The sequence below is a fragment of the Ipomoea nil genome, unplaced genomic scaffold (genome assembly GCF_001879475.1).
Source record: "Ipomoea nil cultivar Tokyo-kokei standard unplaced genomic scaffold, Asagao_1.1 scaffold0688, whole genome shotgun sequence".
NCBI lineage: Eukaryota > Viridiplantae > Streptophyta > Magnoliopsida > Solanales > Convolvulaceae > Ipomoea > Ipomoea nil.
Genome location: NW_017617116.1, coordinates 5,530,374 through 5,601,135, shown reverse-complemented (window position 1 = coordinate 5,601,135; position 70,762 = coordinate 5,530,374). Strand labels below are relative to the sequence as shown.

Genomic DNA, 70,762 nt, shown 5'->3' with positions numbered 1-70,762 from the left:
CCAAAGGCCTATCATTGTCTAGTACATATGAAACATACACAATATAATTTATAATTTATAATTTACCTGTTGCTTCAATGCAAGAATTGTTGAGACACATCCGTAAACCGGGTCCGCCTGCCTGGCCTCCGCCTCGAACGAGATGGAGATCACGGCGCCGGGGCGGCGGTCTGCTGGGATGTGCATGAGGAGTTTGGAGACGTTGCTAGCCCCGAACACCCGGTGGATGGCGGCGAACCGGGCGGTTCCCTCATCGGGGTCGAAGTAGGGTGCAAAGATGCACTCCGGGACACATTTCCTCCTTAGAAACTTACATGCACCACAAGGCCCGCCTCGGGCGGCGCGGGACTCCGACACCGCCGCCCGCCCCGCAGTGTAGTTACGCCTAGGGGCGGCGGTGGCAGAAGAGGAAGCGCCACCGCCTTGCGGGTAAGCGGCGTCCGTGTTAAGTATACCGGAGTTGATCGATGAGGAATTGAAGTAGTTGTGAGAAGAATCCATCAGTGTATATGAGGGAAATGAGAATAGTTTAATGAGTATGGAAATTACAAGAGAAAGATTGCATAAACTAATTAAACTTATGTTTTTCTATAACTAAACAAATACAAAACTTCTATAAATACCAGAAAAAAGAACCAAAAGGGCACCTAATTCTCGTGAAAGGATTGGCAAAATGAGTGACTTATAAGGTTGGTGAAGAAGAATGTATAGTAAACATGTAATATACCGCTTCAAACCATTTCATTTAGATTTGGTTTTGCAAATTGGGTTGGGAAAACCATTTTTCATTTTGATTTTCGGAGCGTAGTGTAATGATGGTGTGATTCTTGTTGACACGTACCACATCAAACACAAACTCTACATGTAATATCTGTCTTTAACGTACAATGACGTAATTATACTGACATTTAGATAAGGACGGTGAATAGTTTTTACTCTCTTTTAATGTTCACGCGAATAATTAATCATCTAATTACATTATTACGTGTATATTGAAGAGCATTAAATGATGTTAGTAACATGACAAAAAAAGAATAAGAAAAAAAATGCTTATTATGTTTATGCCCTTATAATTCACAATTTGTTATTTTGTTTAATTTGATATGATCAAAATGTATTCCATAATATATTGGTTTTCTTTTAGCACAACATTCCTATAAATGCCTTACAACAAGACATTATTAAGGAGTTGTTATACCGTGGATCAGGTCCATCTTGGCCCTAATCCTAAATTAAACTATTTATAAATTATGTATTTTTAGTATTGAAATTGTGAACTCTAAAATATAAATTGTGTTTATAAGTCAAAACACATAACAGATGTAGAAGGGAATTTGTGAATGCAATATATCGTCATCAAATCTTAATCTGTTAATATTCTGTAACTGCAGTACTTGAAAAAAACTTGTGAGGGTAATCAATTACATATATGTTAACATTTTTGTGTTTGTAGTATACAAATTGTGAACATTTTGTATGTAAATTGTGAACATTTAGACCGGAATCTACCTTGCAAGGTGACCTGAATTGACAAAATAAATTGCGTCATATAACTGTGTAGGTCACGGTCCATGCAATAACTATTGGTCATATCACTATCCAATCGCACAATCGTTATACCCTGCACTACGGCGCGCACAGCACTGTGCGCCCTGCGCCTCCTAAAACGACGTTGTTTTGGGAGGCGCGGAAGGGAGTCGACGTGATTATTGTATTTGTTTATATCATTATGTGTATTTATTTATACAATTATGTGTATTTTTTATACAGTTATGTGTGTTTATTTATACAATTATGTGTATTTTTTTATACAATTATGTAAAACGACATCGTTTTGCATCAGGGCGCACAATGCAATGCGCGCCCTGGTGCACGATATAAATTGCCCCAATTGCATTGTAAATTGGGCTTTGAAGGATGTAAATAGGCCTAAGGGGTATTGGGCTTTGAAGCACCAAAAGTTGGAATATGAGCCCAAAAGTTGGAAAATGAGAAATATGAATTATGAAAGCCGTCCGGGAAGCTCAGAAGTGGAGAGTTTGAGCGGGGCGCGTGAGTAGAACTCACAATCTTCACCTTATCTGCCAAGCTGAGCAGCGAGCAATGGCCTCCCTTTCATGGTGGCCAGCAACCCCCTCCGCCGCCGTTTCCACCGCCACCAAGGCGGTTTATCTTCCTCCGCCGCCTTCGAAAGCCACAAACTGGGCGAGTTTCCGCGGAAAGGAGCACGAGAAGCTCGTAGCTAAAGCCAGGGGCGGTTTGATCAACTCGCCGCGCGATTCGCCGAGGAAGATGAACGGAAATAGTGTCCGGTGCCAAGCGGCGGCCGAGCAGAAGATGACGCACGAGGGCTCGATAACGGAGTCGCTCTCCAACGGCATGTTCAGGGTCCGATTGGATAACGATGACGTCATTCTAGGTTACATTTCCGGCAAGATCCGGAAGAATTTCATCCGGCTGTTGCCCGGAGACCGAGTCAGAGTCGAAGTCAGCCGTTACGACTCGAGCCGAGGACGGATTATCTTCCGGCTCCGCGGCAAGGACCCTAATTCATAGTTCCGGGTCACGGGTTTGCGGTTCGTATCTCCTTCCACAAATTGATAATGTTCAAAACAATGTAAACTTTTGGTATAACAAGTAATTATTACTTATTCATTGCAATTTTTGATTTTATCTGTTGAAGCAAAATTTCGTTTTTAAGATTATTCACTAATTATCTGTGCGTTTAGATACAAACCCCCAATTTACTGTTCAATTACTGTATCAATGCAATGGGTTTGTTCACATAATTGTCAACAGGGCAGTGAGTGGTAAAGGTCCAGATTTTCTTTTAGGTCATTGTTGAATGTTGATGCACAATGGCATTATATTTGCAGGGTAGTGGAAAATGCAGCAATTTTCTTGAAATATGGAAAAATGAAAATGAAAAAACAGAGAAATGAAGTAAACGACCCCTTATTTACATCTTCTTCCAACCTCTTCTCAAAGCAAGATTGGAATGTGAGTAGTGTGGCTATAGTGTTGTCCTATTCTCATAGCAACAACACACATCTATGATCCTCTTGTATAATTGAGTCCTAATATACAAAGTATTACTCACAACAAGAACCTTAGCTAATGCATCATATCATCCCAATTTGCAATTTAATTTACCCAAGCATTCATAACAAGAGAGCTCAATCCAAATTCCTATGTGAATCTATCTACTCATACTTTGGATTGAAAAACAAACACAAATTGAAAGTGAATTCATTACAAACACGTTTGAGTTGAAATAAATGTAGAGTAAGTAAAGAAAAACTTAGCTTTGATTAGTTGAGAAATTTAATATATGATTTGGAAAAGAAAGTGGATTGGAATTACAAGTTGAAATATTGAGCAATTTGATAAGCGCTAATTCTTATTATTTTTCTGTGCATAATTGATATTATGATTTTATGTTAATGGGAAGCTAAGTATGTGCTTATTTGATCCCTTTATGTCATTTAGGTGATTTAGAGGCATTAATTATAACATCAAGCAAGTTGGAGCTCAATTTGATGTGAATCTTGACACAAAGACCTGTTTCAGGAGTCATGATAGGATTGATAGCCCAAGTAATATCTTATATCTGGGTTTAATTAGGCTGTATTCTTAGGGCAAATTATTGTGTGGACGATGGTCCACACAATGTTATGTGGACCATAACAAAAAGTACATTTTTAATATACTTAAATGTACATTATTTTTGTACTGAATGTACATTATACAATATAATGTACATTCAGAACAAAAATAATGTACATCCCCTGAATAAAATGTATATTATTTTTATACTGAATGTACATTAGTTTTGTATTAAATTTACATTATTTTATAGTAGACAAAATATGATCCACACAATAATGATTGTATTCTTAGGGATCATCATGGTTTGTTTGTTGCAGCCCAATCAATGTCGTGGAAAGGAAAGGGTTATTCTGAGTGAAGGAAGCTTAAGCAATTGGGATTAGGTGTTTTTAAGTGTTTTAATTGGCGATGCCCATCTGATTCACATTTTGTTATGCCAACCAAATGAAAACAAAGCAAAGTGAGATCCACTAATATAATACGGAGTAATGCATATGCAATGGTCTATTGAGTTAGAGAAAAAGAAATCCACTTAGATCAATAATGTGTAGTACTTCGAACCCATAATATTCGTCGTCAGATAATAATAAAGTCACAACTAACAAAAGTGAAATCAACTTTAAGGAAATGTGACTAATAAAGTGATAAAAGGTTTTGATGATTTAACATATTTTATATAAATATATACAGACATACACACACTTTCTTAATTAATTACATGATATTATCTATAAATTTGTTTACTCATAAATTGATTGATCTGACCACCACCATTTTATAATAAGATATCATGAAAACTCCAATACAAAAAGAATATAATAATAATAATAATTAAAAGATAAGTTTAAGAGAACAGTGCAATGTGACTGGATAATTTGTTCTTTATTGGATGACAAAGATGCACGGAAATTATGTTCCTTTATGATAATTTATAAATCATATAAAAGAATTAATCTGCATTAAAAAAAAATTCAACTAGTAAAATTATGATACAACAATTATGTTTTTCCTACTCTTCTGCTCTTTTTGGAATAGATTATTTGTTTTACAGGATAACGGACAGCGGATTGTGTTAGTAGGTTTTACCCGCGAATTTTATTAGTTATTTATAAAAAAAATATTTAATAAAATTAACTGTTTAATATTAGCAATTAATTGGTAAAAGACACAAAAAGACGTTAATAATAATAATAATAATAATAATAATAATAATAATAATAATAATAATAATAATAATAATAATAATAATAATAATAATAATAATAATAATAAATATTTATTTGATTTATAAATTTATAATTTTATATAAACATAAATGAATGAACATACGTAAATATGAAGATAGTACTATGAATGAACATACGTAAATATGCATATAACATATCTACAGATATAAATTTAATTAAATTAATAAATATATTAATAAATATAAATTTAATAACAATAATTTAACTTTTTAAAAACAAGAATTTTTAAAAGTTAAATTTAAAAAAAAAAAAAAAAAAGCTGGGCCAGCGTGATTTTAAAAAAAATTATAAAAAATAGTTTTCAATTGCCTGCCTTTTTTATTTTTATTATTTTTTTGGAAAGGAAAAATAGTTTTCAATTGAGAATGGCCGTCAATTTGCATCCACTCTCAATTGTCTATCTTTTTTTTTTTTTTTTTTTTTTTTTTTAACTTCTGACAAAACTTTGGGGTATTGCAGGAGAAAGATTTCTCCAAAATGCAACACTCCCATTTGTTAAAATCTCAATAGGCAAAATTTTCTTGTTCCAAAAGCTTGGTAAAATCTCCCTTTTGGAGATGCCCTAAGAACGGAGCGCGCAACAGGGTTACATGCATGGTCCACACAATTAGGTAGATCATACTATTAAATAATGTACATTCAATACACAAATAATGTACTTTTTGTATATTAAAAATGTATATTGTATTCAGAGAAAGTATATTATTTGAATACTTGAGAGTATATTATTTTGTATAATGTACATTCTGTACACGAATAATATTTTTAATATATTAAAAATGTATTTTTTTTTATTATGATCCACATAATACATGGTCCGGACCATGATCCACACAATAATTTGAGGATATAATTAATGAGACTATACTTTCCATCTCATTACCATTCCTATTTAAAATACTAGTCAGATAATAATAAACTCACAACAAATTAAAAGTGAAAGGACTTAACAGCAATGCACCATTAAAAATCGGATAAAATTGAGATGATTTAGCATGTTTACATGACCCATTCATGTTTAAAGTTTATAAGGATATATATAATAAGAAAAAATTAAAAATTGTGTGATGAATAATTAAAATAGATGGTACTTTAGACTTAAATAAAAGCAAAAGAATATTTAATTTAGAGAAAGTATAGAACATATATTACTTTGTAATAGGGTTAATAATACTTTTTTTTTTTAAAAGCAAAAGAACACTCCATGCTCAAATTATTATCTCCAAAAATGTTATTTTCTCGATTGAGTTTATGTGATACGCTCACTCTGACGTAATATATCTTATAAATTTTGGTTATCGGTAAGATAAGCAATTTCAACTCGATTTTATGCAAATACAACAACAACAACAACAACAACAATAACAACAACAACAACGATAAATAAAAGATTTGTTGAGCGGAAGCTTAGATGACCGAGCTCAACATCTTGCCATCAAAAAGTTATATTGACTACTATTCAAATATAAGGAAATAAAATTACGTTCTTGATATTAGTTATAATTTTTAGTATAGTGAATTAAGTACTTAATCTGACAATATAATTAGTAACAGAGCAGTCAACTTAGAGCATCGACAATAGAGCATAATATGGGGTTAATGTAAGATGAAATAACTTGGGTGGGGTTATTTATAGATGTGGGGTGGGGTTAATTAGAAAATTTTTCTCCTGCAAAGTTTGAAAAGAATGACAGGAAACAAAAAACAAAAACAAAAATACAAAAACAAAAACAGAACAAAAAAAAAAAAAAAAGCTACACAGGCTGTGCGCGTTCTTGTGGCCACACGGGCACGTGCAGTGCACGCGCCCGTGTGACGTGTCAAGCGCACTGACAGCGCGCCTGACGCTTTATTTTTTTTATTTATTATTTTTTTTAAAAAATTCAGTTTTGTTATTTTTTTTATTCTTTCTTTTTTTTTTCTCTCCCTTCCCATCTTCTCTTTTCTAATCACTCTTACAATATCCTCATAATATTCCTAACTGATAATGATGCTATTAAAAGATTAAATTCAGCAATGATTGCTAGGTAAGTATAAAGAAATAAAGAATAGCATTGGTGGATTACAATTGGCATATGTGACAGTGCAATGTGTATGTACCACATGCCTATAAAGAGGTATGCCAAATGCAGCGCAGCAATATCTCGCAAACAATATTCTCTCATCTTTAGGTACATTGTTAAATTATTTATTGCCAATATTCTCTCATCTTTTTGCATCTTTATTTTCTGCATTATCTATATATAACATCATATCTTTCATTTTTATTCCAACTATATCTCATCAGTTCATATATATATCTTTCTCTTCCACTTCTCCTCTCAAATTTGTTGATGTGGTTATGGGCAAGGACATAGATCGAGTTTGGCAGCTCTAGCAGCCATAGCGTAGGAGTTTCTCTTAATGTGGTGAGATTTTTTTGGCCTCCAAACACATGTCCTTTCTACTTAATGGATTGTTATGTTACCGTGATTTATCATTTCACTATGTCGAGTTTATAAGGCGTAAAAATTTTATCTTTTATGATGATATTGGCGATCGGTTTTACTTGCACCACACCATCTCTAGTGGTGGCTGGAAGAGAAGTGTGTTGGGTGATTAGATATGACACCCTTGAGGTGTATTGATGAGTATGATCTAGTTTGTTTGTATGGGTTTAGCTCATGAATGTTATTAGTAGGTAGTATTTGAAAAAAAAAAAAAAAAAAAAAAAAAGAGATTAAGATTTGAACTTTGATGGTATGACACTGTGAATATAATTATGCCCAAAATAGATAGATCTCATATGCGCACCTCTTGGTGGGAGCTGATTTGAATAAGTTAATGAATCTTATAGGTTATTAATAATTATTTTTTAAAACTAATGTATTATGTCGTATGTTTATTTTTAGGTAACTCACCAGGCATGACGCATTTCGAGGCTGTTTCAAAAGTCCCACTGCTACCTGAATGTCGAGAAAAAGTAAGTGCTACATTTTATATATTTTTCATGGATAAGCAGGTTGAAAATTATACAAATCTGAATGTATACTTGTGATTTAAATTTTTTATTAACTCGTGTATGTGTTTATAAATGCAGCAGACAAAAAAGGGAGATTGTAGTGTAGACATAACAGAAGAAAACCTAAACCTAAACCTAAAACAAAAACAAAACCAAGAGCCAGCTGGGAAGTACATATCCATAGTGAGAAATGCAAACCAGAAACAAAAACAAAACCAAGTGGCAGCTGGGAAGTACATATCCAGAGTGAGCAGTGCACTGGTTAAAACCAACTCGGATGCTTATAAACCGAAGCTCATATCTATCGGGCCTTACCATATGGAAGATCCTGGCTTGGAGAACGGTGTGAAGCAAGGTTTTCAGAAATCTCTTTTTGAAAAGATTGATGGGTTTAAGGAACATAGTACTAAGAGATTGATGGAGTTAAAGGACAAGGCACGCTCCTGGTACGCTGAAGATACCCAACATATGAATGATGCCCAGTTCGTGGACATGTTGCTGCTCGATGGTTGCTTCATTCTTGAGTTCTTGGAGAAGTACTACGAAGACGAAGGTATCAATATTAATATTCATATAATAATTGCAGTAACATATTTGGTGCCTGAGTTATGTTATACTTCAAATATAAATTCAATGCCTATTTTTTGTCTTTCAATTATTGCGTGGTGATTTTAATCTTTGATTTTTTTTTTCCTACTCTTCTTTCAAGAGATGGACGTTTACTATGTCTTAGTGAACGAAAACAACCAAAGTTGTTGCTTTAGAAATAAGTGAGGAATGAAGCTGAGTTTATACTTAGGGCAAATTATATAGTGAACCGTCGACAGTGCACTGTGAACTCTGGTTCAAGATACAGAATTTGACTTCATAATGTCATAATCAGGCCGTTTCAATTAAAATTGAGACCTTGTATAATATCATAATTTGGACCCTTTTTTTTTCAAGTAATTTCTAAATATAAATAATAGTTGCTCAAAAAGTTGTATCAAAATATTAATATTGTATAAAAATACACCTAATTTAAATATATATACCCTTTTTTTTTTGGGTTTTAAAGCAATTGACAATTAAACTCAATTTCACTTTATTACAAATTGGCTCAATCTCTATGCACTTATCCTGAAATTCTGTATACTATATATACATATATATTTTTAAAAATAATATGGGACCCTCGAAAATTGGGGACCCTGTGCGGTCACTCATATTGGACATGCTCAGAACCGACCCTGTTCATAATACACATACGCATAGACACGATATAATGAACATGAATTCTGTGCTCATGTTCATAATGCAAAGAATTCATGTTCATTATATCGTGTCTATGTGTATGTATATTATGAACATGAATTCTGTGTATTGGACCAAGGTCCACAGTGTATTGTGGACCCTCGTCCACGATATAACGATTGTATACGTAGGGTACAAAGAGAGAAAACAATGGCCCGGTGTAGGTCGGGAATGACTACATTATATATCCACCACCCCATGCACCTTTATACTTTCTCTATATATCCACCTCGGGTAAATTATTCTGTGGACTCGGGTCCACCTTGCAAGGTGACAATCATTATTTTTGGGACAATGATCCACACATTTGTGTGAACTATAAATCAAAAGTACATTTTTAATATACTTAAAAGCATATTATTTATATCATTATATACATAAAGTACATTATTTGAAAGTACATGATTATATTTATATATTATCAAATAATGTAAATTTAGTACACAAATAATGTACTTTTAGCTAGTATATTAAAAATGTATATCACATTCATGGCCCACACAGCTATATGGACCATAGTCCACACAATAATTTTCTGCAAGGTGAACCCGTGTCCAAAGATACACAATTTAATTACCTTTTAAAAGTTCACAATTTGTAATGACTTTATATTGTATTCACAAATTTTCAAAACTTAGAAACACAATTTATATTCAAGAAGTTCACAATTCTAATACTAAAAAATACGGAGTACAACTTAGGACTTTTTCATGGTCCATGGTAATAACAATTGTCTACCTCATCTAACCCGTAGTGATGGACTTTTTCAAAACCCACTCTACCATTGGACACCATACCCATTATAGTTGTCCAAAATTTATTATCTTATTAAAAATCAAATAATAATTATATATAAATTATTTACACTTAAAAAATAACAAAATTTACTAGTTATTATATTAAAACATAAAATAATAAAATTATTTAAATATAATAACTAAAATTGATAATTTTTTAAAAACTTATTATTTTAGAATTAAAAATAGTATATATAAAAAAATTAACGAGATTATAAGAACTTCTATAATTAACTACATACTCTGTGTGGGGGTATGTGTATGTTAGGGTGCATGTGAGAGTAATAATCTCTATCTCTGTCTCTATATATATTATGGTTGCAAAATTCGGTCGCCTAGGCGCTAGGCGGCACCAAGCCTTGCTGGTTTTGGGTGTAAGCGGCCATTCCTCGGCCGGCCACCTAGGCGGTCAACTCGGCCAAAATCGGCCGAGTCGGCCAACTCGGCTGAGTCATCCGATTTTGACCGATTCGTGTGATTTTGTCTGATGTCGTCTTTCATTAATTATTGATTTTAATATTATTATGATGTTATGACTTATAAATTATCATTATTTCATTTATTTGGCTATGTTATTTGATTGATGTTGAAAACAACCTCATTAAAATTGTCAAACGGCAAGTCTACCACTATTTATTTTATTTTTTTTTGGCACCCGCCTAGATTCCGCCTAGGCGCTGCTCGGGCGCCCGACTAGCGCCTAGCACCTTCTGCAACCATGAATTATATATTAAAGCAAAATTCTATATATATTAAAGCAAAATGGAGTACGAAAAAAAAAATTTCCCCATTTGGTGCATTTGGGAGTTATAGAATATGAAGAGTTTAGGAACTTCATAATCATCATAAATAATTAAATAAAGATGAAAAGAAAATCAAAGTGAATAATAAGCAATATGTTATGTTTCTAACATATAAGCATTTACTATCTCCATGTGTTTTGAATTACAAATAACTTTTACAATCTCCAAGACTAACATTAATTGATTGGAGATAAATTTAAAATTCAGAATCAATATTTACATGAATATTTACACCTACTTTAACACTATAAATAAGGCATCATCCATAACCAATATTACAATTATGTTTTGGTCGTGAATGAATATAATGCAAAATTGAATTTCCACGATAGTACGGATGAATGAATAAATATTTGACACCCGATGTGATCTCCTTCAGTGACAGATGATGTGTTCATGAAAGTTAGCGGAAAAGCATTCCAAACCTTAATTGACATGCTATTATTCGAGAACCAGCTCCCATTCTTCGTCCTCTTTGAACTCTTCAAATTGAAGATGAAGCGTGGTTATACTGATCATGATAATGAAAATGAGGATGATGGTTTGTTGCAAGATCTGATCGTGTTAGTGAACATATGCTTCGGGACTCATGCTCCCAAGTTAACTCCTCAAAACGTAGTTGCCCATCATGAATATAAACCCCCTGATGTTTTACCCAAACATTTGATCGAAGTGGTTCATAGTCTCTGCATTCCTAGGAATCCCAAATCCCCCAGAAATGTCTACGATTCTGGGAGAATCATAGAGCAAATCAACACCGCCACGGAGCTCCAAGGCGATGGAATTGAGTTCATGAAGATCGGCAACGTTTACGATGGATACTTCGACGAGGGGCCTAATGCTAACGATGCCACGACAATGTTCGACCTAGATTTCAGCAACGGGGTCCTGAGAATCCCGAGTTTCAGGATCCAAGACGGCACCGAGACATTCTTAAGAAACATGATTGCGTACGAGCAGCACTCCAAGGATGTCCCCGTGTGTTTCACGGATTTCGCGTGCTTCATGGACGACCTCATCGAATCCACTGCGGATGTCAACTTGCTCCGCAGACGAGGAATCATTGTCAACTGGCTGGCCACGGACGACATGGTGACCAAGATTTTCAACAACCTGTGTCAAGATGTCATAACCTATAACACCTTCTCCGGAGTGATCGAAAAGGTGAATCGCCATTGCGACAAGGCGTGGAATATATGGTATGGGAAATTGAGACATGATTTGTTTTATAGTCCCTGGAAACTCATTTCTACTGTTGCGGGGGGGCTGGTTGTCACACTTGGTACTGCTGTTACTTTGAAAAATCTATTTGGCTACTAGCTAGCTATGGTGTCAATCCACACTCTGCCTCTGTGGTTCATGTTCAGTTGAGTTATCATGATTTACATTCTCTTAAATGCTCTGTTGGACCGGGGTATGAGGAACCCTTAGAGTTGGGGTTCAACCTTTTGGAAGATATATTATATCCAATGTAAAAACAAGACATTATGTGCAGATTTAATTTGCAAATGTTCAAGCACTAAATATTTATCTCTCACCCCGAGAGGGGTTACCAATCGATCTGAGTTAGTGGAACATGATTTTCTGATATGGTCAGAAACCTATTAACAGCTTACTTCCATCATCACACTGGACACCAATACTTCGTTTGAGTGTTGCCCTATGAACGGCAGGGATGTTGAGTATTATTATTGAGTGTTATAATAATCCAATACGAATTGAAGTCTCTTTGTAAGACCAAGATGCCTCCCTTCATTCTTCAACATATATAGATTTAATCCAAAACAATTTAATTAATTGGCTCTGTTGCGGCTTTTAGTAGGATGAACATTTTGTGTGTACAAGTATATTGTTTAGCATTAAGTATTTGAAAGTAAATTAGATTAATTTATTTTGAGTTTGGAGGCAAATTTATGAAGTTTAGAATAAATAGATAAATCTGTGGACACATTTTCATAACTACTTTCTTAATTAAATGGAGAACAAAGACTCAATATGGACTCCACTCAAACTCATCCCACAGTTTCCTACTTAAAGGAGTAACTTGGTGTCACTAGCCCACAAGGTCCTTTGATAGCATGATATTTCTTAATCATGTGATCGCGTACAAATTGCATGCCACATAAATATGACAGATATGCATGGAATTTTAGTACACGTATTCCTAATAATGTCAAGTCCCTCATTTTTACTCTTTAACTTGGCCGGCAATTATTGATTAGTTTATTCATTTTGTGAGTCTCAAAAAAATGTCTACATTAACGGTACGTTTGGTTCACGAAATGAATTTGAAGAGAATATGAATGTTATTTCAGAGTGAATGAAATATGTAACGAATAAAATATGAATTGTATTCTACTGTTTGGTTCACTGGAAGAATAAATTTTAGAAATTGTATTTCAATATTTGGTTGATTAAATTAATAGAAATGGAATAGGTTTTAAAGACATAAATAACCTTATGCAAACTAATAATAATAAGAATACTGAATGTTCACAATTTACATATTGTATGTTCACAATTCAAATGGTAAACATACAGTATGTAAATTGTAACATTTAGTATATGTAAATTGTAAACATTCAATATGTGAATTGTGAACATTTAGTATACAAAAATTGTGAACATACAATATATAAATTGTGTATTTTTGAACCCGAGTTCATCTTGTAAGGTAGACTCGGGTCCACAAAATAATTTGCCCACACTTAGAGCACGAATATCACTGAATATTTGAGAGATATTTATGACAAATTGGAGAGAGAAATGGAGAGAGAGAGAAGAATAAGGTGCATCTGCAAGGTTGGAGATATTTGCAGACCCATAAAAGAAAGCCTCCAGACTCACCATATGCAAGGGCGTCCAGCAGTGCACGCGCCCGACAACATTTATTATTATTATTATTATTATTATTATATATATATATATATATATATATATATATATTTTAATTTTAAAATCACTTTTTCTTTTTTCTAATCATACTTAAAAAAAAAAAAAAAAAAAAAAAAAAAAAAAAAAAAAAACTCCACCATTGTAGATGCTCTTAACTACCCGCATGTAAAAGTCAAATTTATCAATGTTATAAACAGACCGATAAAGTTGTTACTAGACTTTATTTTGAGATAGGCTATAGTCAATTCGATTAGTTTGCTCAAATTAAATAATGTGTTGGATGGATTAAGGTAGGCAAATTATATCGTGGACCGCGGTGAATAATGGATTATGCATCGAGCTTGTAAACGACGTCGTTTTGTTTAATGAAAAGAACCGGCACTCATTTCGCGTCATTCCGCACCATTCCGCAAAACATAATTCTGTTATTCAGTTTCATTTTGTATACACTGCAATTTCATTTCAACACAACTACATTTTTTCATTTCGATATAACTACAGTTTCATTCGATATTTATACAATCAAATATGTGAAAATGTTATTTTATTTTATATACACTATAGTTTAATTAAAACACAACTATATTATCATTTCGATATAACTACAGTTTCATTGCACAATATGCACTCAAATATGTGAAATGTTATTTAATTTCGTTTTATATACACTGCAGTTTCATTTCAACACAACTACAGTTTTATTTTAATTCAATTGCAGTTTCATTTGATAATATAAAAATAATACGTGAGACAATGTCAGTTTTCAGTTGATAATTAATATACCAAACATGCGCGCTCCATTAACTGTAACGGCGCGCCGTCTCTTTACTTAAAGAAACGACACCGTTTTTGAACCGCGTGTCACAAAGCTTTATTGTGGACCGCGGTTCACAGTATAATTGCTGATTAAGTTGATTAATTTGTTAAGGCTCAAGTGATTTAAATGATAGTATAGGTTCAACTTTTTTTAATAATCTAAAGTTTTTTATTTCATCAGATTATATCTTTAATTTCATAAATTCATCTTTAGGTTCATGAAAAAGTAAATTCATAAAGCTAGATCCCTCCCATCCTGCAAAAATGGTGGTCTTTTTTTCAGGAAACTTTCAACTGTTTCAAGCATGCATGCGATATTTTGCTTCATTTATTAGGCTGCTAAGTGCCATCTATCTCTTTATAGCCCAGGCATGATTGCACTATGACGTCTGCTGAGATCAATTAGTTGTGTCATCCACGACGTCATCCTAGCTAGCTATCATGTTACAAATCCGACCCAGTAGCATTATATGTTACGTTTTTTGGAAAATATTATATTTAATTTTATTTTTTGCTCTTTAACTTCTATTTATATACACAAAATATTGATGTAGACATTTATATTGAGACACACATGAAAAAAGTAGTTTATGTCACTAGACTCACATATGGGGTATATTGGAACACACATGAAAAAGTAACTTATGTCACTAGACTCACTTGTGGACTATATAGAGAGCTTTCTCAAAAAAAAATTTCTGTATTTGTTATTATTCACTCAATTAAGATAAATCACGATATCAGAAATTTTAAAAGAGTCAATAACATATGATCCCCTATTTCGGAGACTCAATTCATGCCACTAGACCACAAATTCATTGGTATCATAAGATCCGAATAATACTACTAATACATTTTTAACATTTTCTAGTAATTTGTCAATGTTGGGTAATAAGGTTGAAAAATCCTAAAAATAATAATCCTACGAAAAGATTAATATTATATGGGAAAATAGAAAATCTGGGAAGGAAAAGGTTGAGTGTTTGGGTATAGGTTTAGCACGAGTTCGAACACAAAGTTCTTTTCCTTAAAACCTTATTTGCTACCTCCCACAAGTGCTAGGAGCGTTGTAGCCTAGGTTTCCCAGGATAAAACGTGCTACGATTCCTTGTTTAAGCACCTAAACAAGGAACCCGGCAAACAAAGCGAAGCTTAGAACACTGGTTGGCTAAAGAAGATAGTAGAAGCAGAAGTTTTGAAGCAAAGTATACTGGAATTCCTTAGTTTCGTGTACTGTATAAAATGCTTCTGCCCTACCTCTCTTTATATAAGGCTGTTGGAAGGGATAGCATTCAACATGGCCTTTAATTGGTATTAAACCAATTGTGTAACACCTGTAACGGTCACCCACTAAGTAAGATTAAACTCAGAATTTAAAATTGGAATTAAAACAGTATTAATTCCGTAACAGATGAGTTTAATCTGTACAACAGGCTGAACTTTCAGGTTTCAGACCGTTGGGGTGCAGGTTCACACACACTTTCTTAATTGGGGCACGCGCACGCGAGTAGGTCACAGATGCACGAGAGTGACCCCCCCCCCCCCCCCCCCCCCCCCCCCCCCGCGTGCACGAGAGAGCCTCTATGCTATACAATTCTACAAGCTTCAAAAGAGCTCATGTATATAAGGGGGGCAAATCTTGTTTCCAAACCAATGTGGGACAAAGTCCACTATTTTCCCTTCATTTCCCAACTCAAATGGGTCTACTTTGAGAATCAATATCTCATTCACCCATTATCCGTTTTGAGCGTACAATATATCAATCTCTTCGTCTCACTACGAAGAACCCGAGTCCACTTTGACTCGACCCAAATCGGAAGTGGACCCCACTGATAATTGTACCACAAAATAGCCACTTAATATGCCATTTTAAGCTAATTTTTCCAATAGTCAATTTAAGTATTTTTTATTGGCCAGGCCCATGTGATTCATGTTTTGTTATGCCAAATGAAAACAAAGCAAAAATGACAAGATTTTTACTTAGATTTTTCTCGATTCTTAAATACATCATTAAACTTTAAAATTTGTAATATTCCGATCACATCCAATTTCTTTTCTTATTATTTTTCAACCATTATATCTACTAGATCGATGACTAACATTTGTTCAAAATTCTCATGATTAGAAAAGTGCACTGGTTCTCATAAGAGTTGAACTCTATATATATAGTCATGAAGAATTGAGCATTTAAATATTAAATTAATATTTGAATATGATAATTTGGATTAATAATTTAACATTTAATTTCTTTTACTTAAATACCCCGTATTAAAATTTGTATTAAATTATTAATTTGACTATAGAGTTGACGAGGAACATAAATCGAGATAAAATGAAGAAGAGAGACAAGATCACAAAAATGGATACGAGAGTACACTCCCCAGTCCCCATCACCAGTGGATTGAATAATAATGCATATGCAATGCTCTATTGAGTTAGAGAAAAAGAAATCCACTAAGATCAATAATGTATAGTATTTCGGACCCATAATATTTGTCAGATAATAATAACGTCACAACAAAAGTGAAATCAACTTAAAGGAAATGTGACTAATAAAGTGAAATATAATGTTTTGATGATTTAACATATATAAATATATACAGACATACACACACTTTCTTAATTACATGAAAGGGAAAATGACACTTTTTCCCCCCGAGTTATATACTTATAGTACTTTTCCCTCTTTAATTATTTAGGTAAGTACATTAGCCCCCTCAATTATTCTAAAAGTGGTGGTTTTTCTGCCTAATATATTAAATTGACATTTCTACCCTTAAAGTAAACAGTTTATTTATTTTACTTCTCCAACAAATTATTGCGTATACGTAGGGATCACCACGGTTCGGTTCGAACTGAACCAAACACTATAGAAATCGAATTAAAAGTTTCCGATTATGATTCAGATCGAGAACCCAATATTTGGATTTCAATTTATTAAAATTATGAATCAAAAAAATTGGATCCTAAATCGTGAATCGGCGGTTCCGGATTCGGTTCGCGATTTTGAACCGTCTTTATTTTAAAATTTTATTTTTTATTTTAAAATAGTCTAACTTCAACAATAAATGTATTTTATTTTTTTCAGTTCGGAACATGAACCGTCTGTTCCAGTTCGCGATTTTGATAAACTCTAAATATCGAGTTTCGATTCTAAATTGTAATTGAAATATTTCGGTTTGGTTGCTCTAGTGTTTGTTTGGTTTGAACCAAATTATGATCATAATTTGTTGGAGATGAAAAATAAATGAAATATTTATTTTAAGGGTAAATATATCCATTTAACATTTTAGGGGGGAAAACAGCCACTTAAATAATTAAGGGGAAAAAAGTACTATAAGTATATAACTCAGGGGGAAAAAGTGTCATTCTCCCTACATGAAATTATCTATAAATTTTGTTTACTCGGAAATTGATTGGTCTGACCACCACTATTTTATAATAAGATATCATGAAAACTCCAATACAAAAAAAATAATAATAATTAAAAGATAAGTTTAAGAGAACAGTGCAATGTGACTGGATTATTTTTTTCTTTTTTGGATGACAAAGGTACACAGAAACCATGTTCCTTTATATAGAATAATTTATAAATCATATAAAAGAATTAAACCGCATTAAAAAAATTTAACTCTTAAATTTCTTTTACAATAATTATGTTTCGCCTACTCTACTACTCTTTTAGGATAGATTATTTGTTTGTTGGTGGGATGGCGGGGTGGATGACACGAGTGATTACGCTTATTAGATGTCACTATGTGCAATGATTACACTTAGATACGTTGTTCAATTATTTATCGTCAATATTGTCCTTGTTTAGCAATCAACCATTAGTAGTTCAATTATTACGCTTAGGTACGTTGTTTAGCAATGCCAATCAACGATATATACACACAACACGTACACATACACTTAGAGTTGGTTTAGTGTGAAACTGTCTCATGTGATAGATCTCAAATATGTAATACTTTATAAGCAAAATAACTAGTTAATTTAAATTAAATGCATAAAATAAAAATAAAACAAAATAAACGTAAAAAGTAATTTAGGTATAAGGTACTTAAATGTTTAGCATTTCAAATGTAAGCCAATAATTTTTAATAGGCTAAATACTATACATGAAAATATTTATTTTATGCTGGGTAATGCATGAGATTTGAATGCAAGACATTTTGCTGATTTGCTCCAATATCATACCAAAATATATGTTTAATCTTAATTAAATAAAAGTTTAATTAAATTGATAATGATACAATTTCTTTTTTATCATCATCACAATTATCTTCAATAATCGAATGATTATATTCACTTTTGGCCTCTCATCTTTAATGGTTTGAATTGAAGTAACCATCAAATAAAGAGTGTTCAAAGTTTGAATACTTTTTATTTGATGGTTTGTGAGTTTCAAGAGTATATAACTTAATTATTAGCTAGTAAGAAATTTTATTATAACTTTATACAATTAGCACTATATTTCAGTTGTTTAATATAATCATAGAAAACTTTAAATTGCATGGATTATATCAGTGTTATCTGTAATAATACAATGTTTTTTTTTGGACGAATCCCGCGATCACTATTCAAAATGTGCATTGAGTAATGCAATGCACTATTGAGTGTTAGAAAAAAAAAAAAAAATCCACTAAATTCAATATGGGTACTACCTCAGGCTCAGCGTTATGGATGACAATTTCTCCTCAACTTCACGAGGATCCATGATCCCGCTCCGATAGGGATAGGAGATAGGGACCAAAACTCAAAGAATGATCGAGGATAAGAACGGGGAGCGCAACAGGGTTACAGACATGGTCCACACAATTGTGTGGACCATACTATTAAATAATGTACATTCAGTACACAAATAATGTACTTTTTGTATATTAAAAATATATATTGTATTCAGAGAAAGCACATTATTTGCACTGAGAGTATATTATTGTATATAATGTATATTGAGTACACGAATAATGTACATTTTATATATTAAAATGTATTTTTTTTATTATGATCCACACAACGCTATATGGACCATGATCCACAAAATAATTTGCGGATATATTAGGACTATACTTTCCATCTCATTGTCATTCCTATTTAAAATACTGGTCAGATAATAATAAAGTGACAACAAATTAAAAGTGAAAGGACTTTAAAGCAATGCACCACTAAATGTCGGATAAAATTGAGATGATTTAGCATGTATATATGACCCATTCATGTTTAAAGTTTATAAGGATAATATATAATAAGAAAAAATTAAAAATTTTGTGATGAATAATTAAAGTATATGGTACTTTAGACTAAAATAAAAGCAAAAGAATACTTTAAAGAATGTATAGAACAAATACTACCTTGTAATATAATTAATAGTACTTAAAAAAAAAAAAAAAAAAAAAAAAAAAAAAAAGGAACACTTTATGCTCAAATTACTATCTCTAAAAATGTTATTTCCCCGTTGAGTTTATGTGATACACTCACTCTAACATAATATTATCTATAAATTTTGGTCAACTAGATTTTATGCAAATAATAATAATAATAATAATAATAATAATAATAATAATAATAATAATAACAACAACAGATTTGTTGGGCGACAGGTTAGATGACCGAGCCCAACATCTTGCTATCAAAAAGTTGTATTAGCTACTATTTAAGTATAAGAAAATAAAATTACGTTTTTTATATTTGTTATAATTTTTAGTATATAGTGAAAAGTACTTCATCTGACAATTGGTAATAGAACAGTCAACTTGAATGGCTAAATACAATGCTAACTGCTAAGTAAGTATAAGGAAATAAAGACATGTGTACGTAGCATTGGCAATTGTTATACCATGGACTAGTGTTTATATTGCATTATGAACCCTGATACAAAAATTCTGTACCTTCAGTTAACACATTCTGTACCTACAATTAACAGTTTCTGTACATGTAAACAAATAACTTGATAATTGCTGACACATAATATGATAGCTACATATACAGAAACTATCTACTGTAAGTACAGAATGTGTCAACTATAGATACAAAATTTGACTTGATATATAAATGCTGATACATAATATGATAGTTACAGGTACAGAAACTATCAACTGTAGATACAGAATGTGTCAGCTATAGATACAAAATCTTAAAGTTATTTTTTGATTAGGGTCTACAATGCAAGGTAAACCTTGGTCCAAGGTATAATTTGCTTAGCATTGGTGGATTACACTCAGGAGCGGATCCACAATGAGAGCAGTAGGGTCAGTTGTCCCCCATCCCCCATCCCCTTTATATATATATATATATATGTCTCTTATATATACAGAGTAAACGTGTATAAATACTAAATATACAAAAATTGGACCAAAGGATGAGTAGTTAGCTTAGATGGTTAGGTATATCTTAGTGTGTGAAGTAATTTAGGTTTGAATCTTGAGAGCATTGATTTTCAAAAAATTTATTTTTTGGCCTTTTTGAATATTAGTAGTGAGATTATAATTGTGATTTATGAGATTAATTTCTAATTCTAATTAGATTCTTTATATGTAACATTGGGGTTTTTTTTTTTAAATATTAATAATGAGATGAGTGATTTATAATATAATTTCTATTTGAACTGTGTTTTTGTTTTGAATATCTTTATTTTTTAATCCCTAGTAATAATATTTATGACTCAACCTCTAAATATTTCATTTTATTTTTCTTTCAACCCCATTAAACAAATATATATGAATCTGCAGCTGATTACAGTTGGCATATGTGACAGTGCAATGTGTATGTACCACATGCCTATAAAGAGGTATGCCAAATGCAGCGCAGCAATATCTCGCAAACAATATTCTCTCATCTTTAGGTACATTGTTAAATTATTTATTGCCAATATTCTCTCATCTTTTTGCATCTTTAATTTCTGCATTTATTTATATAACTGCTTATCTTTCAATTTTATTCCAACTATATATCTCCTCAGTTCATATATATATCTTTCTCTTCCACTTCTCCTCTCAAATTTGTTGATGTGGTTATGAGCAAGGACATATAGATCGAGTTTGGCAGCCATAGCATAGGAGTTTCACTCAATGTGATGGGTTTCTTTTGGCCACTAAATACAGATCTTTTTCACTTAATGAATTTCTATATATGTCATCAGAATTTACCATTCAATTATAATGTATGTCGAGCTTAGGAGGCGAGAAAATTTGATCTTTTGTGAAAAAAAATTTGTTGATGCAACTATGCCCACTATGGTGGTGTGGGCTCGATGTTACTTGCGCCACACCATCTCTAGTGGTGGCTGGAAGAGAAGTGTGTTGGGTGATTAGGTATGACACCTTTGAGGTGTATAGATGATTAGATGAGTATGATCTAGTTCGCTCGCACGGATGTAGTTTAATGTTTAATAGGCAGTATTTAGAAAAAGATTAAGATTTGAATTTTGATAGAGGTAGTGTAGGGATTATGTTTAAAATGAGTAGATCTCTTGTGTGCATCTCTTGGTGGGAGATGATTTGAATAAGTTAATGAATCTTATTGGTTATTAATGATTATTCTTTAAAACTAATGTATTATGTCGTATGTTTATTTTTAGGTAACTCACCGGGCATGGCGCATTTCGAGGCTGATTCAAAAGTCCAACTGCTAGGTGAACCTCAAGAAAAAGCAAGTGTTACTTTTTGGCCATGTTCGGTAAAATAGTTAGTTTATAGGTTAATTTTGACTTATTTAATCACTATTAACTGTTTAAAGTGACTAAAAAATTAATATAAATATTTGATTAATTAGCTTTTGTTAATTTTAAAATGTTAAAATTCAAAAAGCTGCTCAAAACAACTTTCAATTAGCTTTTTGAAAAAATAAATTATACTAAACAGCTATTAGCTAACAACTAATTTACCAAATATCTTTCTACAATCATTTAATGTTATCAACTAGTTACACCCTTTAATTAACCCAAACAGCTATCAGCTAATAGCCATTTACCAAACAAAACCTTTATTATTATTATTATTATTATTATTATTATTATTATTATTATTATTATTGTAAATAAAATCAAAAAAAGGGTATTTCCAGTCAGTTTTTAACTGAATCTTTCGGTACAATTAATTACTTTAATGTTCGGTACAGTTTAATTCGGGAAAACCGAATCGAATTGCCCACACCTAAAGTTAATTACTAAAATGGTCCATTGACTATAGAAAAATTGAAAAATTATCAATTTGGTCCCAAGTTAACGAAAGTCTTAACGGAGGACCAAATTGGTTAAGATTTTTAAAGTTGAGGACTTAATTGGTCAAAAAAATTAGTTGATAACTAAATTGATAATTTCACTATAGTCAATGTACCATTTTGGTAATTAACTCTATATTATATATTATACCAATCTCAATGAATAGTTACATAATGGTTTAAATTTTTTTTTATTAACTCGTGTATGTGTTTATACATGCACTAGAAGAAAGAGGGAGACTCTACTATAACTATAGACATAAAAGAAGAAAAGCTAAACCGCCAAGAGAAGTACATATCCAAAGTGAACGAGGCACTCACTGAGCCCAAACAGGATGCTTATAAACCAAAGCGCATATCCATCGGCCCTTACCACTATAACCCAGATTCTAACTTCAATAAGGTTGATGTCAAGAAAAGATTTCTGGAATCTTTTTCTGGAAAGAACCATAAATTTGAGGAGCTCTGTAGAATCATATTCGACGACAAGTTAGTAAATGACTCACGCTCGTGTTACAATGATGACTTCCCAAAAATGGATAATAAGCAGTTCGGGAACATGTTGATGCTCGATGCTTGCTTCATTCTTCAGTTCATGGAAAAGTACTCCAAAAACGAAGGTATATATATATATATATATATATATATATATATATATATATATATATATATATATATATATATATATATATATATATATATATATATATATATATATATATATATATATATATATATATATATAATTAAGTTCTTGTCGGTTGAGTGTTTCCCGTGTAGTTGTGCGGTGATAAATGTGCATGAGTTTTATACTTAAGGTGCGTGAGTTTTATACTTAAGGTGCGTGGGTATGTATCTAATGTGAGTAGTGTTGAAACTTAATATGCATGAGTTTTGTGCTTAAGGTGCGTAAGTTTTGTGCTTAATGTGCGTGAGTTTTGTGTTCTTAATCTGAGTAGTTGTTGAAACTTAAGGTGCAGATTTGTGTTCTTAATCTGAGTAGTTGTTGAAACTTAAGGTGCATGAGTTTTGTGCTTAAGGTGCGTGAAATTAGTGTTCTAAAGGTGTTTTGTTTGATTGCTTAATGTGCGTGTGTTATGTGTGTTATATACTTAAAGTGCGTCCAACCGCACAGGAAGCCCCCCGCACCTGATCCCTTCTATATATATATATATATATATATATATATATATATATATATATATATATTTTTAATGCTACTGACTCTATTACAATGTAGTATCTGTTCATAGCTACTTTCTCAACCTATTGAAGCACAAAGAGTCAATAACGCCTCCGCTGAAGCTCGAACTCACAATTTCCCATATAGGAGTCCAACTCGGGTGCCATCTAATTAAATTATTATTCACAATTATGCTTTCAGGGGCAGATGATGAGTTCATGAAAGTTAAAGGAAACCTAGTTCCAACCTTGATTGACATGATATTATTCGAGAACCAGATCCCATTCTTCGTCCTCTTTGAACTCTTCAAACTGAAGCATCATCATCTTCATCCAAGAAATGATAATGAAAAAGAGGATAATGATGCAGTTTTGCTGCAAAAACTGATCGTGTTGGTGAGGAAATGCATAGGGACTCAAGTCCCCAAGTTACCTCCTGGGAACGTAGCCGCCCATAAATATAAACCAGTGCGTAATGGTTTACCCAAGCATTTGGTTGAAGTGGTTCATGATCTCTGCATTCCCAGGAATCCCAAATGTGGTAGGCTTCGCGATGGCGATGATTCTGGGGGAATAATAGAGCAAATCAACACCGCGACTGAGCTCGAAAAGGATGGAGTGGGGTTCAAGAAGATTGGCAAAGTTTATGAAAAATACTTTGAGAAAGAAGAGGCTAGTGCTAAAAACTGCAATCCCAAAAGTGGCAGGCTTCGCAACAACGATGATTCTGGAGGAATAATAGAGCAAATCAACACCGCGACTGATCAGCTTGAAGAGGATGGAGTGGGGTTCAAGAAGATCGGCAAAGTTTACGAAAAGTACTTTGGGAAGAAAGAGGCTAGGGCTAAAAACTTCAACGCCAAAGACTGCACCACGATGTTCGACATAGATTTCAGCAATGGGATACTGAAAATCCCGAGCTTCAGGATAGATGACGACACAGAGAGATTGTTGAGGAACATGATAGCATACGAGCAGCACTCGACAGATACACCTGTGTGGTTCTCTGATTTTGCGAGCTTCATGGACCAACTCATTGACTCCACCGAGGATGTTAACTTGCTTCGCAGAAGAGGGATCATCGTCAACTGCATGGCTAAAAACGAAATGATCACTGACATATTCAAAGATTTGTGCCAAGATGTCATAACTTATAATACCTTCTCCGGAGTGATCAGAAAGATTAATCTGCATGGCGAGAATGCATGGAATGTATTGTTAGGAAAACTCAAACATGATTTATCGTACAGCCCCTGGAAACTCATTTCTGCTGTTGTGGGTGGCCTAGTTGCCTCAATTAGTACTGCTTATGCTTTGAGAAATCTACTTCGTTAGGGCCTTAGGGGAGGCCCGGGAACAATCCCGCACTACTTTGTAAATTAGTGTGTTTGAAGATCTGAAAAATGTTTTTCGGAAAATGAGTCATTTTCCTTTCTAGTGTTTGGTTGCATTTCAAAAAACTAGTAACTGGTTTACGTTGGGAAACCAGTTCGTCGAGAACCAGATTTCTAGTTCCCAACGGAAACCAACAAAGAAGATAGAGAACATGAAAAAAGTTGCTATGGGGTTTCCAGAAAATGACTTCCCCTCAAAAAAAGGGAAAGTCATTTTCCGAAAAAATGGGTTTATTCTTCCTTTGACCGAAAATCAATTTCCGTAGACCATCATTTTTCCTCCTTTGCCAAACACTAGAAACCCAGAAAATGATTTCCATAAATCATTTTCGGGGTTTTCAAACACAACCTTAGATTGTTCAATAATAAAATTCTTTTCAGAATTATTGTTCTTATCTGCCGAGCCGAGCTAAGCGAGTGGAGCATGATTCTCTTACATGGTCACAAGTTTGATAGTAAGCACGCCCTTACATAATCGTCGCAGTGCAAGTTTCCCTAGTCATCCAAAAAAAAATTATCTCTTAATTCAGGTCGGACATATATTTTCTCAAATTCCAAGCAAGCTACATAAACATGATAATACCTGCATCCATATCCTCAAGAAGTAATGAGCAGCTTCTCTACTTTATATTGTGTGTAGGTACACTAAGATAAAATTTAGTGTTCTTGAAATCATCTAGTAGAGGGTTGTACCCATCTCTGGTTCTCGTCTTCGAGGGAAGGCCAAATTCTTCCATGAAAGCTGATGTGTCAAGCTGCACCAAACATACATCAACTACATATTAAGTCTGGAAAAGCAATGCTTTCTTTCAAGTGGCCGGCCTGGAAGCTTATTGCACCATCAATTCAAATGCTGCTGGGTTACATATTATCCTCTACCTGTCACTATATATTTCTATAACGATCGGGAATGACAAAGATGGTACAAAAAGTCGTCCGCACGGGCTTAGCTTAATGGTTCAGTAGGCAGTATTTGGGAGAAAAGACAAAAGTTTGAACTTCGGCGGAGGCAGTTTGGGGATTATGCCCAAAGTGGGCAGATCCCTTGTGCACACCGGTATTTGGCCCTGCCTGCTAAGCCATTGAGTCATCGTGATTTACATCCTCCCAAATGCTCTGTCGGGCCGGGATGTGGGAGGCCCTTGAAGTTGGGGATTCAACTTTTTGGGAGAAAAAAAGATGGTACGAAAAGTCCTTGGACTAGCATATAATAAGAAGATGCAAGTAACAAACTCACAGTAGAAGTCTAGTCATTACCGTTAGCGTGCGTCTTTTCTTCCCCAGCTTGGTTGATATATCTTGTTGCTGCTTCATCCATCCAGAGCAATAATGGTCCATGCATTCCAAGAGCCAAAAATCGGTTGGAAAAAATATATCAGCATCCCCCTGCAAAACAATAAACGAATATTTCACAAGTCCCACTTACTGCACTTATCACTAGCTGTGCCAATGGCCCCCAGATAGTTAAACTCACATGTTATAGTGTCACAACATATATATCATTTATTCTTCTAGGTCAAAAAGTACATTTGCAGATTCTATTTCCATTTTATAATATTTATTTAAGTCACATTATATCTTTCAATGCATCCAAAAGAAAGGATTGCCAATAGTTCTGAGAACTAAATGAACTCTCTATTAAGAACATGACAAATTACAAATCAATGCACACCTTTGCTTCCAAATAACTGTTGTAATCTGAACTGCTTCCATCTCTCTGCAAAGAGGAAAAATTTAGAAGAAATCTAGAAGAAAAATTTAGAAAAATTGGCCTAGGTGCCGATTAGGCGCTAAGCGCCCCTACACCAAGGCCCTTAAGCGGACATTAGTCGGCCAACTAGGCGGCCTAGGCGCCCAAATCAGCCAACTCAGCTGAGTGTTTTTTTTTTGTGTGTGTGCAATATGTACACTCCTGTGTTTTTCTTATTATTATTACTCGCCTGCCTAGGCGCCCGACTAGCACCTAGCGCCTTCTACAATATTGCACTCAAACAATTGCAAGTGACATGAAATAGGATGTACCTTAGTTGAGACCAGTGGAGCTCTTTCACCAGGAATTCTAACATCAGGAAGATAACTGAAATCGGAAGCAATTAAAGACATCTTTGGTAAAGCTCCATGTAAAACTTCTAGAAGTTTCTGAATATTTGAGGAATATCACTGCATAAGTTTACAAATCTAGATAGAGAAAAGAACAAGACCAGAATTTCATTTAATAATAAATAAATATAAATTTGATTTCAGAAATGTATACCAAACAGCCAGTCGGAAGCCAACATCTTCTAGGCCTGGGAAATACTTTTGCCCAAGCATTTTTCGCCATTGAAGTCAGTTTGCTGCTATTACTTAAACCATCACCCTTCATATCTATGATTTCCATACAACTTGTGATTAATGGGTCCTTGACAGGCCTATACAGCTCAGAAAGTTCTGACCTGTTAATGGAATATAAAAATGTATCAACTGTTATTTACAGATGAAATGGTCACAGCTATGGAATTTGAAGAGAGATAAATATAATATAACCTCCCAATATTGACGAGATCACAATAAATTGTCAATTTGTTAAAAAGTTGTATCATTAAGCTTTACGTATGTTGTATCAGTTGTTTTTTTTTTTTTTTTAATGCTACTTACTCTATTACAATGTAGTATCTGTTCATATGGGAGTCCAACCCGGGTGCCATCTGAGCACAAGGTGCTTGGCTGTTGTATCAGTTGTTAAAGTAATATAAAAATGTATACCAACCTTTGTGGTTGCCTCTCGACCCATACTTCCATCCACGGTGATGTTTGATTTTCAGAATAGATAAGATCATGTGGAAGATTGTCAAGGACCTACAAGATCACTAGGTTCATATGAGCTTCGAAATAAATTTGGCAAATGAAAACATATGTGAGGTATACTCTTTGTATCATTGAATATCTATGAACGACGAGTATTATAGTGCTTTGTTTATTGTAATCATGCCCGTAATATGTTATAGAAGCAAGTTATTGGTGATTGCTTATCAAAACTCAAAAGCAGTGCTCTGGAGAAGTAAGAAAAGCAGATATACCTCAAGCATGATAACCCAACAAGGTTGGTTGTTCACTTCCCCTGATTCAACAGGAAAATTACATAAGGATTCAACAAGTTCGTGGCACCATACAAGTTTCTAAAGAAATGAGAAACATAAAACAAAACAGCTAGCAAGCAATGAAAAAAAATACTTATGGTGGTAGCAAAACGCTTTACCCAATAACACCAGAAATAGATAGGGAAAATGGTAGATAAATAAAGACTTGGAAAGATGAGAAAAATATACCCCACCCACTCCGGTCAGCAGCATCACGACACTCGACTTTGAACTTGGATGCATGACTATGAACTTCTCCAACAGTTTGAATCTGCTTTGCAGCAAGAGCCGTACTAATTTCAACTGAGCTGCACCCAATGAAATAATAATAATAATACTATAATAGTAATAGTAATAATATTGCTTATTCAACTACCCTCTCTTTGCCATCCCATCAATTGCTCCTTTCTACCTTTAACTGAGAAGGAACAGCTTAATTGAACCAACTAAAAAATAGTCAACCAAGCTAACATGTTTATCAATAGTGAACCAAATTTTATTTGAATAAGCTAATGATTGTGCATTATTCTAATAACTAAATTGTAATTAGATTGACAAGTAGATGATCACCTACGTGTACGTCATATGCTCATAAACTCTTGTAGGCGCATTCAACTTTATGTAATCCAAAATTCCCTTTGCACAGGTGCCTGATCCTCCACCTATTTCATATATCTATACCAAAAGAAGGGAAGGGGGTTGATAGCGGTAAAAGAAAAGAAATTGATATAACTAGAAACTATATCTTTTAGTCTCAAACTGAACAAAAGTTAATTGCAAGTTTTCATTTTATTTTCTTTCTAAAGTTAAAATCTTCAAAACAGACAGCTATCAATGAGGATAAAAGCATAAAGACGTCATACACAACTAATGAACTTACTTTTAGTGGAACAGATAAATTAGTTGTTCGCAAAATAGCTTCTGCAATTCCATGACCATACCAAGGCTATAAAAAGAAAGATTCACATAAGTCTGCCTGAAAAGTTGAGTAGCAAAAAACAGGGAACTGAATTAACTTAATGTTTGCATTTCTGTTTTTAATATTGAGTAAATTTAACATTTCAGAGCAAAAACAAATAAATAACAGAATGGAAATGCAGTGACTTCCTTTTGCTTTTTCATTTTTGATAGACAAAGTAAATTTGAGGGCTTGGACTCCATTTAAGTGCTTATTTTACCTTAAAAAGCTCCACTGGTGTAAACCATGAAATGCCACTTTGCTTGTAAATTCTATCCAAATGCTTCATATAAGCTTTCCTGCCTGAAATGTTCCAGATATTGAGTTTACACTAGTAAAGCCGAAAATTGTTTATGCTCCAAGAGTTTTAAAATATTTCCTTTCTCCCATCCTTACTTTCATATTTTCCACATTATCCTCAACTATTTGGGGAAAAAACTCATTTTTTTCCAATTGGATGATTTTTATTCAACAATTATATATAGGGGGTTTGGTAAATAGCTATTAGCTGATTGGGTTAATGGGTTTGACTAGTAGATAGTATTAGCTGATTGTAGAAAGACGTTTGGTAAATTAGTTGTTAACTGATAGTTGATTACATGCAAAATGACTTTCTCAAAAAGCTGATAGAAAAAGCTGCTTTGAGAAGCTTTTTGAATTTAAGTGTTTTCGACCAATAAGCTATTACAGAAAGCTAATTAATCAAACACTCATATATTTGTTGTTTAACCAGGTCAAATAGCTAATAATGGTCAAACAAGTCAAAATTGGCTGATAAGCTAACTATGTTACCAAGCTTTTCATCCATGCTTCATAAGAAACACTAAAACCTAAATGTGCAGTGAAAAATTTGCACTTTGAAGCATGATCCCATGGAACAAATCAGCAATAACCTTCTAATAGTACTGAAATCTTATTTCCAGAAACTTGAACCACTATCATCATACAAGTAAAATGTAATAATCACATTACTTATTCAACTAATCAAAATAAATGAATAAAATTGGCAGCATAAAAATAAGAGGAAAACAATTAGAGCAAGATTAACCTTCAAGTTGATTGAATTTAATGCTTTTGTCAAGAACTCCAACTGAATCAGGCATCTGAGAGAAGTACCCATGATTGGGATCATACAGTGCCTTGTGAATAAAATCTCTAACCTTCACATCAAAATCCCCAAAAAAAATCATAACTTTATTAAGAAAACCAAAAAATAAATAAATAAAATTATATGACAAAGGTGATAGAAAGTTAGAAAGTACGAGAATCGGTGAGTCCCCAACAATGTGAGTGGAGAAGAAAGCTGAATACCGGTGATTGAAGAAGTCCAGTGGTGTCACTGAGGATGAAAAGATTCAAATAATCAGAGAGAAAGTAGTGGAAATTAAAACAGACACCACACACAGCGAGAGAGAGAGATGACCTTTGGGATTTCTATTGAAGAGGGAAATGATATTTCTGGAGGAGAAAGAGGTAGAAACCATAGCTCTTGAGCGAAGATTTGCTTTCATGACTTTCGTCAGTGTTGTATATTTTTTCCCCTACAATTTCGTAAGGGTTGAAGGAGGGTTTTATCATCATGTCCTATCTTTTTTTCCCCTACAATTTCAGTGTAAATTTTTTTTAATGAGAGAGATCCGCTAATACTAAATAAGTGTATTCATTATGTGAATTTCACTTTTGTGTATTTTTACTAATTATTTTTTGTACGTGTAAACAAAATAAAGCCCCACACATCACATAGTAATTACAGACACATAACATGATAACTACAAACATATAAAACGTAATTACATGTACAAAATATGTTAACTGACACATAACATGTTAACTAAAATCTTATGTATATGTAGTTAACATATTTTATACATGTAGTTAACAATTTGTGTCTGTAACTATCATTTTATGTGCTTTCAATTTATTTACAAGTGTAAAAATTCTTAATTACATATACAAAATATGTTAAATGTATACACAATTTTTAGATCTGAATTCATAATATCTTTTTTTTTAGAACAAAAGCCCATCCTGTAAGAATTATTAGAAGCTTCATAATGTAATATGAGATTATGAACCCTGGTTCAAGGTATAACAATTAGGAGTTGGGACTTGGGACATAAGTTTGCAGCCCAAACTGCCAAAAATTAATTCCAATACTGCAAAAGCCCATCTTGAAAAATTATTAGAAGCTTCTCAATTTCTCATTTAAAAATGCAAACTAATAACAATAAACGTCCTTCTAAGACTAGGTGTACAATTGTTTTTCCTTTTTTTTTTCCCTAATAAAACGATAGGTAAAATGTGCCCATAACCTTATATATAATTGTTTTCTTAATGTGAAGTTTAGTCACTATCCAAAAGTATGTTATAAATCACGCACAACAATAAGTTACAACACTACTAATTTTTGGTACGAGAATCATATTTTATTCACTCGATCACTCTTTTATGATCAATTATAAGAAATTCTTAAACCTTGTATAATAGTGTTATAGTAATTATTAAAAAATAAAATAGACTAGGTCGATGACTTATGTTTGTCGTGTGTTGAATTAGGTCATCATAGTTGTCTTACAATACTGACATGTTATCTACCTAAACAACTATGTTCACATACCAACTAAGAAGTGTCATATTAACTCACTTGAAATTTGTCATCATGATACAAACTATTGTGTTTACTATAAATAGCTAGTGATTTTGCTATCCAAATATCTTCATCTCACTTCTTGCTATTGAGCATGTAGTCATTAATGTGCAATCCAATTATTAGCTTAGACTTTTAGTTGAGATGAAGCACATGCTTCAATTTGGTATCAGAGTCCAACCAAAGGTCATGTGTTTGAATCTTAGTGCTACAACTATTAATTTAGACTTTTAGTTGAGATGAAGCATTCGCTTATATTAAAGCGGTCTAACATTCTTTACAATCATTCTTGTAAATAGTCGTTGATATTCTTCTATTGTAAATAAACATACTCTCTCATTTCTCTATCATCTCAATATATATGAAGCAATGGAAAGACACGAGCTCCTACTTTTCAGTCCAATTTTTAATATCACTAATTTATACTATTATTAAAATGATTAAAGTTTTCATTATATATAGCGATTAATTATTGAGCAGAGATTTAAAAATCAAAGCGTAACGCCAGTGTCACACAAATATAAAAATATATATATAATTATGATTTTACTATATTATAATTTTTATTATAATAATATAATAAACAATTGATTCTTATATATATTATTTCAAAACCTATAAAACCTAACCCAAGAAAGTTGCTTATTAAATTCTCGAATTTCAATTAGTTGCATAATCACATGTCATTTTGTAATCATTAAGTAACGTAACCAGTTTATAATATACTACCAAAGAAATGGATCGTACAATTTTATAATTAACATACAGATGCATGAATAGTTGACAGTCGGACCAAGTTGCAACTTGCAAGATGCAACTTACCATTTTGGTACATATTTTAGTTGCCTTAGCTAATTATTTCCACTATTATATTGCATCTGCTTTATCACTTCCCAGACCCCATTGCTTATGATTGGCTTTCAAGTTGGTCCAACAAGATTATATAATAATGAGGGCAAAGGTTCGAGACTGTCGCACATAACTTTTTTAATGTAAATTACTTTTTTACGTGATTTATAAACTGTTAAATAAGAATGAAGTGTGTATATCTTCAGATACTGTGAATAGCTTAAGGTACAAAATTGTATAATATGAGACACAGAAACGCATAATCCAAGACACATACACCTGCTTTAAGTAAATTTTTTTTTAAAAAAATATGTAACGTGAATTGAACAACAAACGGACACCATTAAAATTAAAATTCAAAACGACGTCGTTTAGGATCAGGATTCACGGTATAACGATTGCACAACTGACGTGCTAGTTTGCTAGATATTTAATTGCTATTAAGCCATTGTGTGCCATGTGATATACTCCGTAGTATTTATGGTCTTTTAATATTTGTGTGAGACCTCTCACGGGCAAATTATTGTATGGACCATGGTCCACACAATGTTATGTGGACCATAACAAAAAATATATTTTTAATATATTGAATGTACATTATTTTTGTACTGAATGTACATTATACAATATAATGTACACTAAGAATAAAAATAATGTACATCCCATGAATACAATGTACATTATTTTTGTTTTGAATGTATATTATTTTTGTACTGAATGTACATTATTTTACAGTAAACAAAATATGGTCCACACAACTTGTGTGGACCATGGTCCATACAATAATGATTGCCTCTCACGGGTCTCAATCCGTGAGACGGGTCAGATCTTTGATTAATAGGTTGGATATTCGACCCCATTAACCAACGATCCAACCTGTCTTATGGACTGAGACCCATGAGACGGTCTCACACAAGTTTTTGCCTTTTATTATTATTATTTTTTTTTTTGAAAAACCAAATCATGAATATTATTAAATCATAAATTCAATACAAGGCGGAATAGAAAAAAGTCAACAACCAGGACCAATTTGAGAATGCGTAGCTCTAGCCAAAGCATGAGCTAGTTTGTTCACTGATCTAGATACATATTGAAAAGACACCATTTCAAAGTGTCGTTTTAAGATATGACATTCACGTAAAACACAACTCGCATAAGAATAGTCCTGTGAAATGTCATTCAGAAGCTTAACCACCATTTGAGAATCTAAGAAGATGATGATTTTGTGATGTCCCCTTTCCATTAGCCAAGATATATAAGGCTTCCTTCACTGCAAAAGCTTCCGCCAGATAATGCCCAATCATATGGAAATACAGTAATGTTGGAGAAAATTGACTTGGGTTTAAATTAATTATTCTTAAAATAAGGATAAAAAAAAGTTAAAATAAAAAGAAATACTCAAAATAGGGCGAAGAACTTGTAATATTGGTCAATAATTAATTTTGTGATTACAAGATGAAGTGTAAGAATGAGATAAACGGCCGCTCTCTGAGAACATAATTGGACTATTTATACAAGAAGGATCCTAACTGCTCTCTTAGTGACACCTTGTGCGATCTGAATGCTCCTTCGAGAGGATACTTATAATGGATGGTGTTGATACTTTCTCAACCTATTGAAGCTCACTGAGGCTTGAACCTAGTTCAATAGTAATACGAGGCCATAAGATTTTATTTTATTTGTTTAGTACTATTGATACTATTAGAATGTAGTATCTATTCAAATATACTTTCACTAGGAGTCGAACATGTAATCTCCGATTTGAGAGAGCCATAGAGACCACAAGTTGTTTTTTCCCACAAAACATCGCAAAGAATCTTTGGCGATTCCTTGATAAGGATTATATTAATTGTAACGAATAAGAAACATTTCGAGTATTTATGTTTCCTAATTGTTTTTGAATTATTGACAAATTTCAAATTCACACTTTAAAAGCATGTAAGAACTCCATAAAATTACTAAGAAAGAATAAAATAACAATACTGATATTCCCCTACTTGAATATTCTTTTACTATACCAATATGGCTATTTAAACTATTATACTAATAATACCTCTAATTATTAATCCCAAGGTAATAATTAATTGATAATATGGCTATCATCATATATCATTTCATTCTTTCATCCACTTCATCACTTTACATACATCATAAAGTCTCCAACTAATCTATTTGCAGCTCCATTTTGTTCTCTGCATAAAGTTGGGAAGAATTAAACCTAGCTTTTATAACATGAAGTTATCCTCCCATTCTGTAGAAGTAAAAAAAAAAAAAGAAAAAAAAAAGAAAAAAATAAATAATGAGGCCTTTTTCTTTCTCACTTTTGGGTGGTCATAATCGGAATTGCCTAAACTCAGAGCCAGAATGGAAAGTTGTTAGTTTTTCACATCATTTACCTAACTAACGAACATAGGACTGATATATGTTCCAATCATTTGGAGTCAACAAACCTAACATTAAAATGAAAATAAATGATGGTTTTCTCTATATTAAAAGTTTTGGTTGTTATAGAAGTTTAAATATGACTAAATTTTTTATTTTTATATCAAGAGGAGGGGCCAACCCCATTAAACTACATTACGGAGATGGTGTGTTTCTGGGAACATCAAGACCTCCACTAACATCTCAAAAGCCTCCCTTGTGGGTTGAACCCAAACTCTTATCCCACGCTCCTGACTCAAAGCTCGCTTATCCTAACAATTTGTCACTCAATTTTGTTTCCTGATAAAAAACATGATTGAATTTGAAATAAGGAAAATGTCACTCATAAATAACTGATTTTTAATATATAATGTGACAAAATGTCACATTGTAAATATGCAATGTTGTAAAAATCGCGCCTAGGCGCTAGGAGGCCGCCGCGAGGAATGGCCTCGGCGGCCTCTTCAGCGGCTGGCCGGCTAGGCGGTCTAGGTGGCCGCTTAGACCGCCTAATCGGTCGGTTCGGCGATTTTTTTTTTTTTTTTTATTTTTTTTGAAATTGTCGAAAAAGTTTCGAAAGGCATAACTTTTGACTCGATTGTCCGGTTTGGACAATTTTTTTTTTCAAATCGCGTATTTTTCGAGATCTATACACTGCAAACGCGGTTTGGTCCACTAATTTCTCAAAAAATACTTCTTTAGCTCTTAATTTTAGTTTTTTATGTGTTTATGGTTTAAATAATCTTTTGAACAATTTTACAACCACTTTTGTAAATAGTTTCTAAGAAATAACTATGGAAACCTTATGTTTTAGTACTAAATTTTTAATTTTTAATTTTTTTTAATTAAAAAAAATAAAAATAATAATAATAAATAAAAAATCGGCGCCTAGGCGCCTAGGGGGCGCCTAACGTTTTTTGCAACGTTGTAAATATATATGTAATAACTACCCAAACATGCAATTGTCATATAAGAGAGTAGTTGTGGGTCTGTGAATGATAAATGTAAGGGTCTGTAGTATATATGGTTCTTGGTTCTTGAAACTTTATGTATGGCTCCCATAGACTGATGGTCCGTGTAAGTAAGCTCATACTTATTTAAATCTTGTTATTGTGTGTATGTTTTTAATTGATGAATTGATAAGTAAATACCAGTATTGACTTTCATCATTTTATCAATCTATCATATAATTTGCTCCATGCACTATAAAATCTAAATATCATCTCCTATGTTGCCTCAGAAAAGGGTAGTTAAATGAGCCTAATCTAATTCTCATACTTAGATGATTAGAAACACTATTTGAATTAAATTCGTCGCATCTAATTTTTCTAGTGCAGTTTGTATAAGGTAATGTATATATATAGTGAGTGTGTGTATATAGTACTTTTTTTTAAATAAAAGAAATGAAATGCCAGCAGTACCCACGTGTTTCTTCCGCCCATATGTCCCTCCTTACTCCCAATAAAAACAAGGGGGGAGAAAGATGGAGAAACATACACATGAACAAGCCAACACCTTGCTCCCTACCACTTAAACGAATATATGATTTTTAAAAATTACTTTAAAATAAATAAATACAAATATGAAATTTCATACACTTAACAAATACAAATGTGAGTCTAAAAAGTGACTTTTTATTTCTTTTCAAAAAGACTGACGAATGAAAATAGTAATAATAACAATAATAATATAATAATAATTAAAAGAAATCCAGCTGATATCACTGATATGTTATACTGTGCTCTGCATAGGCAGGCAGTGCATATAGAAGGGAAAAGACTACAAAAATTAGATGTCGGGAAAATTGTAATTTATGCATTTTCGTAATATGTCAATTATCAATATGAATTAAAAATCATTAGTGATATAAATGTTGTCCTTCAATTTTTAAAACGGTACATATATTGTCTTTCGCATAGTGTAAATATTGTCCCTTAATTTTCCTTCTGTACGGTACGGGATGAGCAATATATGTACCGTTTTAAAAATTGAAAGACAATATTTACACATAATAATTTAGGGGTGACATTAATAATTGATATATAATATATTATGCGGGGACATAAATTACAATTTTTTCTTAGATGTGTTACATAAGTTGTGTTTTAGACACAAATAATAATAGATGTTAAAATGTTAAGTTCGGTTTTTTTTTTTTTAAATAAATTATTTTATTGATCTTTTCGTATTGAGCAATCACTTTGAGAGATAATGACTTGTGGTAAGAAATGATATCGCTTTTATGCTTTCCAATGTTTTCTAACACAAATAGCAAAGAAAAGACTAAAAAGATTATGGATAATTACATGACGCTGCTGTAGTAAGATTCTTGTTTATTCAGACATAAATAATAATCCGTGTTTAAAAACTTTATTTTTTTGATTGTTTTTTTTTTTTTTTTTTTTTTTTTTTTTTTTTGTGGTGCGGGTTAATCACTCGAGGGCTATGTTAGGGCTCTATAGTTATATGTGTTGTGTAATTCTATTATGAGTTGTCTCTCGTATATATTTATCTATCTTGTGTATTCTATTGTAGTAGAATAAGAAAGACAGTGTTCATCTGGTATCAGCATTAGGACGTTGGAATCTGATAGCTATGCAAGACAGTTCTGTCAGTACTAAGTGGACTATTTCTAAGACGGTTTCTTCTCCACCGCATCCGACACCTATATCTCTTTCCACGACACATCACTTTAAGTTGTGTCCATCAAACTCGCCGCTCGAAACTTTTTATTCAGGCGTACGCAATTAGTGTCGTTTCTTCGTGGTCAAAATCTACTTGGTTACTTGATGTGTCAAAGTGTCTCTTCGGAGTTGTATATTTTTTTCGATTTGGATTAAGCTGACTGTTTGGAGGATCGAAAATCGACCAATAAAAAATATCTGGTAAGATTTTAAGTTTAACTATGGTTAAGTATATATAATACTCCGTATAAAAATAGATATTGATAAAGTTTGATTGTGAATTAATAGAGAGTGAGTTTTGGATAATATAAAATGAAAGAAAGATGAGAGAGAGAAGACAACACTCCCACACTACAAAACAACACATCGCTGTCTTGTCTTCTCCCTCTCCTCTGCTCCTCCTCATATAGCACAAAAAACACAACCTTAAACCGGCTGGGGTTGTCGTCTGCTACTGCGGGCTGCCGTGAAAAAATGTACTCGGCGGTGCCTCTCCGGGGTCTGGGGCTAGACGGCGGCGACTATAACCACCACAACCACCAGGGAGCTCTGTCCTTGGACGGAACCAACCTTCCCGGAGATGCTTGTCTTGTTCTCACCGCCGATCCCAAGCCTCGCCTCCGCTGGACCTCCGAGCTCCACGAGCGCTTCGTCGACGCCGTCACCCAGCTCGGCGGCCCCGACAGTTAGTGCCTTATTTCCTCCTTTCCATCTTTTCCTCAATATATATATATTCTTTCGCATCATTTTTCTCTGCTTCTTTAATTTCTGCATTACAGGGTTCTGTACAGGACAGTCTATAGATTTCGTTTTCTTGTGTTTTCTGTTGAATTTTTCTTCAAAGCTGGGATCTTTGCTCCTGAAATTTTGCTTTCTGGCTCTAATTATTGGTCTAGGAAGTTCTTTTACGTTTGCCAAAAAAAAGGAGAAAAAATTAAAGATTTGTGTTGCCCAGAATGTTTATTTTATTTTCTTATGTTTAAGGATGTTGCTTCATATGATTAGGTAAAGAGTTATAGACAACCTTGAGTCTTAGTACAAATGAAGGGTCTTTTTCCATCTCAAAGGTTAACAAATGCAAATGTGATGTATAGTTGTTATTTGAGGGTTAAATTAATGCTTGATAGTGATGTTTAGCCAGTCAATTAATTAAGTTTTTGAGGGTGTGAGATGGGTAGGAAAATGAAGAACTTGCCCACAAAAGGCGAAATTCTCTTGGTCCAAGGTCCCACACCCCGGCCCGACAGGTAGTGGAGGGGTAAGTCACGGTGACTCAGCCGCCTGTTAGGTCCCACACCCCCCGGCCCAGCAGGTAGTGGAGGGGTAAGTCACGGTGACTCAGCCGCCCGTTAGGTGGAAAACCAATGCCTGCTGCCCACAAGGAGCCCAAAACGAAGAACTCTTTCTAAAATAACTGTTGATGATAGAGATATGTCTGCATTTATTGCTAATAAATGATGATTTATTTTAATTGTAAAAGCATTTTGGTAGAGTCATCTACTTCGTATCTTCATTAAAAATGATTGTCGTGAAGGGACATGATGACCTTGGGTCTTAAGATCATGTATAGTTCTGTTATATGAAGGCTCTAAGTGAAAGTTTTAATATTTGGATACTTTTTGCAGTTTTCTTTTGTTTAGCATAATAAAATTGTCGTAATAGTTTGAAAGACTCTCTATCTAATATGTATAGTTTTGGGTATAATTCATCTAAGATGCGTGTTTGGGTGTTCGAGGTATTGTGTCACTTAACTTAGCTGAATTTGGGAGAACATGCCGGTATTTGATAATGGGATAATAACTTTCTGATATAAGTGCGACAATGGCTTCAGGCTGTAACGAGATAGGATTCATGAAAAGGCTATAGACTTGTGGGATAGACCTATAGGATAAGCAATGATTATTATCTCTGTCTGTTTTTACTTGTGGGATTACTGTGCATATTCTTAGGGATTTAATTCCGATCCTTACCTTAGTTAGTATATATCTTCTTGTATAAATATGTGTATTCTTGTGTCTGAAATATATGAAAAACATATGGAGTTCTCCATTTGACATGGTATCAAGAGCTCCAGGTTTGAAGGAAAAAATCAGGAATTTTTACCATTTTCTTTGTAAATTTTTACGTGCTAATTTCCATGTCCTTTGTCACTTCACTTTGCAGAAGCGACACCAAAATCAATTATGAGGACAATGGGGGTGAAAGGCCTGACCTTATATCATTTAAAGTCTCACCTTCAGGTTTTGCTTTGGTTTCTCTCATTTAAAGTGTCTCGTTCCATAAATGTTCACAGCGTACCCGCTGAAACCTAACCATCTTTCTTTTCTTTCCAGAAATACCGTCTCGGGAAGCAATCATCCAAGGAGGCAACTGACAACTCTAAAGATGGTATATTGATCTTTATTTTGATTTTTTCTGCAATTGCCCGAGAAGATATAATTCTTAGTTGGCATGTTGTTTTCTGACTAGGCACGGATATTCTCGTTGTCATGTTACTTATTGTTTCGGTGATTGCAGCATCATGTGTAGCGGAGAGTCAGGACATTGGTTCCCCTACATCGGGCTCGTCTAGAATGATTGCCCAGGAACTAAACGAGTAAATTCTTTAATTTCCCCTACCAATTCTCTGCCATAAATCTCGGAGTTAGCTCTCTAGATTTAATCCCGTCAAATATTCTGAACAGTGGCTACCAGGTTACCGAGGCTTTACGAGCTCAGATGGAAGTCCAACGAAAATTGCACAAGCAGCTAGAGGTTTGCCTTCGCCCCCTCTTTCTTGCTATGACTACACATTCCTCGGTGCTCGTGTTGACTTACTAGAATTTTCTTGATTGGATCATGTGTCTCACAAATGATATGTAATTATGCTTGAAAATGGGGGGGTGTTTGGTAAATAGCTGTTAGCTGATTGAGTTAGTGCGTTTAACTAGTTGATAGCATTAGCTGATTGTAGAAAGATGTTTGGTAAATTAGCGGTTAGTAGATAGCTGATTACATGCAAAATGACTTTCTCAAAAAGCTAATCGGAAAGCTGTTTTGAGTAGCTTTTTGAATTTTAGTGTTTTACAGCAATAAGCTGTTACGAAAAGCTAACACTTATATTGGCTGTTTAACCAAGTCAAACAGCTAATAGTGATCAAATAAGCCAAAATTGGCTGGTAGACTAACTATGTTACCAAACAGGGCTAACTCGTATGAAATGTTTGGTGAGTTATGATTCTAATGGCATGGTTTTCTTAACTAGGTTCAACGTCGTCTCCAGCTTCGTATAGAAGCTCAAAGCAAATATTTGCAATCGATTCTCGAGAAAGCTTGCAAAACGCTTAACCACCAGGCTGTTGCAGCTGATGGATTAGAAGCTGCCCGGGAAGAGCTCTCCGAGCTGTCAATAAAGGTAGCTAACGATCCTCACACAATCTTTCCCCTCCCTTCGTTACCCGACATTGCTGTAGATTGCTTGACATCGAATGGAACTCCCGCTTCCACAATGAGCATGAGTTCGCTAGCTGCACTGAAGAAGAGACCTCGGGGGTTTACTAACGAGGAGTCTTTGCCTCTGGACAGCAACATGAAGCAGCAGGTGGAATGGACACTGGCTAATGCCGGGTAAAAAACTAGGTTGTCTCTGGTTCTCGTGAACAATGTAATCATTTTAATGTTTCTCATCAATCTGACATGTTGCAAAACTGCACAATCTTATGTATATTCTCTACGTTTGATATTCAAACGCCTCTCAATGGAAACAATGCACCTGGGCAGCTTGCTTGATCTTTAAAAAAGCTTCTTTTCTGCTCATCTTTTTGCTTGTTGAAATTTGAAGATCCATGTTTCTTGTGCCAACTTGATGACTTATATCATAATCCTTTGAGCTGTCTCTTTCATTGTTTGTATCTTAAAGCATACTATATATTAACACCTTTTCATGAACAAAAGATGCAGTATTGAGTTGAAACATAATCTTTCTTTGATTTATGGGGAAGATTGTTGCTGCTATGCGAATGTGTGCTCTGGGTGAAACCCACCTTGTAATCTTAGCTGATAAAGGACTATAAGAAGGTAAATTAGTCTATATTGTCCATAGCTGACCAGTTCAAATCAAGAATACCAATAGGTTGTTCATAGCTAACTATTTCAAAACAGAAAGACTAATAGAGTCCATCAAAGTATCACTTCCGAAGGTATGCTCTGGGTGAAATCTGTCTTGTAACCCTAAGCGGCAAAAGACTACAAACAAAAGTTGGGTAGGGGCCAACCATTAAAGAACAAAGTGGGGGATGATGTTTAAGTCTACAGTTCTCATGATTGTAGCATAAGAAGGGGATGGTTTGGGAGACTTGTAGTCAACGCCATGATGGCATTTTTGTTTGCCACTAGTGACAGGGAATTCAAGAAAAGAGAATTCCATTTTCCTTTCACAGAATCATGGCATTTCTACTTTACTTTTCCAAAACATTGATCCCCCTTTTGCCTCTTCCCTCCTCTCCACTCCACCTTCTTTGCCCTATAATCCCAGATTCTTCCTCATCCCTCCCAAGTTGTTTCTTTATATACGCAAATGTTAATGAAAGAGGAACAAATGGGTAGCAGCATTTACCATTGCTAAGTTAATCCCAGGCTCAAAACCATGAAAGGCTCAGTGGGTATGTCTCAAGTCTGGGTCTTTTTCAATGCCCTGTCCTAGATTTTTTTTTGTCTTGTTTAATGCATTTCCATGTGATTTTGGATTGTGCATTCTAGATATTTCTTGAAGAGTAGCATATGGGTTTCTGGTTTGCATCAAGATTGAAGGGCTTCCCTCCATACATGCTTGAAATTGTTTATCAAAAAAACCTAATGTGTCTGTGCATGTTTGATTTTACAAGGTTTATGCTGATAGAGATTAATGTCATCATTTTATTGCTCAGTTTTGAGTGACGAGAGAAACCCACAGCCACTATCGTGTGCACTGAGTAAACCGCGCCTTGTGACCCTAGCTGTTAAAGGACCACAAGACGTAAATCAGCCTAGATTGCCCATAGCTGACTGGCGGCTGGCGCAAGCCAAGGCCAATAGACTGCTCCTGCTGGGAGTTGAACTTGTAACCTTATGGTTACCACAACCACTATCGTGTGCATTGCGTAAACTGCGCCTTGTGATCCTAGCTGGCAAAGGACCACAAGAGGTAAATCAGCCTAGATTGCCCATAGTCTGGCGCAAGCCAAGACTAGTAGGCTGCTCTTGCTGGGAGTTGAACTACAATGTTGGTTATAGCAGCAATAATATAGCACTTTCTGTAGAGAAAATTGCATCTGTGAAGAGGAAGCTGTAATACATTTTGCAGTTTAGGACATTAATGCTTTGAGTAGTAATACAGATTTGATTGAGTCTGGAATTGACTCAACCTTCTACATTAAGGTTTATCTCGGCCATGCCTGAGTCTCAAATTGGTCTCTGACAAAGTTGGGAGCTTACTGTGCTGCCATGGTTCACCAAACAAGTACAGCAGATTAGATTCTAAGCTCGAAACGAAAGTGCTGGAGGTTAAGAGAAACGCACCCGCAACTCTCAGTATCAGGTCAATCAATGCTCTAATCTTAAAATTTCCTCACTTCAGAGAGGGGTTGAAGGAGATTAGAACCGTGTTCGAGCAGTTTGGTGAGGGCCAAGGGGCAGTTTCCTGCTTAACTTCATTTTTTTTTATTGTTTTGATGAACTGATTCATTTTCCCATTGCTACTTCAGATGAAGACTCGAATGGAGCTATTGATCGCGAGGAACTGAAGAAATGTTTGCAGAAGCTGCAGTTTCATGTTGGAGAAGAGGAAATCGATGAACTTTTTCGTTCTTGTGATGTGGATGATAACGAAAAGATTAAATTCAACGAGTTCATAGTGCTTCTATGTCTGATTTATCTTCTAATGGATGCACCTTCCTCGGGTTCTGTATGTCTCGAGTTCTTTCATTCCCTCTTGAACCTATTCCCCTTACATGGATCCATATTCACTGTGGTTAGTTAACTCTCTCCCCAGACATCAAAGATTGGCTCTCCAGTCGTCGAATCCACCTTCAACACAATAGTGGAAGCGTTCTTGTTTCTCGACAAAAATGGCGATGGAAAGCTGCACAAGAAGGACGTGGTCAAGGCCTTCAACGACGCTTTCCCTTTGGAGAAATCGCCATCTCATGTTACCCGGACAAGATTTAGTACTGCCTATCCATACTTTCTTGGTTTTCACTGCTCTACTTTAGTCTTTCCTGCAACCTCTACTGATAATCTCGTGTCGAACAAATTTGCAGAAGAAATGGACTGGGACAGGAGTGGCAAAATCAGCTTCAGAAAATTCCTGTTCGCGTTTCTTGATTGGGTTGGCATTGATGGTGACGACGAGGACCACATGGCAGAAATCTAGATGGTCGAAGAAACAAGACAATCTGAAGCCTGAAGAACAGATAAGTTTAAGTATGTGGTTGTGGCATTGTTTAATTGAATTCATTTATATATATGGTGCAAACTGAAACTTCTTGGAAATAATTTAAAAGCAGATATGTATATATATAAAAGGTGTTTTGCCTGTCATTCTTTACAAGGGGAACACATCTAAAAACATCATTAATTTAATCAAACAAAAGAAAGATGTGATTTTTAGTTTAGGACTTTAGGATCAATGTATGCCAAGAGCTTGAATTCTTCTAACATGTGACAGAGAAGAAGCATTTCTCTTCCTCCAATCTTCCCTTTTCTCCTTCCTTAGTCCATTCTCCAAAAACCATTGATCCCGCCCGTCTAGTATGCTCACTATCTGTCTCATGCTCGGGCGCTGTGCTGGATCAGACCGAGTGCACGCCATTCCTAATCTGACCATTCGGAGCACCTCTCGTTTGTTAATCTTGCCATCCAGCCTCGGGTCTGCTAGCTCCTCGTATGGTCGTTTCCTCAGTTCGAATTCGTGTAGTCTGTGAACCAGGAGGACTTCGGGCCTGCGAAAATCGACTGCCATCTGTCCACTGACGACCTCCAGCAGCACTACCCCGAAGCTGTAAACATCAGCCATTGTGGTTGCTTCCCCGGATTCCATATACTCGGGGGACATGTAGCCAAAAATCCCTCTCACCGACTTGTTCTTATCCACGACGACGTGATGACCGTGCTCGTTCCTGGCTAAGAATTCAGCCAGGGCGAAGGAACCGAGCCTCGGGTTCATGTCGGGGTCGAGAATGACAGCGGAGGACGTGATGCACCTGTGGATGACCTGCTCGTCCCATTCCTCGTGGAGATAGCGAATCGCGGAAGCCAGTGACTTGATTATGTTGTACCTGTGGTGCCATTTCAGGGTCTCCGAAGTTCTGTGATGGAAAAGGAGGTGACTTAGAAGATGGTTTGCAGAATAGTCATACACGACGAGCATTTCCCCTTGCTCGGTACACCATCCTCGGAGCTGTACTAGGTTTCTATGTCTTAGCTTTCCTAAATTCTGGAGCTCATTACAGAACCTCACCCTTAAAGCAGGGCAAGTCTTCATCCCCAGCCTCTTAACCAGGATTTGCTGATGGCTATCAAGGAAGCCCAGATAAGCTGTCCCGAAATCAACCTCTGCAACTCTCCTCGAATCGGAGAAATTCGTCGTTGCTTCAATGATCTCCTTGAAGGTGAACTCTCTCGGGGTATCCACGACTGGGAAACCGCCAGGCTGCAGCCCAGCAGTACTGCAATGGTTCCCAGACAAACTGCTCGAAACGCTGGAATTACTACTCGACTCAGCAGACAAGAACACGGTTTCACCAGAAGCCGTGACAAAGTTGTTGTCTGAGTTGAAAGGCGCAATAACTGTCGTGTTGCTTGAGGTGCTGAGAGTGGTTCTTGTGGACATGGTGGCAGTGTTGGAGGATGATGAGAGGGAAATGTAAAGCGGGTGGGATTTAAACGAGGGAAGCTCGGGCAATTCGCCATAGATTTCCCCATAAAGCGCCTCCACAACCCATTTCATGTTAGGCCTGGAGAGAGGCTCATGGAGAGTGCAGAGAAGACCAATGTGGATCAATCTCTCCATTTCTGCAAGCTTATAAGAGCCATCTTTAAGCCTGCTATCTCCCCCCTGGAGAACCATTCCTTCATCAGAAAGCCTCCTCATCCAATCCAGCAGAATGGTCTGATCATCCGGGCACGTCAGGTCCACGGCCCGCCTCCCCGAGGCCACCTCAAGAACCACAATCCCGAAGCTAAAAACATCAGACTTCGCGGTGGCAACGCCTCGTTTCTGGAGGCTCTCGGGGGGTAAGTAGCCTATTGTCCCCCCGATTTTCGTGGTTTCTGCTAGCCTGAACTGGTGATTCTTCATTGACGGGGTTCTGGTCTGGTAGACGAGGTCATGTTCTAGCCACCTGGCTAAGCCGAAATCGCCTAGCCGGGCATTGAAGCTCGAATCGAGCATTACATTGCTGGTTTTAACATCTCTGTGAATTATCTGAGTCTCTAATTGTTCATGGAGATAGAACAGTGCTGCAGCTAGTCCATGAACAATCTTGTTTCTTCTCTCCCAGTCAAGAGGCGGCGGCCCTAAATTCTCTGATCTTTTGAACAGAACTCTGTCCAGGCTGCGATTAGGCATGTAGTCATATACTAGGAAGAGCTGATTGTCGTGAACGCACCACCCCCGGAGCCGGACAAGATTCCGGTGACGGAGATGAGCCACGGCCACCAGCTCCGCCGCGAAAGTCTTCTCAAACCGCTCCCCTCTCTCCGCCAGGCACTTCACCGCCACCACCGTGCCATCACTAGGCAAAACCGCGCGGTATACCTTCCCGAATCCCCCGCTGCCCAAGATTTCACTCTCGCTAAAACCATTAGACCCGACAAAGAGCTCGGAATAACTAAAAATCCTCGGATTATCACTCCCTACTTTATTCTCCTCCCCCATCTGAACACCCTCCGTGTCGTGAAACTGCCCGGAAAACTGCTTCTTCTTCCCGGCGACCTCCGGGCTGCAAAAGCTAACCCACCCAGAACCCAAGAATCTGTGCAGCGATTCCTTGACAAATTCAACAACATGCCCCCCGCATCGCCGGTGCCGCGTTCCACCAACTCCAACCCCTTTTTCCGGCGCCGGCGCGGTTTCATCGTCATCTGGGAAGACGAAACAGAGGCGTTTGATGTGCATCTTGGCGAGGTGTATGGAGTCTGTGAAGAAGAATTGATATCAATGGTGTGAAATGGAAGTAGAAGAATGGGATGAGGAAAGGGTGAGTTTCATGATGGATAATTATGAATTTATGATGAAAGCTTTATGAAGATCTTGTATATAAATCTCTGGGTGCTTTTATTCAAAGAGGGTTAGGTTGCATGCTTGAATTTGGATTGCCAACAAAAAGTAGAAACCGCCCATTAAACAATACCATACCCCACCACCTTCTGTAAATACACACTTAAAAGTCCCATCTTGTATTTATGTAGCAAACAAAACTATCTTCTATATATTCACCTGAATTAATTAACTCAGATGACATGTAATAACTTCTCTCAGGTGGGAGGTCATGAAATTGAGCTTCAGTTCTATGTGCTTCATTAAGGTGCTTCATATTGTAGTAGAGTCAATAACATTGGATTAATATTTGATGCTATACACCCTACACTGAAAGAGAAGATGTCACATTATTAAAAAACAAAGTCAATATTAATTAAGTTATTTTTTACAAAATATCTCAGACTTGTATTTTATTAAAAAATTCCTTTTATTTCTAATTAACAAAATATATATACTTCCTAAACATATTTATTACTTAATTATTACATATCTAATTTCCTACACATTTTTAATTATTAGATACATTATTAATTGTTCCCAATTAGATACAGTATTATTATGTATTTTTTATTTTTATTAATAATATAATTATATATTTTACTAAATATAAATTGGATTATATTTAATTATATTATAATCAACTATGTTTAGTAAAATATTTAATTATATTATTAATAAATACATAATCATAATAAATGACGAATAATAAATGACGACTCTGTTTAGTAAAATCTTTAATTATATTATTAATAAATCAACAATCATAATTCAAATTAATTGATAAATATTACGTGACAACTTTGTTTAGTAAAATATTTAAAGAAGAAAGAAAATAGAAGTAAAAAGATTAATTACCCTCATTATTTTACATATTAATATTTTTTATGGTGAATTTTGGTCGGTAATTTGACCAGAGTGATCAAAATTGATAAAAATTGAATAGTTAAGGTACTAAATTGACAATTTTAAAAGTCGTGAATTGAAATCAACAAGACTCCAATAATCATAGGACCAACAGTGAAATTAACTCTATTGCTAAATTAATCATTTATCTCGTGAAATGTGGATATTACTGAATTAGTCTTCAGGTATATGGTTATTGTCAAAAGTGAATATTTCTAAATGAGTCTCATCTTGTGTGATTCAGATGAATATACTCCATACCTGATTAAATTAGTCTTATTTTGTTAGACTATATCATAAATCTCATAATCCTCTTATAAGTCCATAAGAAGATAAATTGATTCAATCTAACTTCGAAAGTTAAAATTGTACACTTCTATATACAAAAAGTCCATTTCAAATCAAAACTTTTAATATTTGTAACAAGAAACGAACCCACCTTATAATTGAAAAAAAAAATCTTAAATGATATTTTTTATTAGTCTTATTTTGTAAAAAATCAATACCATTTAAAAAAGAAAAGAAAAAAATACACCACTACTTCCGTCCATGTGTGCGTGTAAACTTTTGTTGTGTCACGTAAAAACCAAATTTCCAGAATGTTGAAAATGACAGATCAGATCACTTTCCAGCCCTCAGATGTTCACACGTAAGACTTGTATTTAACGAATGCCGCGTCGCCGGGCCGGGCGGCTGGTCCGGTCCCTTTATTCCTACAAACCTGCCTGGCCGGCCCGAATCAATCTCTTTACAAGGTTACATCACCCACGCTATGTCGTCATCCACTTGTTCCATTGCTCTCTAAAGAAAGACTCATTCTTTTTCTTTCTTATTTTTTGTTTAAAAAAAAAAAAAAAAAAAAACATCCTAACCTTAAACTCAAGTATATGTCTCTATACACTCGGGGCGTAATGTAACGTACTAATTTCTCACCTGACTTAATGTCATGACTTATTGTGTGTATGAAAATTAAGGAATATAGCTGGTGAACTGATTACGCGACTTGCAATTTATTTTTGCAGTGGTTCTAAGAACAGGATTATGTGAACTTAGGATTAGTCAAACGAAATTAAGATCACCTAAGTATAAAATAAAGTATTTGTTTCTATAATAAAATCTTAATAAAGGAAGTAAATTATCAAATGTGACTAAGCTCAATACATATACATTCTATATCATTAAAAATTGTACTCTATATGATATAAAAATTACACTTTTAAAGTTAAAAATATTACCGGAATGTTATTGGCCCTGTTTGGTAAAATGGCTGCTAGCTGTTAGCTTATTGTGTTAATTAGATGGTGTAAATAGTTGATAACATTAGCTGATTGTAGAAAAGTGTTTGGTAAATTAGGTGTTAGCTGATAGCTGTTTGGTATAATTTCTTTTCTCAAAAAGCTAATTGAAAAAGTTGCTTGGAGTAACTTTTTGAATTTTAGCCTTTTGGAATTGCAAAAAGCTAATTAACCAAACATTTATATTGATATTTTAACTAAATCAAACAATTAATAGTGGTCAAATAAATCAAAATTGACCTATAAACCAATTTTTTACCAAACAGAACCATTATGTTTTTTCTCAAAATTACTAGATTGGTGGACAGTACATTCGGAAACACTTGACAATGTATTTAGAAAAGAGTTTCCATATCCATCATTATCAATTATCTGTGAATTTCTCAAATGTACAATTGTAATTATAGTAATTTCACTGCATTATATTTTTCTTTAATTTTCATTTTTTGATCATCTTAGATGATTGGATAAAATTAGTCCGCGTCTTCTCGCTTTCATAGGTAGACAAGTTGTCATTTGGACCAATATATATGTGTATGTGTGTGGAGAAAATTAAAGCCCGACCAAAAGGACCTTTTCTAAATACGTATATAATCTCGTGGACGTAATATGAAATTGATGGAATTATAGTAAAAAGGGGACAGGAAAGTTACTAGAAAGAAGCACGACACGCTTTGTTTGAATGCATGCATGGAAGCTAAGGAAAATTGGTTGACGCAAAACCAGTTTTGTATATATGGTCGTCGTACGACGTTGTTGGAAACCAAGCTAGGGAATGTAACAATATTTAATTGGTTGGATTCTTGGAAAATTATTAGAGTTTTATGATCTATTTCCACACCTAGCTATGCGTAGCTACATGGAAAATAATAAAATCACTTTCTAGAAAAGGAATTGTGTTGGACGTGACTTGTTATAATTGATTGATTATTAAATTGTGAAGCGTTAATTTGATTGGATAAATGCATTGCATCTTCTTGTAGTTTCTTTAATTTTATGGTTGTTGATTTTTGTATTCTTTCTAGACACTTGAACTTTGTACGATAAAGTAATTAGATCAATGAATATTTAAAAGTTGTAATTAATCATCAAACTCATTAAAATGAGTTAAATAGATCTAATTAATTTATCGATAACTAACATGTTAGTAGTAAATTTACACCGTTAACCACTGTAATTGCATTGACTGCCTTCTAAATTTACAGCCGATTGACTGGAGATGACCAAATAGGTGACCATTTGAAGAGGCGATCAGAAATGGTCGCCTTCTTCAATTGCTAGAGAAGGCGTCCAAACTGACCGCCTTCTCCGACGACCAAACTATTTACCTTCTACAGTTAGGGATGTCAATTGTACCCGCACCCGACGGGGAACTCGATTCCCCACCCCTACAGAGATGGGGATGGGGACAGAAATAGGGGATTGGGGATAGGGATGTGGGCAATTTTAAATTTCCCGCGGGGGATGGGGAGTCCCCGTCCCCGGTATGTATGTATGTATAGCCACACAACACACATATGTATTACTTTGTATACAATATACGGAATATATAATTTTAGAAGCATTCTTGTCATTGTATGTCATGCTTATGAAATGCATATTTAAATAACATGTTTAATTGTAAAATATTTTTAAGTTGGGGATGAATATATATGCATTATTTATTTAAATATTTTTTAATGTTTAATTTTTAATTTTTTTATAACTTATTAACGGGGTGGGGATTCCCCGTCCCCGAATAATCCCCGTGGGATTGGGGACGCGGGGATTTTTCCCTTCCCCGGCGGGATGGAATGGGGACGATGAATGGGAAGAAAGTCGGGGGCGGGGATGGGGGGTATGTCCTCCGCCCCATCCCGTCCCGTTGACATCTCTATTTCCAGCAAAGGAGAAGGTGACCAGTTGGTCTGTCTTCAATTTCCTTCGTCGGAGAAGGCGACCAACTAACATCGACGATCATTTTGCTGGCGTGAGGACCTTGGGGGAAGAAATTTTATCATTTTGTAATTGATAGATGCGTAATTAAACAGATTCGATCTTATACCCACAAAAATAAAAATATGGGAAAAGAGAGCGGAGGAATGTCAAACACCACCGAATTTGAGTAGAAATTGATAAGAAAAAACAAGTAAACTGACAAGTGGTTGAGGAATCAAATCACCAAAATTATCCAAAATTTCAAATCAACATTGTCATCACCTGCTGCTTCTAGACTTTTACAAAGTCAATATTCTCAATTTATCACTTATATACTTAGCATTTATATATGGTTTTGAGTACCCATCAATGGCGCCAATCCTGCTATGTTTTAAAATCTTTCAATGAAAGAAGACAAATATAAGCATGTATGTCTTTTATAACGTGTCATTTGGGATCTTTTTTTTTTTTGGGTACTATATATAATCATACAAATTATGCTTAGTTGTATTAGGTATTGTGCAAAAAACGTGTTGACAATATCTGGTACAATCCTAATATTATGTATAAAATAACAATGTAAAAGTTATATATATATATATATATATATATATATATATATATATATATATGGTATTAATAATGCTGACTACAAACATTTATACTATTTTTTTTTACTGTACAACGTACTATTAAGTATTAACAATATGACTATAACGGTTAAAGTGATCCGATGGGGTGTGGCATGCCAAAGCCCTGCCACTTGGCAGGCCTAGATTTCGGCTAACCACGCCTAGCTTGCCAAAACCTGTGGGTGGGCTAGCCTAATGATAGCAAGGCTGGTAGGCATGCAAAGTTCGTTTTGACAAATCTACGTATTTATGACAATATATAGTATAAAGTATAATTAAGAATTAAGTTCTGCTACATGTACTCTCAAATCTTACTCCCTCAAATTTACTTCTGATGCGGTGGGCGCTTGATAGGCTATTTTTTCTTCATGTGGGTTCCTGTAAATGTGTCAACATCAAAATTTTAAGTGCACAGTGGGAGTAAAATTTGGTAGTAGCTAGAGAATGGGAATACATATAGTATTGTCCTTAAGGAGTTTATGTAGTTGTACCCAATATAGTTATTGGCCCCACAATATATGACAAGGTTCAATTGTTAAAGTGAGAACACATCATCTCTAAAAAGTGTAGACACATTCATACAATACATCTTGAAAAATCAAAGGTTAAGATCTTTATCATTACTAAATTTTTAAGTTTGCAATAATAATAAAATGAAGCCCCGCTTTTAATTCTTTTTAATAATTATAAAAATGATCACGTATTTTTTTACTAAAACTCTCAATTATTAATGAACTTGATATAGACATCTAAGATCATTTCTATTTTTTACAAATGACTCTATTTTTTTAATCCTACCTATACCCTATATATATAAAAAGAGTTTGTGAGTGAGTGAGGTAGTTATGTGTGAAATCTTACCAACCAAAAGCACAGAAAGACAGAAAGATTAGTTTGATTGTTTAGGTTGAGTTGGGTAGCCTACTACTGTTGTTGTTTTGATTAATATTTAATACGGAGTATTATTGTTTTTGTTTATGTGCGTTCACATTCCTTTCATGATGTTACAGGTTCACATTCTTTTCCCTGCCGGCTTTTTACTTGTGTTATTGGATGGTTACATATTTTCACATTATTATATTTTCACTTACCTAATTTATGTGGGAAAAAATTGTTTAATTATTTGGTTTAAAAATAAAGGCATAAAACCAATTGTAAAATGGAGTTGTTAATTGACCCAAAATATTTTTTTTTTTGAAATACTTATGATTCTTTACAATTTAATATTTGTTCTATATACTTTTTCAAACTTTAATTTTTGAGTCTAAAAAAATCAAAGTTCGATCTTGTGACCACCCATTTGGAACGGTAACAGAAATACTATCACATTACATAGTAGTTGATTGATCAGTCCAAAATATTATAATTCGATATCATTATTTAATTTTAAATCATAACGTACATTATGCAATACTAGTATTATCAAACCGATGAGTTATACCATATTCTTTTATCATATAGTGATAGAGATGTACACTTTTATGCATAATGCGCCCAATCCATTAACAACTCACGATATTCAATTTTAAACTTCAACTCGAAATAATGTAATTGATATGAAAAAAAATACATTAAGAATAGTTAAATAAATACCCGTAATAAAATATATTCATATTCTTATAAATAATTTTACATGGCAACACCTAACCATAAATAGATAAATTTGTCAAATACATTTTTATAAATAACTAATACTATTAGCTTGATTGGCTTGAATACTGATTATTGACACTCTTGCTCAGACATTACCGTGTGACGACAAGAAAGAGGCCAAAAAGCCTACCTATTGTCCAAAATGAGAGACATATATGCTCATTCAATGTCACACACAATATTAAAGAAAAAAATGTATGTTCGAACTTTGAAGTATGAATCGTTTAGAGCAGCCTAATCGTTACAAATATTGACTTTTTAAGAAGTGAACAGTGATGATACGATACCACATCAATGTAACTCTGTAAGAAATTGTACGTGCGACATGTAACAATCATCAACTCAAGAAGTTGTTTAAACAATCTTTGAATAGCAAGCATTTCAGTCATGATTTGTTGAAAAATGGTGGAGAAGTTAATTAGGTGGGTGGATATTTTCTTTGTAGGTCCAATTCATTAATCATCTGATAATGAAGTAAGCTCGAAATTGTCAAACTAGGTGGATGAAGAAGTTAAATGATTATATTATATATTGATGCTAATAAGATATAGGGGCAATTAATTAGTTGGATGAAAGCCTAGTAACCATTTCTTTATGCTTTCTGGGTTGGCTTCAGATGTTGAATATTTGGGTTTCATTCTCAATTATTTTATTATTTATTTCTTTTAGGTCAAGAAGAAAACCTGCTGCTTGAGGGTATGTGTAAAGTAAATTATGTTTTTTTTTTTTTTTTTTATAATAATTTGTAAACCATACGGGAGATGTAAATCACACTAAAAAGACTATGTGCGACGAATTTGATCAAGAGAGTGTTGGCAACAATTTGTTCTTTTATTTGTCTGGTACAAGAATAATGTTCCATTCACCCAGATCCATTACCCCTTTTGGGGTTATTTATTTATTTTTGGCAATAGAGATTGGTGGAGGGTGTATGACATTTGCATCCAAAAAAGTTGTTTGATTTTGGTTATCAAATTAGAGCGGGCGATCAAATAATGGGTTGACTTTATGTGTATATTGGCGTTCATTAATTTTCATTTATATACTACTCATTCCATCTTAGTTAATGTTGGTTCTATGATTTAATGTAATATATATATCTTTATATATATAAAGCAGAATCTTTGTTTCCAAAGTATGAATGGACATTGGTGCATCGCACGGGACAATTACTAGTATATATATATATATATATATATATATATATATATACATAATTCAACTCATGAGGTATGAATGACATTACGTGAGCTTTTTTCAATTTAACCAAAGATCATGGGTTTGAACTGAAAAAAAATGCACCTATCATAAAACTCATAAAGAAGTGTTTTGTCACCTTTTAAGGTTCTACTTGATATGAATAAATTTAATTAGTCTCGATATATAGATAAAGTATTAGTTTATCTTGATTGAGGGAACCTATGATTTGATCCAATTCATAATTCAAAAGTAGTGAACAAATTACTTCTTACTTTTTTTTTTCTTTTTCTTTTTTCATAAAGATCCTGACTAGAGGCAATAGTGTAGGGTTTAAATTCCACTAAATACATGTATGGAAAAAAGGCACAGGAATGATGAAGACACATAAACACTTAACATAATACACATAATTTATATGCATAATGTACATAATTCATGTTCATAATACACAGAATTCATATTTATTATACCATGTTTATGTTTATGTTTATGTGTATTATGAATATATAAATTCTGTACATTCTAAACATGAATTCTGTAAATTCTAAAGTCAAATTATGTGCACTGTGAATCTTGGTCCACAATATAACGATTGCTATTATACATATAAGAATTGGGTTTGTCCACTGCACATCTTTGATTAGCCACTATGGGTTTCTCTCGTTTTTTTTTTTTTAAGGGTGAGGTATTAATTACTTAGTTTATATTTTTATTTTTGGTTTGAAACGATAGATTAGGAAGATTAGTTTAAAATATGGTGAATTGCATGTTTTTTTTTTTTTTTTAAGGAGGTATTACTTAGTTATTTAAAAAAAAAAAAAAAAAAAAATTGGTTTGAAACGATAGATTAGGAAGATTAGTTTAAAATGTGGTGAATTACCATGTAATGAGCCCAAATTATGATTTGATCCAAATACAATTTTATACCTAAACCATCAAAGTCCAAACCTACTTTGGTATCCCCACAACCCCATCCCATTCTAATGTCTTCCAACTTCCAACCATGAAATGTTGGAGCAGGGGTGTAATGGATTAATGTTGTCTTATAATTCATAAATGAAGTTAATAAACCAACTCACAACCCAATCGTTATGCTGTGCATCCGTATGCACCATGCATGGTGCATACGGATTCCAAAACGACGTCGTTTTATTAAAAAACACGCGTCTTCCCTTTAAAAAAATTCAGGTTCGATTCCCAGCAACAACATTATATTGTTCATTCATTCTGGAATTTTAGTTCATAGATTATGGAATTATAGTTCATTGATTATGGAATTATAGTTCATCGATTATGGAATTGTAGTTCATCGATTCTGAAATTTTAGTTTATAGATTATGGAATTTTAGTTCATTCATTCTGGAATTTTTAGTTCATAGATTAGATTATGGAATTATAGTTCATCGATTATGGAATTATAGTTCATCGATTACGGAATTTTAGTTTATATGTTGTTGCTGGGAATCGAACCTGATTTTTTTTTTTTAAGGGGAGACGCGCGTTTTATTAAAACGACGTCGTTTTTGCATCCGTATGCACCATGCATGGTGCATACGGATGCACAGCATAATTTGCCCATTTCATATCCAAAATATCGGCAAATTATTTTGTCAGCCTGGGTCCACCTTGTAAAATAAATCTGGTTCAAAATTACACAATTTACCTACTGAATGTTTACAATTTTACATACTAAATGTTCACAATTTGAATTGTGAACATTTAATATATAAATTGTGAACATTAAATATGTAAATTATGTATTTTGAACTCGAGTCCACCTTACAAGGTGTACTCAGGTCCATGGTATAACTGTTGCAAAATATCATGCTCCAATATTGATAAACCAACATTTCTATTACTTCGGTTGTTACCATCTTTCCTCTTGTTCATACATCGAATTTAAATGAATTCTTTTTCCTTAAATGGTGTCCAAAGAAATGACATATATAATATCAACACTTAACACTAGAGTTAAACTTCTTGTGCCTAGAAGTATATAATTTAGTGTTGAGTCTCGAAACAATATTGACTTGATTTACCTCCTCATGGGCCTGGTCTGGGGTATAGTCCAAGAAGTCAAAAAATCTCAATTAGTTCGACCTATCATCTTAAAATCTTGCTCTAGCGACAGTGTAAGAGTTTAAACCTTACTGGAACCTGAGAGTCATTGGGAGGCTTGACCGTTCATAGGTGATGAAGTACCCTTGGACTTAGAGTGAGCAAGTAAAAGGTGAGAACTTGGAGACTGATGAGACGATTTAGATAGACTTGAGATTAATCCATCGAGTATCGAGAAACCTAATCTATCAAAAAAAAATAAAAAAAAAATGACAATGCATGAGCGCAAACAAAGCATCCGTTTGACGTAAGGAAACTGGCAATTAAATCCCATACTAGGATAGAATTATAGACATTCCAGACGACCCATTAGCTGTCATCATGCATACAATAGAGTTCCCAAACAGGAAATTAAAAAGTTACCCAATTTTGATAAAAAAAAAAAAATTTTAATTCAACATTCCCACATTTGCCTGCCTCGTACAGCTTAGTTTCAGAAACCGTCTCCTTCTTAGTGCTTTCTGCTTATCCATTTCTGCGTATCCTTAGAACACCAATAACAGGAAATGGTTCAAGAAAAGCCCAGAGATGTCTTCTTATTCCGGTAAAGTTAAGATTTTTATTCACATTCGTACATAGTTTTCCCATGAAACAGACAGCCCAATTTGTTGTTTAGTTTCAAGATCATATCTTCAGCACAAAAACTCTATAATCTTCGGTGGAAAAGACATGGAAAGTGAAGCAAACTATATGTGGAGTCTGAGTAGTCTAGCGGGTTCTTTTCTTGATCTGGCGATTGCATTTTTCTGTCTGTGTGTATCAGCAGCAGCTTTCTTTACATTTAAATTTCTGGGTTTTTGTGGGTTAGGCTTGCCATATCCCCCCTGTAATTGGTTGTTTGGTATTTCCCGAAATGATATTCAGAAATTGCAGAGGCTTCTGAGTGGTTTGGCCACTGAGAAAGTGTCAAATGTTAAGCTATCTGTCAAAGAGAGATGCCATTATAATGCCCAGAATGTCCATTTGAATCTGAGGTTGATTGGGGAAAGGGATGATGTTCTTAGCCATAATGGCCATGGGTTTGTTGAAATGGAAGTTGAGGCTCAATCTAGCCCAGGTTCTGATGGAGGGTTGCCAAGAAATGCTGATAGAATGGAATTTATGCCCATTGATCATTGCAGGTTGTTTTCGTCTTCTCGGTATGATCCTCAATATGTTGAATTGCAGGATGATCAACAATGTCATTCTAGAATCGACGACGAAAGGAATGGAATGAGTGAAGATAGTGAAGAAGTTTTCAGTAATGGAACTTATCCTTGTTCTAATGGTGAGTTCCATTCATCCTTGACAAAGTTGAGCACTTATTAGCTTTACTGAATTTCAATTTCTTATTCAATTCATGAGGAATATGTATATTTTTAGTGTTGTGAAGCTGAAAAGTGAAAGCTCATTGTGTATTGTTATACAGAGTTATGCATTCTTCTATTGCTTTTTTGTGTTTGAATACATGTAGTTTTGTTGAGATTAATAAGAACAAGAAACAATAATAATGACAGAAAGTAAAAAAGACAAGATTTACGTGGTTTGGCAATGTGTCTACGTCCACGGAGGTGAAAGTATTCTTGTGATGGTGATAGTGGTGATACAACTTTAGGGGTCTACTTGTTTCACTCCTCTTATGAGAAAAACTCAGGTTCCTAATCCCCAAACTGATTATAATTTGTGTATGTATGCTCCCACAGATGCAGGATTTGGGCCAAGAGACAGCTTTAAATTGGACGAAAATGTATTTCCCGACGATGATGATGATGATGAGCACTCTGAGAATGATTTATTCATCAGAGAAGATCTTAATGGCAATGTTCAAGTGGATGAGGTCTATAATGCCAATGACATGAGTGCGATAAGATTCTTGGAAAAAGCGCTCGAGGAAGAGAAAGCTGCTCGTGATGCGCTTTGCCTCGAGCTTGAGAAGGAGAGGAATGCAGCTGCAAGTGCTGCAGATGAGGCAATGGCGATGATTTCTCGCCTGCAGGGCGAGAAGGCGTCAATTGAAATGGAAGCTAAGCAATATAAGAGGATAATTGAGGAGAAATCAGCTTATGAAGCAGATGAAATGGAAGTTATGAAAGAGATCTTGGTGAGGAGGGAAACTGAGAAGCACTTTTTGGAAAGGGAAGTTGAAGCTTATAGACAGATGGTTTATCTGGGAAATCAACACTTTGCTGGTAATGATAATTGAAGCATGTGCTCCATCTCAACTAAAAGCCTAACCTGATAGTTAGATTGCACAGTAATGGTTATATGCCTGCAGTTGATTTCTGATCTACAAAAGTATTCTATGCCTGCAGTTGATAACGAAAAGCTGAAGAATCTTGACCATGGAGGCGAAAAGGTGCAGCTGAAGCTCTTGGAGGATATAGCGTGCCAGCTCCAAGAGATTCGACAGCTTACACTCAATGAAGGTATGAAATTAGTAATTGAAGCATGTGTTGTTGGATTGCACATTAATGGTTATATGCTCAACAAGTCCCCTCCATGACCTTTGGTCTGGCTCTGATACCAAATTGAAGCATGTGCTCCATCTCAACTAAAAGCCTAAGCTGATAGTTGGATTGCACATTAATGGTTATATACTCATCATTAGTACCCGAAAAATGTTCTAAGATCGAGCTACATTATTCTTTTCCTTACAATTCATCATTGTCTCTGCTAGCTTAGCTTGCCTTTCTGCAGAATTATACTCTTTCTGTGTAGCTATTTGTATATATATTTCTTATTGTACCTTGAATTATACTATATAATCTAATGATCACCAAAATTGTGTTTTATGTTGAGCCATAAAGAGCAGTCCTATGAATGGCTCTGGAGGAATAACATGAAATTTCTCTGATCCCAGATTCTGCAGATGGCTGAAAACAGTGTTTCATGGAAGTCGATGATCGATGCTTCAAATTCGGGCATGCTAGCTACCGGGAGGTGGATTATCTGGAGGCTGGGATTGAAAAAACAGTCGACGATAAGTGCATTGTTGTAGTTGCACTGCCATTGCATACAATGTCTAGTCCAGAAGGCAGAAAACATTATTAATCTGTCAAATTTTGTGTTCTTTGCTCCTTCATGTGCCCATGTTTTTTAACAGATTCTCTGCTGGATTTTTGGTGATTGGTAATGGTTATGGGATTGGTGTGACAAAGTTGATGTACAAACACCTTTGTAATGACAAAGTTTTGTTGTGTTTTAACATTTGATCTCATTGAATTCATGATAGATGGATATTCTTGCATGCGATCTCAGTCGAATTTCAATCAAACCTTATTTAGGACTTATATATATACTTTATAATTATGTGCATTTATATAGTAGGATGTGACTAATTCAGTTGAGTTTCAATTAAACCCTATTTCGAACTTTTAGATATTATCATATATGCTTACAATTGCAGTTATATACATGTATCTAGTAGGATTTGACTAATTCAATCGAGTTTCAATCAAAACCTATTTAAGATTTTCACATATCATCAAATAAACTTTACAGTTTACACTTATGTACATGCATTTCAAAGTTTGAAATGTTTAAAAAGATATCACCTCATTTTTTTCCCAAATTCCATTTTTTTCAGATCAACAACTAAGATCAATTGGCAGTTTTTACTTGAGCACATATTCTCACAAGTATATTTATAGACACACGCAATAAAGAGAAATATTTTACCGATCAACACCGATATTTAATTTCTTGCATTAGGTACTGTAGACACTTAAATTTTGATAAATATTGATTATTTATCAATATTAGTATATTTGAATATATTTGAAATATTTTGGATAATATTGATATTATCTAATTTGTTAATTAGATAATATCAAAAGAGTTTGAGCTTATCAAAACTCTCTATCTTACAGCTATAAATAGGGTCTTTCATTTCTAGGTAAACAGACATCCTAGGAAAAATCATAGAAAGAACTCTAAAGCTTATTCAGAGATCACAATAAAAATGTGATCCTGAAAGTAAAAGTCCTTCCTCCTCCATATGTTGATGCATGTTGATCCAAACCTCTATTGAAGATCAAGCCATTTGAACCCAGAGGCCCTTCAAGAAGAACAAGCTATATATACAAGCCCTTCTTTGAAGATCAAGCCACTTGAAACCCGGAGGCCCTTCAATGGTGGATTGTTCAAGGCATCAAATTGAAGAATCAGAGGACATTCAGAGACTTGTACCCACCCCGCATTAATATTTGATATGTAAACCAGAACTTTGAATTTCTAAATATTATTCAATTTTCTTTGTTCACAAATTGGCACACTCAGTGGGACAGCTCTGCCTCTCATCTCTTCATAGGCACTTTCAACCGATATGGGGGCAAACCCTGTATGAAATTTGAAACGGAGGAAGCTAAATGATACTCCTTGGCACGAGTTTAAACGGCCTTATATTCAGACTCCTTGGCACGAGTTTAAACGGCCTCATATCTTTCAAGGCTCATTGGCATGAGTTGAGAGGCAGAGCTGTCCCACTGGGCGTGCCAATTTGTGAACAAAGAAAATTGAATAATATTTAGAAATTCAAAGTTCTGGTTTACATATCAAATATTAATGCGGGGTGGGTACAAGTCTCTGAATGGTCCTCTGATTCTTCGATTTGAATGCCTTGAACACTCCACCATTGAAGGGCCTCCGGGTTTCAAGTGGCTTGATCTTCAAAGAAGGGCTTGTATAGCTTGTTCTTCTTGAAGGGCCTCCGGGTTCAAATGGCTTGATCTTCAATGGAGGTTTGGATCAATAGGCATAGGCATGATCATTTTGGTGGAGGAACTTCTACTTTCAGTATCACATTTTTATGTGATCCTGAATAATATTTTTCTAGATGTTTACATCACTTTTCCTAGGATGTGTGTGATTACATAGAAATAAAATGCCCTATTTATAGCTGTAGGATAGAGAGTTTTGATAAGCTCAAACTCTTTTGATATTATCTAATTAACAAATTAGATAATATCAATATTATCCAAAATATTTCAAATATATTCAAATATACTAATATTGATAAATAATCAATATTTATCAAAATTTAAGTGTCTACAGGTACAATTCAAAAAACTTTTTGAATTGTTCATGATCGAATGAAGACATTGTATGTGAAAATAATTTTCCCATTCATTACATCAAATATTTTAAAATTTCCTTATTATATTTCCAAAATCATATTTTGATTCAAGAATTAGTAACAATGACTGTAAGTTATTAAAACATAAATGAGTGGACTAAAACTAATCTAGAATTTTATTGTTTTTTTAACTTATTGTCATGCTTACACCAACTCTTAAACTTAGAAGCAAACCTTTGTTGTAAAGTCTCTTCTCCTTGGATAAATAAAAACTATAAAAATTTAAAGATAGATCTTTGAATCTGCATAAGCGGGTGGAACATAATAATTATATTGAAAAATTATGAGTTCAATTTTTATCAATATTTTTTTATCAAACTTTTTTATATTGAATTTTTCTAATATCTTAAAAACAAAGCGTAATATAATTTTTAAATAATAGTTGCGAGTTTTCTTTATCACCAAAAAAAAAAAAAAACACTAAAAAATCTAAGGATAGATTTCCAAATCTAAAGATGTATTAAAAAATTAATATTTAATAAATTGCACAATTTTCCGGTAATTTTTTTTTTTTTTTTTTTTTATAAAAGTTAACCGACCAACCAATCATAGTACAAATTGGTAGATGTGACTTGTGACGTTTCATATCATATGCTTTAACTTCTTCCTAGTTAATACGGAGTACCATATTTTATAATATTGTGTCACTTTTTATACGTCATTATCACCTTCATTAACTAATACTTACTCCCTATATTTTATGATTACTTTTCCAAATTATAAATATGCTACTATAATCCTGGATTGGAGCGATATACTAATTAAGAAAAAAGTTATTGTTATTATTTTAAAATTAAATTAAAAAGTAAAAATTGATCCATAGAAAAACAAATTAAATACTAATCCATAGTGAATACGAACTTAATTATTATAAGGGATTAGGGATAGTGGGAAGGTTATTTTGTGTGTGTATATATATACACATATTAAAATAAATAAAAAATTTGATTCAACTAACCCATTTTGAGTCCGTAATAAAAAAATGATCGTAATTCTTTTAAAAACTAATCAATTAGCACAATTATTTACCTCTCGATAGATATGTTAGTTTAATATAAATGGTCAAATTAAAGCAACTCTTGCATTGCTTGTAGGGGGTGGTAAAGTGGGGATCTCCCCTTGTGCTTCTCACAAATCTTCTGAGTACCATAACCACTAGTGAATCCGTTTCAAGTTACATGAGCATGAACCCTCTATCCCAATTAACACAAAGGTAGTATACTTCAAGATTTCGTGTTTGACTTCTTGTGGGAGTTGTCTATTTTCTTGATTTGACCCTGTTATCTATGAATAACATGGGTTGATTTACCTTGTTGTGGTCATTTATCAGCTATGGTCACAAGGCGGGCTTCACATACAGTGCACCTTCACATAAGTGTTGAAGGTTTTCCCATAAATCAAAAGTAATATATATATAGTTCAATAGTACGTGATTCACTTTTTTTTTTTTTTTTTTTTAGATTAACGTTCTATAATTCTATTTATTATATTACCCTAATAGCTGAAAATTTTAATATTCCCAATCATCAAAAAGCGATTAAAAACCTTAGATTTACGTACAAATTTTAAAAAATGGAATTTCTAATATACTTTTTAACCACTTTGAGGATCCAAAAAAGAGTAATCATTATTTCCAAAAAAAAAAAAATCTAAAATTTATACCACATTTTGGATGATAAAAAAAATGTAATTTTTCAATCATAAGAAATTAAAACATTAAATATTATCCATTTTTATGACAGGGAAAGAAATAAAAAGTGACATAAAGAGGATCTTGGGGGGTTGGATAAGTGGGAAAAGGATGGAAGAACATGAAGTGATGAAAAAAGAAAACGAAATAATTAGTCAACCCTCACGAGGTTGAACATGAAAGCATAGGGAGTAATAAGTAGGAAGGAGCATTTGATTTTGACTTTTTGCATATTTTAATGAAACAATAACATTGTTGCCATAGCTTAGCTTGGTCAAAACACACCCATAGATGATGATGAACATGTTTTGCTTCCCACGCTTCTCTATCTTTCTTTATGACCCTTTCTTGCCCACCAAAGCTTTATGAATTGAATGGGTTAATGCTAATTCAAAATTGTTATGAAATCAATTACCAATGTGGCGGCGCGAATACATTCTTCCCAAAAAGTTGAATCTCCAATCTCAAGAATCATTGTGAGACTCGACCCCTAGTCATTCTTTTTAAATTTCACCCATGTGACAGTTGACTATGCGAGCTGTACGTGGTGCAGTGCGAATACATAAGTATAGGGGTTAGTTGTTGCTAATTGTATTTGGCACAATCAGCTACACTTGTATTGTTGTACGAGGTAGCTAGCAAGTCCGACTTCCTGTTAGAGCTGTTTATTGACTTTTTGGATTTAAGTTAGTCAACTATATGCAATCTAGAATGATTTACCTTCTTATGGTTCTTTCTCTTATCACAAAGTGAGATTCACTTAAAATATACATTTAAGTAATGATTATGAGCTTTCTTCTAAGTCAATGGTATACAATTCAACAATGGTGTTGTTTGCTACCGTATAAATTCTCATGTTATAATATTCAAAATTCATATTGATCATGAATTTGTGATATTAATCATTAATTTTAAGAATTTTTTTTCTTCGTTGAAATTCACTTTTTTATTGAGAAATTAAGGACATTGTAAAAAATTTAATTTAGTATGTAAGGTTGAAATTTTGGTTGGAATTGATAAATCTTTAACCTTTTCTAAAAATGTTACTTTTTTTAGTCATAGTTTCGCCACTTAAAATTTAAAAAAAAAAAAAAAAAAAAAAAAAAAAAAAAAAAAAACTTTTTATAGTCATTAGTTACCTGGGATGATGTGAATTTACCTATCTTACCCAATTTTTGTTTTTAAAATACTTATTAATCAATTTTTTTATTTAAAAAAAAAACACTAATCAAGTAACTATATAAAAGAGTGAATATTAAGAGATAATAAAAAATTAAAAAAAAAATTGCTAACCCCTCCGATCCAAAGAACACAAAAGGAAAACAAAAAAAAAAAAAAAAAAAAAAAAAAAAAAAAAAAAAAAAAAAAAAAATCAAAGAGATATAAAATTATAAATACATTTTCTTTTCTTGTACGAAAATTTTCAAAAAAAAAAAAAAAAAAGGATAATCCTGCAGAATTGACGGAGAAAGAGAAGTTGCAGTCATGAATCAGAGACTAGGAGTTCAGCCCAGATGGTATCCATATCTAAAGACGGCATTCTACTCAGCTGAAAACCTCCCTCATTCTCCGCCGCCGCCTCTTCCACCTCCCTCTTCTTCTTCTCCGCCGCGATCTCCGCCGCCGGCGTCACTGGGTTTTGTGTCCACGTCACTCCACTTGAACTTTCATTCACCAATGGTTTCACATTAGGCGGCGGAGGATCTTTGATCATCATCTCATTATTTTTATTATTATTATTATTATTAGCCTTCTTGGTAGCCCCGGCCGCCGTCCCTTGTGATATCGATCGCAGTTTCGCCTCCAGGAGCGCCGCCGTGTTGCCGTTGATGCAGTTATCTCTCAGCCGGTGCTTCAAATCTGGGAAGTTGAGGTGGGCGTAGTCTCCCCGGAGCATATACGCCGCCGTGTCGTACGCAAACGCGGCCTCCTCCGCCGTGTCGAACGTCCCCAGCCATACCCTCGTCCGGTTCCGCGGCAGCCGTATCTCCGCCACCCATTTCCCCCAATGCCTCTGCCGCACTCCCCGGAACAGCTTCCCCGGCGACGCCTGCGCCGCCGAGAAGCAAGACTTCTCCGTCGTCGTTCTTCTCCCCGCCGTGTGTTTCATCGGCTGAGTTCTGGTGTTGCTAAGCCAGAAATCACTGAACCCCTTTGACGAGTAACTCGTCAATGTCTGATTCATTCTCAGCCAGCTCTCCGCCGGTTGCCGGAACTCACCATTAATCTGGGATACCGGGAACAAAAAATTGTCCGAAACTTGTGAATGCGATGATGAAGAAGAAGAAGGTTTTTTGGGCGTTTCCACCACTGAAGGCTGCTGCAAAAACAACCCCAAATTCGGGAAATTCGACGAAGAAGACGGAGCATTTGCAGCCGCGTTGAGTGACGGGAAAGATTCAAGAAAATTCAATGGGATTCCGGCCGCCGCCTGATCGGAAAAACTCAGGCCGCCGTGATGAGGAAACGTCGAACGCGTGTGATCGTGTTCATTCATCGCCACCTGATCTGATATCGTCGCGAAATCGGAGAAATTATTATTATTGGAAGCCTCATCTGCTGAGGAGTTGGAGTCTGAACTCGAAACGAAACGCTCCGGCGACGAATATGCGGTCTCATTCGGACTGCAAAAGACGCCGCCGGAACTCGCCGCGAAAAATGGTGATCCTGAGGCTGCCATTTCTTTAGAACAAGCTGGGATTTCTTTCTGCATGAAGGGTTTTTCTGGATTTTGAGTAATCGATTTCTTTGAGGTTTTGATGATAGAATATATATATATGATGGGAGATCGGCAGTGATGATGCAGAAAATGCATGCACTATATATGGTATATATATATTAGCCCCTAATATATACTATACCTCCCCACAAATATAATACATATGTGGTCCGAGTAGAAAAATTGTAATTTAAATAAAGTCTTCGAATTTTAATTTCATGAATGAAATAATATGTTTTTAGTTTAATAGAAAAATTCACAACCATTATTTGAAAGTTTACAATATGTTGTTTTTAGTGTACAATTTTTTTTTTGGAAGCTACTAACTCGAGGCTCGACCTCATAACCTTCTATATGAAAGAGTCACTAATGTTACATGTTCATTAATTTTTATGTAATATACTAAAAAGGATTAATTTCAGGAATAATCAATTGACTATTGACATTTATCATTTTTTATCCTTAACTTTCAATTGGATCATAAATGGTCACTTGACTATTGACATTTACCAATTTTCATTGACTTTCAATTGATCATAAATAATCTCTTGACTATTTTTTTTTTTAATTTGGTCTTCTAGCTAGTTAAATATCGGTCATTTAGTAAATATTTAATTTAAAGATGATAATGTAAAAATTGGTTTGTTGTTGAGATGATCAAATTGGGTTCATAAACTTAATACATTGAATTCATCATTAGTGAGAATATGAAGAACCAAAATTTTATATTATCATCCTTAAAGTTATAGTTATAGTTTACTAAATATATATAATTTGCATTCAAAAAAAAATGTATATAATTTATCTGAATGATTACATTTGAAACAAAATCAATAGTCAAAGACCCATTTATGATCAAATTTAAAGTCAATGATGAAAATTGATAAAGGTCGATAGTTAAAAGATCATTTGTCCAATTAAAAGTCAGAAATTAAAATTGGTAAATATCAATAACCAATGAGATCATTCCTGAAATTAACTCTACTAAAAATGAACATGTAATATATAAAAAAAATAAACATATAATATACTAAAATATAGACATTTAAGATACTAAAAATAAACATCTATGTTAATGGTCATTACCACTCCAGTGTAATATATACGGAGTAATATGTTAATGGAGAGTATTTTTGTTAAGTAATATTAGTTTAATTTTAAATTAGTGAGAGGTAGAATAACTGCTAAATATCTAAATGTCTCTTTTTTTAAAATAAAAAATCCATAGCTAAAGTATTACACCATAGAAAGAAAAATCCCTTTATATATGTGATTAAGAATATTTCTAAAGAGCTCAGGACCTTGTGGTTTTAGTGGAGACCGTATAAATTAAATAACGACAAATCATTTCTTCTAAGAATATAATGTCTCATGTTCTTATCATTATATATCCATAGAAATTTCTATATTTTAATTTGTTGCACAAAGTCTTTTCACTACAATTTGTTACATACCACCTTCTCATCAATCAGAACAGCAACGATAATTAGTCCAATAAATAAGAAAACTCCTCATCAGTCTTCAGTACTCTTAATATAATTAAAGAAATGAAAAAGAGCATAATGATGGCTTAAGTTCTTGACTCTTCCAAACAGCTTTCGTGCTTCCCATTCTCAGCAACATCATCCTCGTCACAACCAATCAAAATGTGACAACATATTATTCTTGTCGTTCTGTCTGTAGGGGTTAACTAATATAAATTACCTGAATGCATGTTAGTTAGTTATTCTTTCTTGAGAGTGAGTGCATTAAGATTAAGCAACCTTGCTCACAAAAGGTCCTGTTTAATAAGATAGTGGAGGAGTAAAGCTGATGATTTAATGACATTTTAGGTGAGAATACCAGTGTTTACTCTGGTCTGATTGAGCATTTAGGAGGATGTAAAACATGGTCAAATGTCGGTGCGTTTAAGGGATCTGTTCACATTGGGCTCAGCAAACAGGGTCAAATGCCGATGCGTCCAAGAGATCTGTTCACATTGGGCATAATTCCCATACTGTCGCTGCTGAGGTTCGAACATTGGTCTCTTTTTCAAATACTGCATACTGAACTAGTGAGTTAAGCCCGTGCGAACAATATTGTGTGTAATTCTGACAAGATAGGATGGTTGTCAAGTTTCAATAATGCGTTCTTATTGATAATTTATTACGTACTTGAGTACTAATTGAACTGCTCGTGCAGACAAGATCAAGCAGCCTCATCAAACCCTAGCTAGCTTAGCTTTAATTTACTTTACTGGCATTATTCTTGGATTGGTTTGTTTAAGGCCGATGATCCATGTGGTTTTCTCAAACAATCACATGATCTTTTTCCCCTTTTCTACTTTCTCACATGTTATCAAACTGTTTCAAATCATAGTTTAACTACATCTATTAAATAATTAATTAATATTCATATTATATTGTATTCTATCTTCTCCCTAAATTGGTTTAATAATTGCCCCATTAATTTGACTCTTTTGAGTCTAATTAAGATTATGACCATCCATAATCATTTGGCTTCAACTTTCCAGGTGTTTGCAGCTGCCTAAACCTGCCTTAGCTTATCGATCTTTTGCTATTAATAATATTCAGATTATTGGGAGTTTTACAACAACACTTACAGTATCAAATCATACTTGACATGCCCCAAAAGGGGTAACCGTGTAGGTGAAACATGATTTTTATATCAGAAGATTACAAATTTAATTCTTTTCAACACTCTCTCAATCGAACCTGTTACGTACTCATATCTTGTACATGCCTCAGCCTTTGTTCCAGATGCATAGTCTTGTGTAAGGCAGTCTCGAGTGAACTAAAAGACATATTCGAGATCTGTCTCACACCCGTTCTTATGATCTTGTTCATATGAAGTAGTTGAAAAGAGAAAGGAGAAATGTACGTGATTCGTTTCTTCTAAAATTCTCTTCCCCATGGCCTCCCTGCAACACAATACTAGGGTAAAAGACACTAAAGTCTTCCCTTAAAACATATATAATAAAAATTACGAAAAATGTTGTAATGCCGATCAATACTAGTACAATTTACATTTGGTACAACTATATATAATTTTGGGTTGTAATAGGTACCGTCAACTTTTGTTCTTATCGTACGTATTCATACCAATTCAAAAATCAATATCGACACCTTAAAAAAATTTCATAAATTATTATAATTATTATGAATATAAAAGTAGAGTTTGCTTGACAAGAAAGAGGAAATAATGTGTGTGTGTTTTGTAGATCTAAAAAAAGAAAAAAAAAAAAAAAAAAACTAAAGAATATGTGGGTAAGAGTAATACCTTATTTGGCCTGTCCTTTGGTATCTATAGTCTGTTATGTATGTGTCTTTTGAGAATAGTTTTAAGGCACTTTACCAACTCACCCAATTTCTTCAAACACAACAAAACTTTTAACGACTACACAACACACAATAACGAGTCAATTCCAACCGGCCCCAAACAATCATTGCAACGTTTTCATTTTTTTTATAAATTTTTTTCTTTTTAATTGGCATATGATTCATTTTAATTAATTATACTATATTGAACTGCCTCCTTGTTAAGAATTTTCGTTTAGTTAGCATTCATGTTTGCACGCACAACTAAGGTGAAATATAATACTAATAATGTGGAGTTTGGAGAACCCTGTTAATTAAGTTGATAAAGATGTTGACTTGATAACCACAAAGTTTCAAATTCGACTTCAATTCTAATAAGAGCAGTGTATTGACCTAGCTTCTTAGTTCGAGCAGATTAGTTGTTGACAACTTAGGTTGTTTACCTGTAGTTCTTTACCGGCTAGGTTGTCTGGCAAAGTTTATTCAATACTCGAGTAGTGATTCATGTATAAGGTGGTGGTTAATTTTTATTTATTTATTTTTTGGGTGACTAGGATGATTGAACTATGCATGAATTGTTTGCATTTTTGAAGGAATAGCACATGGTAATGACAAAACCCTACTTGTAACTAAACCTTTTACTTTAGATACATTATTATTACTACGTTATTTTATTGATGATTATTAGAAGTGAACAAATTAATAAATAGTAACTAAGCTAGCTAACCATGAGGCCATGTTTGTTTAAAGTTGCTTTTCCCCTTTTTTAGGTTTCTCTTTCCTTACCAAACATGGGTTTCTTTATTCTTTGCTGCATTATTTGGACCTCTCAACACATCAATTCAATGGCATACCATTTTGATTTATAAAAAATTCATAATCATTACCTGAAAGTGTGATCAACTCAAAATAAGAAGATCAACGGACAACTCTTACTGAGATTATTTGAAATTGAAACCTTATGATTACTAAGTCTTTTACCAATTTGCCTGGGAT

The 70,762-nt window shown here is 34.1% G+C and overlaps 9 protein-coding genes across 16 annotated transcripts in view; 5 read left to right on the top strand and 4 right to left on the bottom strand.

The window, feature by feature from the left end:
- Window positions 1-501, bottom strand: part of LOC109175446 (LOB domain-containing protein 20-like) — a 917-nt gene extending 416 nt beyond the window's left edge. The window contains exon 1 of the mRNA XM_019324705.1: window positions 67-501. Within this exon, the coding sequence (XP_019180250.1) occupies window positions 67-501 (435 nt within the window). The remainder of the gene's footprint in view (window positions 1-66) is intronic.
- A 1,525-nt stretch (window positions 502-2,026) lies between these two features.
- LOC109175309 (translation initiation factor IF-1, chloroplastic) lies at window positions 2,027-2,701 on the top strand. Its single transcript, XM_019324558.1, has one exon. The coding sequence runs from the start codon at window positions 2,104-2,106 to the stop codon at window positions 2,554-2,556; it is 453 nt and encodes a 150-aa protein (XP_019180103.1). The 5' UTR covers window positions 2,027-2,103; the 3' UTR covers window positions 2,557-2,701.
- Window positions 2,702-7,076: 4,375 nt separating this feature from the next.
- Window positions 7,077-25,297, top strand: LOC109176049 (putative UPF0481 protein At3g02645). 6 transcript variants are annotated; one of them, XM_019325464.1, is made up of 5 exons: window positions 7,077-7,264; window positions 7,748-7,818; window positions 7,936-8,401; window positions 23,263-23,298; window positions 24,063-25,297. In XM_019325464.1, exons 2-5 carry the CDS (start codon window positions 7,762-7,764, stop codon window positions 25,193-25,195), a joined length of 1,692 nt encoding a protein of 563 aa, XP_019181009.1. In that variant the 5' UTR covers window positions 7,077-7,264; window positions 7,748-7,761; the 3' UTR covers window positions 25,196-25,297. The 6 variants fall into 6 exon arrangements, with proteins under 6 accessions (XP_019181009.1, XP_019181007.1, XP_019181008.1 ...); XM_019325462.1 differs by lacking the exon at window positions 7,077-7,264 and having other exon boundaries at window positions 7,667-7,818; window positions 7,939-8,401; XM_019325463.1 differs by lacking the exons at window positions 7,077-7,264; window positions 23,263-23,298 and adding an exon at window positions 11,130-11,140 and having other exon boundaries at window positions 7,667-7,818; window positions 7,936-8,410; window positions 24,077-25,297.
- Window positions 25,298-25,537: 240 nt separating this feature from the next.
- Window positions 25,538-30,909, bottom strand: LOC109176050. 2 transcript variants are annotated; one of them, XM_019325468.1, is made up of 15 exons: window positions 30,755-30,909; window positions 30,594-30,670; window positions 30,380-30,491; window positions 29,552-29,634; window positions 29,254-29,319; window positions 28,948-29,048; window positions 28,563-28,681; window positions 28,314-28,354; window positions 28,004-28,092; window positions 27,509-27,689; window positions 27,277-27,393; window positions 26,927-26,971; window positions 26,512-26,640; window positions 25,838-26,009; window positions 25,538-25,749 (listed from the first exon to the last, which is right to left on the bottom strand). In XM_019325468.1, the coding sequence occupies exons 1-14, from the start codon at window positions 30,840-30,842 to the stop codon at window positions 25,875-25,877; spliced, it is 1,383 nt and encodes a 460-aa protein (XP_019181013.1). In that variant the 5' UTR covers window positions 30,843-30,909; the 3' UTR covers window positions 25,538-25,749; window positions 25,838-25,874. The 2 variants fall into 2 exon arrangements, with proteins under 2 accessions (XP_019181013.1, XP_019181014.1); XM_019325469.1 differs by having other exon boundaries at window positions 30,380-30,486.
- A 7,342-nt stretch (window positions 30,910-38,251) lies between these two features.
- LOC109176051 (protein PHR1-LIKE 2) lies at window positions 38,252-41,745 on the top strand. Its single transcript, XM_019325470.1, has 6 exons — window positions 38,252-38,617; window positions 40,096-40,172; window positions 40,266-40,320; window positions 40,450-40,528; window positions 40,617-40,686; window positions 41,177-41,745. The coding sequence occupies exons 1-6, from the start codon at window positions 38,407-38,409 to the stop codon at window positions 41,540-41,542; spliced, it is 858 nt and encodes a 285-aa protein (XP_019181015.1). The 5' UTR covers window positions 38,252-38,406; the 3' UTR covers window positions 41,543-41,745.
- Window positions 41,746-42,274: 529 nt separating this feature from the next.
- On the top strand, window positions 42,275-44,500 carry LOC109176060 (probable calcium-binding protein CML22). Its single transcript, XM_019325480.1, has 5 exons — window positions 42,275-42,572; window positions 43,327-43,566; window positions 43,653-43,852; window positions 43,940-44,114; window positions 44,208-44,500. Exons 1-5 carry the CDS (start codon window positions 42,557-42,559, stop codon window positions 44,318-44,320), a joined length of 744 nt encoding a protein of 247 aa, XP_019181025.1. The 5' UTR covers window positions 42,275-42,556; the 3' UTR covers window positions 44,321-44,500.
- On the bottom strand, window positions 44,440-47,296 carry LOC109176057 (receptor like protein kinase S.2). Its single transcript, XM_019325477.1, has one exon. The coding sequence runs from the start codon at window positions 47,063-47,065 to the stop codon at window positions 44,573-44,575; it is 2,493 nt and encodes an 830-aa protein (XP_019181022.1). The 5' UTR covers window positions 47,066-47,296; the 3' UTR covers window positions 44,440-44,572.
- Window positions 47,297-57,264: 9,968 nt separating this feature from the next.
- On the top strand, window positions 57,265-59,869 carry LOC109176059 (myosin-binding protein 1). Of its 2 annotated transcripts, none has more exons than XM_019325479.1 (4): window positions 57,265-58,194; window positions 58,610-59,095; window positions 59,219-59,332; window positions 59,776-59,869. In XM_019325479.1, exons 1-4 carry the CDS (start codon window positions 57,597-57,599, stop codon window positions 59,781-59,783), a joined length of 1,206 nt encoding a protein of 401 aa, XP_019181024.1. In that variant the 5' UTR covers window positions 57,265-57,596; the 3' UTR covers window positions 59,784-59,869. The 2 variants fall into 2 exon arrangements, with proteins under 2 accessions (XP_019181024.1, XP_019181023.1); XM_019325478.1 differs by having other exon boundaries at window positions 59,767-59,869.
- A 5,282-nt stretch (window positions 59,870-65,151) lies between these two features.
- On the bottom strand, window positions 65,152-66,513 carry LOC109175526 (ethylene-responsive transcription factor ERF062-like). The gene has a single exon (XM_019324793.1). The coding sequence runs from the start codon at window positions 66,441-66,443 to the stop codon at window positions 65,214-65,216; it is 1,230 nt and encodes a 409-aa protein (XP_019180338.1). The 5' UTR covers window positions 66,444-66,513; the 3' UTR covers window positions 65,152-65,213.
- Window positions 66,514-70,762: the final 4,249 nt, after the last annotated feature.

Excerpts from the sequence above, each read along its gene's own strand:
- LOC109175309 (XM_019324558.1), top strand. The coding sequence starts at position 2,104 with ATGGCCTCCCTTTCATGGTGGCCAGCAACCCCCTCCGCCGCCGTTTCC.
- LOC109176049 (XM_019325462.1), top strand. The coding sequence starts at position 7,720 with ATGTATTATGTCGTATGTTTATTTTTAGGTAACTCACCAGGCATGACG. Across the intron at positions 7,819-7,938 it reads TACCTGAATGTCGAGAAAAA|ACAAAAAAGGGAGATTGTAG; the intron begins GTAAGTGCTACA and ends TAAATGCAGCAG. Across the intron at positions 8,402-23,262 it reads GTTCTTGGAGAAGTACTACG|TTCTTCAGTTCATGGAAAAG; the intron begins AAGACGAAGGTA and ends ATGCTTGCTTCA.
- LOC109176050 (XM_019325468.1), bottom strand. The coding sequence starts at position 30,842 with ATGAAAGCAAATCTTCGCTCAAGAGCTATGGTTTCTACCTCTTTCTCC. Across the intron at positions 30,671-30,754 it reads CTTCAATAGAAATCCCAAAG|TGACACCACTGGACTTCTTC; the intron begins GTCATCTCTCTC and ends TTTCATCCTCAG. Across the intron at positions 28,093-28,313 it reads GTTGGGTTATCATGCTTGAG|GTCCTTGACAATCTTCCACA; the intron begins GTATATCTGCTT and ends GTGATCTTGTAG.
- LOC109176051 (XM_019325470.1), top strand. The coding sequence starts at position 38,407 with ATGTACTCGGCGGTGCCTCTCCGGGGTCTGGGGCTAGACGGCGGCGAC. Across the intron at positions 40,173-40,265 it reads ATTTAAAGTCTCACCTTCAG|AAATACCGTCTCGGGAAGCA; the intron begins GTTTTGCTTTGG and ends TTTTCTTTCCAG. Across the intron at positions 40,687-41,176 it reads AATTGCACAAGCAGCTAGAG|GTTCAACGTCGTCTCCAGCT; the intron begins GTTTGCCTTCGC and ends TTTCTTAACTAG.
- LOC109176060 (XM_019325480.1), top strand. Across the intron at positions 43,853-43,939 it reads ATGCACCTTCCTCGGGTTCT|ACATCAAAGATTGGCTCTCC; the intron begins GTATGTCTCGAG and ends CTCTCTCCCCAG. Across the intron at positions 44,115-44,207 it reads TGTTACCCGGACAAGATTTA|AAGAAATGGACTGGGACAGG; the intron begins GTACTGCCTATC and ends ACAAATTTGCAG.
- LOC109176057 (XM_019325477.1), bottom strand. The coding sequence starts at position 47,065 with ATGCACATCAAACGCCTCTGTTTCGTCTTCCCAGATGACGATGAAACC.
- LOC109176059 (XM_019325478.1), top strand. The coding sequence starts at position 57,597 with ATGGAAAGTGAAGCAAACTATATGTGGAGTCTGAGTAGTCTAGCGGGT. Across the intron at positions 58,195-58,609 it reads AACTTATCCTTGTTCTAATG|ATGCAGGATTTGGGCCAAGA; the intron begins GTGAGTTCCATT and ends ATGCTCCCACAG. Across the intron at positions 59,096-59,218 it reads GGGAAATCAACACTTTGCTG|TTGATAACGAAAAGCTGAAG; the intron begins GTAATGATAATT and ends CTATGCCTGCAG.
- LOC109175526 (XM_019324793.1), bottom strand. The coding sequence starts at position 66,443 with ATGCAGAAAGAAATCCCAGCTTGTTCTAAAGAAATGGCAGCCTCAGGA.